Source organism: Sphaeramia orbicularis, chromosome 24 (genome assembly GCF_902148855.1).
Source record: "Sphaeramia orbicularis chromosome 24, fSphaOr1.1, whole genome shotgun sequence".
In the NCBI taxonomy this organism is placed as follows: domain Eukaryota; kingdom Metazoa; phylum Chordata; class Actinopteri; order Kurtiformes; family Apogonidae; genus Sphaeramia; species Sphaeramia orbicularis.
Window position 1 is genome coordinate 34,617,721 of NC_043979.1, and position 72,089 is coordinate 34,689,809.

General features: G+C 36.5%; 4 protein-coding genes across 5 annotated transcripts; 1 reads left to right on the forward strand and 3 right to left on the reverse strand.

Annotated features, from left to right (window-relative positions):
* Nucleotides 1-799: 799 nt before the first annotated feature.
* LOC115415315 (syndecan-4-like) lies at nt 800-3,708 on the reverse strand. Of its 2 annotated transcripts, none has more exons than XM_030128842.1 (5): nt 3,573-3,708; nt 1,519-1,597; nt 1,362-1,426; nt 1,128-1,227; nt 800-1,052 (listed from the first exon to the last, which is right to left on the reverse strand). In XM_030128842.1, exons 1-5 carry the CDS (start codon nt 3,636-3,638, stop codon nt 886-888), a joined length of 477 nt encoding a protein of 158 aa, XP_029984702.1. In that variant the 5' UTR covers nt 3,639-3,708; the 3' UTR covers nt 800-885. The 2 variants fall into 2 exon arrangements, with proteins under 2 accessions (XP_029984702.1, XP_029984700.1); XM_030128840.1 differs by having other exon boundaries at nt 1,326-1,426.
* A 2,080-nt stretch (nt 3,709-5,788) lies between these two features.
* On the reverse strand, nt 5,789-25,530 carry pum2 (pumilio RNA-binding family member 2). The gene is given in 24 exon segments (XM_030128837.1): nt 5,789-8,356; nt 9,463-9,655; nt 9,867-9,988; nt 11,261-11,386; nt 11,886-12,023; nt 12,138-12,272; nt 12,422-12,551; nt 12,722-12,989; nt 15,253-15,480; nt 15,617-15,916; nt 16,013-16,153; nt 16,995-17,115; nt 17,318-17,463; nt 17,607-17,711; nt 17,832-17,925; nt 18,008-18,302; nt 20,090-20,262; nt 20,367-20,554; nt 20,782-20,887; nt 21,176-21,244; nt 23,541-23,663; nt 23,665-23,715; nt 23,718-23,907; nt 25,391-25,530. Coding segments are annotated over 23 exon segments (3,561 nt in total). The 5' UTR covers nt 23,895-23,907; nt 25,391-25,530; the 3' UTR covers nt 5,789-8,224.
* A 1,744-nt stretch (nt 25,531-27,274) lies between these two features.
* LOC115415314 (rho-related GTP-binding protein RhoB) lies at nt 27,275-30,333 on the forward strand. The gene has a single exon (XM_030128839.1). The coding sequence runs from the start codon at nt 27,440-27,442 to the stop codon at nt 28,028-28,030; it is 591 nt and encodes a 196-aa protein (XP_029984699.1). The 5' UTR covers nt 27,275-27,439; the 3' UTR covers nt 28,031-30,333.
* Nucleotides 30,334-30,774: 441 nt separating this feature from the next.
* On the reverse strand, nt 30,775-54,536 carry LOC115415310 (apolipoprotein B-100-like). Its single transcript, XM_030128836.1, is given in 28 exon segments — nt 30,775-32,021; nt 32,142-32,257; nt 32,260-36,837; nt 36,957-37,163; nt 37,166-37,329; nt 37,450-37,565; nt 37,681-37,856; nt 37,963-38,135; nt 38,280-38,481; nt 38,591-38,721; nt 39,328-39,498; nt 39,681-39,886; nt 40,067-40,234; nt 40,357-40,560; nt 40,651-40,824; nt 41,036-41,255; nt 41,346-41,557; nt 42,284-42,430; nt 42,555-42,669; nt 42,785-43,235; nt 44,066-44,151; nt 44,315-44,439; nt 46,158-46,310; nt 48,658-48,805; nt 51,999-52,144; nt 52,226-52,338; nt 52,571-52,612; nt 54,446-54,536. Coding segments are annotated over 28 exon segments (9,918 nt in total). The 5' UTR covers nt 54,501-54,536; the 3' UTR covers nt 30,775-30,902.
* Nucleotides 54,537-72,089: the final 17,553 nt, after the last annotated feature.

Consider the following 72,089-nt stretch of genomic DNA (forward strand, 5'->3'; position numbering starts at 1 on the left):
GTTACAATAAATCACAAATGAAAATGACTACGTTTGAAAAATATATATATATATTTCAGTGTCTTTATACAGTTTATAGCACATTCTTATAAATCATGTTTTCTAGATCAGTATAATAATGTAGATGACATGTAACCTGTACATCCTCATAATAAAATCAGACTCAACTTGATTGCGTAGGTTGATTTACCTCTAAGCAAACATTCAAAATGTTTTTTTTTTTGTGTGTGTGTATTTGGAGAGCAGTTATCACATGAGTAATTGCAAAAGTTTATTTGGATTCTCCTTGTAGTACAAAATGTTTTTCACTTAAGAGATGGACTTTTTTGCCACTGTGCTGCAAATAACAACAATGACAGGAAAATATTAATCAATTTTATTAATAATTACGATGATTCACATAGCTATTTTTAAAAGGTTAAATATCACCAATAATACCTGATGTAGGTATTATTATAATATCATTCCTGACTATTATTCCAGCAGTCTATTGCGAACACATGATTCCACAGGAATTAAACATAAAAAAATGTGGGTAAAACACAAAATACAGAAGACATGACCTCAATGTGTTTACAGTCCATGACACAATACAGCAATTTGCAAATTTTTGTAAAAGACAGAGGTTAAAATAATTTTCAAAAAGAAAAATTTATTTCAAATGCATTTTTTTAAAAATATATTTATTTTTATGTTATTTTCATATAAATATAAAAATTCTCAATATACAACAGATACATTGGTATCATGTGTCATAAAAACAATTTTTTTTCTCCCAAAAGTATGAGGGCAGATAAGCTTTCCCAGTGAAAACAGAAGGAAAAATGCCTGGCTTTGTCACCTCAGTGTAATGTTTTCTTCTTTTTTTTTTTTTTGGTGTGACAGTTAAACTACAACAATCTCATCCCCATGGGATCTGTGACAATCTTCATCTGAAGCTCTTTGCTGGCCCAGAATGTATCCCCCATCATCTTTCTTTTGCCATTTATAGATTAATACTCCTGCAAGAATGATGGCCATTACCAGTCCCGTTACTCCCCCTGCAATAATACCTGTGAATAGATATCCAGTCAGAACACCAATATTGTGTATATCACTTTAAATCCTGTGTAACTATTGCTTAGTACCTGCTAGTGTTTCTTTGTTCTCGAAGACAGTCTTGCTTTTTGCCACAATAGTTTCCCCTGCAGACCAATGTGTACCATCAAAAGCCCTGTCTGAAAAACCCTGAAGACAAAAACAGCAACAGTCACAGTTTTATTTTCTGCTCTGCAAAAAAATAAGGAGAAAGGATGAAACTCATTAAAATAAGTCATTTGCAATACATAGAAATCATCCTTGCTTCCTTCCTCTGCTTTTACTGTGAAACGCCGGTCTCCTTTGGTGTTGGGCTGACTCTTGTCATTTTTATTTTCATCAAGTGAGACTGCAAATGGATGAGATTTAACACGTTATCAGATATTTATGGAATATAACACATATGATCTTAATTTAATTTTAAAAATAATTCAACATTACCTTTTTCTGACAAAGCCCCTGAACCTGAACCCTCATCATCATATCCTGATCCCTCCAAATCATCTGGAAGGACAGAAGCCTAGGTCCACATAAAGAAAAATATGTTTTTTTAATTTTATTTTAAAGTTGAACACTGTCAGAGTAATTGCTACAAAATGCTTTTTCTAGACATTGTCCCAGAGACATAAAAACAAATGAGGTAAAGGAAGTCTATGTAGGTACTTTCCTGAGAACCATAAAGGAAAGAACTGTCCTAGATACAAAGTCCTATTGATGCCACTGTAATAATGCTAACACATGACTTTACACAATCCTAAAAGCACATCTATGACGCAAGTGACACATTGTTATCACCAATAAAACCCTATGCGAGTAAAGAATACAGCTTGTATTAAATGATATTATCACTCCACCCATTTGGTAAAGGAGTAAAGGTAAATGATACCAACATGCAGTTCATTAGAGCTGCTGCTCTTTTTAAAAGAAACTTATTTATTCATAAAGACCACAGCACTTGATAGACTTTCATTAAACTGCAGAAGGAATCAAACTTTTTAAAGGAAAAATGCAAAGATGTTGATTATTTTAGCTCTAAGACTTGTGCCAGCAGTAACAGAATATGGCCACCTGTAACAAAAGAACTAGTTTTGCTATTTGCTTTGACTTAAGATAACAATAAGTAATATATAACATAATACATAACATATAAGATAAGTCCACATAGACAAGAGCGCTGTTGTAGATGTAAAGTCTAATCTAAACTATGTTAACAAGGATGTAATCCATGTGAGCAGTCTTTTGTCCAGTGAAAGACTGTGATAAAGGAAGGAGTTATAGTTTGGTAGTGTGTTTTTTTCTATGATTTTCAGTGGAATCTATTTATAGTAAGTGTAATTAACATTTGTAACAGACTGGACTGTATTCTTCAGTCTGCCAGTTACCAGAGGTCTTTCTCATTTACAGATAATTCTGTTGATGACTTTGTTCAGTCCATCATAGCATGGCTGAAGTATTTAACCCTTTCATGCATAGTGGTCACTACAGTGGACAGCTGTTCAAAGGTGTTCTCTTATATATTCATGGATTTTTATTGTTTTAGTTCCATATCAGCTAACACAGTGGACGCTTATGGATCATCCCATACACTGTAATTCATACCATAACTGTAACTTTGCTGTTCTTGATAAACCTGATCTGCACTAATATGTTTGACTGTAAATCAATTGCTTATTATTGTTAGACTGCAATTAACTTTTTTTTTTTACAAAAAGTTTTTTTTTTTTGCATATTATCTCCATGAAGTGACCAGTGACTAGTATTAGAGTATTATGAATGTGTAAAAACATCAGAATAGCAGCATTAAAAATATTTTTATTTCATAGTTTTCACACAATATATCAGTAAATATATGTTTCTTTGCTTCAAAAATTTCCAGCGGAGTGGACATTTTTGGAAGTACATTTAATATAAGTTCAGAAGAAAATTTTCAATCGTATTGTTTTTTTTTTTTTTTCATGCTCAAAGAGGAATAAAAACACTCAGGAAAACAAAAAATCTTGATTAAGGTTCTCATAATTCATGCATGAAAGGGTTAAATAACTTATAAAATAATATATAACTACTGAAAATCACAAATGGTGAAGTGAGTGAAGTGTGAGTGAAGTGTGATGTCCTTTTCTGGGAAAACTTTTCTGTCAGATAATAAATGGATAAACGGAGTTGAATTCGTCTTTTGTGAAATCACATTTTGATTATGACATCAGCCAAATTTGCCCAACGGGTAAAATCACGTGGGCCATAAATAAAATCTACTGTAAATGACAAAAGAGACAACAGAATAAAGCAGGTTTTGGATATATTACCCATACTAAATCATTATCCTAATGAACAAATCGATCATATTTGTAAGTTTCTCAACATCGAGATCCTTATCGGCAACACAATAACAGCCGTCACTAACAGGAAGTGAGAAAGGTGAGCTGTCACACTTCAAGCGCTCGTGCGATGTTCAAATAAACCTGTATTTAAGGATTTAAGGACGGAAAATGGCTTACCCCCGTACTGACTGGATGTATTATTCCCAAAAGGAACATTAAAATAGCTGTTAAAAGTATTCTCATGTTTCTGCGGTGTTGCCGTCCTCTTCCTCTTCCTCAGGTGTGTTGGTGAACCTCGAGCCTGTGGGCGAGCCCAAGCCCCGCCCACCAATAAAAGATTGATCAACCATTAGCTTCAGGTACAGGTGGTAAAGGTCCTGGTTTAATGACAGACTGGTTATTAGAGGAAAATAGACCAAAAAAGAAAAGAAGAGAAAATAAATAAATAAATAAATAAATAAATAAATAAACCTTTTCCCCTTTGGGATTAATAAAGTATCTATCTATCTATCTATCTATCTATCTATCTATCTATCTATCTATCTATCTATCTATCTATCTATACTATTACTACTACTACTAATAATAATAGACAATGCAAAGTGCTTGACTTGCACTGTTATTACACTGGTCCACAATGTTTTTATTTATTTATTTATTTTAGTAATTATCTACCTCAGAGGTTAAATGTGCACTTTAACCCTTTCATGCATGAATTACAAGAACCTTAATCAATTTTTTTTCTTGAGTGATTTTATTCCTCTTAAGGCATTTTTAAAAAAAAAACGATGCTATATATATATATATATATATACATATATACATATATATATATATATATATATATATATATATATATATATATATATATAATTTTTTTTTTTTTTTATTTAGCTATTTTTCATGAAGTTGCAAAAATGTCCACTCAGCTGGACACCATGCGTTTAGTTTTTGAAGCAAAAAAAAACAAACATGTATTTACTGTAAAAACTATGAAATAAAAAACATTTTAATGCTGCTAATCTGATGTTTTCTCACATTTTAGCATACTCTAATACTAGTCATTACTTCATTGAGATAACATGCAAAAAAAAAAAAAAAAAACATAAAAACTTTTGTTGTTAATGACAGTCTAATAACAATAACAAGGAATTGATTTACACTCAAATATGTTAGATTGAGTTTACCTAGAACAGCAAAGTTACAGTAATGTTATCAATTGTAGTGTATGGGATGATGCATAAGTGTCCAATGTGTTGGCTGATATGAAACTAAAACAACAAAACCCATGAATATATAAGAGAACAGCTGTAGAATAGCTGTCCACTGTAGTGACCACTATGCATGAAAGAGTTAATAGGATGAATTGGAAAACAACTGACAAAAGTACTGGTTATCTGATGTTTTCAATGTACATGATGGTTTATGTACATTTACACAATAGATTTACAAAAGTGAATGTACTGTAATGTGTAGACAGTGTTTTGAAGTAGATCTGGTAGCTCTGAAACATTCTTTTTGAGTAAAATCTGTTTTATTCTCACAATTTCACATTTTGACCTAAGCCAACCAGAATTTTGATTTAATTTTTCTTCATTAGTGACTCAAACTCTAAAGTTTTACTGCTTTAGTTTAGCAGTTTACTTGCAGACCAGTGTTATCAGTGGTAAAAAAAAAAAAAGCATTGTACTATACAGCATTCAACACCTTATTGAACCATTTTGATAATTTAAGGTAAAGCCAAATAAACAGTCATTTAGTCCATTTACAGCTTTAGAAATAAACATAACCACGTGAAATTCTGTATCAGTTTACCTACCTTTACTTTTAATACTCTACTCTTTCAGTATTCTAAACATCTTTCAGAGAAAATTTGTGGCTTTTGTTGTCATTTTAAAAAACAGCTAATTTCTTTATCAAATTTGTGAAATACATGTTTAATTTTGACAGGTTTTGCTCACCAGAAGTCATATTCAAGGCAAATGTTGACTTTTCCCTTCAAATTACTATTTGTAATTTCCATTTACTAACTATTAGATTGCAGCAGCTTTAGCCAACTATAGTTAAACTGATTTTCTGAAATAAAAGTAAGAATAAAAGTCCATTCAGTGCTAGTCTTCATGTATTAACTAATATTTGACTTATTTGTGCAAATGGCTATAAAATATATGTGGTGTAACTGCGTAACTTTTTACATTGATTTTCACAGCGCTTAAGAGTATTTATTACCACATAATTTAAGATGTTAATACTCGCAGGGTAAACTTCAGCTAACATTTTAACAAACTCACGAACTCTGAAAATATAATTTGCCGAGACAAAAAAAAAAGTCACTGCAAAACAAGAGGGGAGGAAAAAAAAAAAAAAAAAAAAAAAATCAGCACTGCATCATCAAATGTTAGAAGAACAATTTTAATCATACATAGTCACAATTCTGCTTCCAAAAATGAGTTTGTTTTCTTCATCTAACATCTGGAAATGTACATAAGGCCACCTGAAAATGTACATGACTTTGACAGTGTGACAAAACTCATATGTTCATATTTATATAATTGACAATATTTTACATTGCTTTTGCTTACAAGGTAGTAGCTGTTCCAAAATACAGCACTCATCTGTACAAAAATAATTCTTGTCATATCCTGTGAAGTTTCAATGGTAGCAGAGAGGACTAAATGCAGCCTCAGTTTTAGATTTTTTTTCCTCCTTTTTTTAAACTGTCACACATCAGAAAGACTATCAACAGTAGATGTTACAGCTCTAGTACAAAGAGAGGCTGGCCTTTCCCATAACAGGTTAAAAACAAAAAAAAAATTACATGCCAGATTGTGAAGCCATAAAGTTTTCTTTAAAATAACACTTGTTCAAATAAAACTGTATACATTATATTCAAGGGGAAAGGAGTGATGAATATACACACATCAAAATGCACATTTTGCCTTTTTCTCCCCCAAAAAAGTGTAAAAGACATCCCATTTACAGCATAAACGTTTACAAATGTACAACTGTACAGACGAAATAAAAGCATCACTACAAATTTAGCAAGGCCTGTCAAACACCACGACTAGACATTTTCAATTTAACTAATATTCTTACACTTATTAACTGCACATATACTACATGTATTCTACATTATTCATAAGAAGCAAATAAGCCATCACTACGAGCATTACAGGTAAATTGTATAGCTATTGATGGCCCCACCGGCCTCCACCAATGCACTTGCATACCCAACCAAATTAAAAACTAAATTAAAACAAAAACAGAACCATTAAAACGGTTCTTGAACATCCCTTTCTTCAACTTATCCCAACTGTCGTCTACATCAGGTGTAAAAAGAAGGGATAAGCTCCACTTCACAACATTTTTGGACTACTCTGACCTTCAGGCGGTGGGGGTTCCATCATCGCTGCAAGCCCCCTACCCAAAAGCAACAATTACTCATACATAAAGATGCTATACATTGCTAAACTACTACTAAACTACGCAAGAGATGATTATTCAGTACATAAAGATACCATTTCTAGGGCAGTGTTCATCTCAAACTACAAGACAGATGTTACACAAAACATGAAAAAGGAAAGAAAAAAAAAAAATCATTCCAAGGATTAAAACCTGTCACAGCATGCCAATGCATAAACCCACTCCCACCCATCATCCCATGAAAAAAAATAAAAATAAAACAAAAAAATAAAATAAAACAAAAACGCCCCCCACTATGGTCATTTCATGTTAAGATTATACCAGGTTACACACCCACTGTACAACCAAACCTCATGCTCTGCTTCTATAAGTTATGTTAATGGTAGCTTTTTTCTTCTTGCATAAACCAAAGTGATCACCTGGTTGAGATAAAGTAAGACGGCTCAAACGGGGCTCAGTGGATGCAGCAGCTCAGTGTCATCAGTCTGTAATAGTTAGTACCGAAACTGTTGAAATAGTTACATCAGGCAGACTATAAGCTGCTGGTCGAACAGGGTAAACACTCACCCCCCCCCCCCCCCCTTTAGCCTGGAAAAAGGCAGCAATGAAAAGGGGGCAAGAAATAGCCACCACTGGAGAACACTACCCTATACTAAAGCACCAATCCCCGAAGCCAAGCTCTCATAAAAATGGTCCTAAAGACCTTTGGGTGACTGACTGTGGCACGTGACACATAGTATTCACCTGTGGACGGAAGAGTTCATTTCCATCCATACTATGTAGTGCTATTTGAAAACTAATCCATCAGCTGCTTTGGCATGGGAACGATTTACTGTGCATGGGATAATATACAAATATAATCAATTGCCTAGACTCATTTAGAACAGCTGACATAAGTCTGGTTACAAAAACAAATGGAATTGATTTTAAAAGGTTACTCAGTTTAGCCTTATAAAGTCACTTGCTGGTGTTAAATTGTAAGAATTGTAAATTTCAGCAAATGTGTATAAGTTTTTTTTTTCTACAGAGAATTTACAATGTAAAAAACTAAATGTACAAGATAATATGAAAACCAGTCAAATACATCAATTACATCATTAACAATGGGCTTGTGCTTTACCCAGGAAAATCTGCCTGCTGACTGTGCGTCCCCTGGGGGGCCCATGCTGCAGACCGGCACCAGGGGTGGCAGAGTGGCAGGGGTCAGTTGTCACAGCGTTCTTAGGTGAAGTTGACTTGTCTTTTTTTTTTGGTAATTCCCCAAAAATGGGATGACAAAGGGTGTAAAAGGCTAACCCCTATGGCTAAGGAGCGTCTCACATAGAACAGGGGGCTTGGGGCTCCTACTCCTCTTCTTCCTCCTCCTCCTCTTCTACTTCTTCGGGGTACCCAGGAGGTTAGCGGGACTACATGAGGCCGTTTGTGGGGCCACCGATGGGACCCAGTTCGGATCCGCTCTTCATATAGTACTTTTCTAGCTTGGCCAGAATGTGCTTCCCGTAGGTGTACTTGCGCAACGTGGCAATGTGAGGCCGGATCTAAAAAAAGGGAGGAGAACGAGGTCAAATCATTACTACTTTCACCACAACCAATGCATAACAACAGTAGGAGCTGCAAAATACACACTTTGAAAATTTGTGATAAATAATTGTTCCTTTTCACCAGTGTGTAACACTTAAAAAAATAAATTCACCATATTCATCATTAGTTTTTTTAAGCATACCCGATAGTTTCTCTCTTTTTCAGGATAAAGACACTCATAGATGATGTTATACTTTTCTTTTGTTCAGACAAGGTATAGTTTTTAGATGTCACCTGCTTGACAGTTTCGACTGTGACTCAGGTCTTCCTCAGAAGCGTAAATGACATGACAGCAACACGTCACATGACGCTTCTGAGGAAGAAAGAGTCACAGCCGAAACTGTCAAGCAGGTAGCGTCTAAAAACTACACCTTGTCTGAACAAAAGAAAAAAAAGTATAATTACATTAACAAAAGACAAAATGAACATCATTAGCCTTATTCATAGATGTTTTTAACCTGAATAACTATATTCTACAACTACTGTGATTTCAACTAAGAGTATCTTTGAATAACCTCTTAACATTACTGCTTATTGATTGTGAGGAAGTTGGATGTAAAGATGTTACACAGGCCTTTCAATGTGGTAGCACAACACCAATATCACACTTAATAAATCTACAACTGTTTGTATTGTCCAAATAGCTCTAAATATTCAATTGAGAATGTTCCCCGTTACAAAGTGAGGTTTTGTTCATCAACAATTCACTAGGAATAGGATAATTGACCATTACTGACTTATTAATGAGCAGTAATAATAACACTGTTGAGGGTAAAACTTAAATGGCCTGGTAGCTGTACAGTAAGGTCAATAAATTCTTTATTACAACCAATAAAGAGCCAATATGCTAATGATATAAATCTATCAATAAGCAAGTGCTTAAATGGACAGTGTTTACCGTCATGTAAAGTATAGCCCTTTTCTTTTGTTTAGAAATAAAACTGTAGTATCAAAATTTGGACACTTTTTCTTTAGTTTAGTGCAAATATATGTTCCACTGCCTTGCCAATTGTGTGACCAGTATCTAACATTCATATTCATACGCATTTTGCATTTCACTGACCTTGTGCATGATAATTTTGCGCTGAGCAGGTTCTGCCATGTCAATCATTCTTTGGACAACATAGTTGGCGTACTGGTCCTTCATCATGGTGTACAGAGCACTGTGGGGCCCATCTTTCTGACAGCACACTTCATCTATGAGCAGAGCTCTCTCTGCACGCGAAGAGTGGATGACACACTTCTCCACAACATTACTGAAAGAGGAGGGGGGGAATCCATTACATTCATATAGATATTTTATTTTGTAATATGGGAGGTTGAAATATTTATGTGAACCTGTAAAATTAAATAAAGATTTATGCTTTGTGTGGGGCAATTTTCTCTCAAGCATGGTATTCATTACATAAATATTTCTGAGGTACGTCAACAACATTTCAATACCTTCCACCACAAAGCACTGCTTACCTTGCAAACTTGTGCTGACTCAGTACAAGAACCTTTCCTCGAACCTCTGCCACTATCTTGCTTTTATCCTCCGGCCTGCCATGCTCCAGAACATGCTGGATGACGTAATTACCATATTGATCCTGCAGGAGGCAGTGTAGGTGTAAGCTCACTGAGGCAAAAGACTATATCAACATTAACCAATCACAAAGCAATCAGTGCAACACCCTTTGCTCTGGTCAATACTCATGCACTACTTTTCCCCATTGGTCTTAATTGGTGTGAGATAATCATGCAGCTCTACAATGATGGATGAATGAGTGACACCCCCATTTGGACTCTTCCAAAAACCATTACGTCATCACTGCGGAAGGTCAGACAAAACAGATGCTGCTGGTTTGGAGCGATGCGGACCAGACAACACAACCAATAGCATCTTTGCCCCTTCAGAAATGGGTGATAGACAGTTATGGGTGTAACTTTAGAGTAACAAGATGGAGACAGGGACTCACCTGACCAAACAACAAATAGAACCACTGTGACATCGTATGATAGTAGTAATTTGTTGGGTAGGTAACATCTCCACCTTCTTATTACAATGCAATTGCCTCCAAATTCATTTCCTTTCAATCTGTTTTGATTAAAGCATGTATTACTTTCCATTTTTTGGGGATTGGTTTGAACATGAAGTACGCACACTTTCTGTCCAAAGAGTTTTTCAAAACTCTTGGGGAGTTTCGATCAACATTATAGGAAATTTAATAAATTAAAAGCAGAAAAAACAGGTTGATCAGGAGATGCTGTAGGCAAAAACAAAGGGTTTGTCAGACAGCAGAGAAGCATGTGCCTTGTGAATCCTCTGTGGCATGAAGCGAGAGGGGTGGAAAGGCAGGGAAAAAAAAAAAAAGACGGCTCAGTGGGTTAGAAGGCCTGTCAAGTTGGGAATTGAACTACCTAAATGTTAAGATCAGATGTTTTTACAAAAGAAAAAAGGGGGAAAATAAAGGGAAAGAGGAAAGAGCACGGGGACATCCGCGAGAGAGAGGCAAATTGCTCTGACCTTGAACAGTGCATCGCGGGACACTGTATAATATGTTTTGGGTGTCATCTCCAATGATACGCCTTGATATTTCTAGATGAAATAAGTGAGGGGGCAGGGTGGATGTTTAAATAATCACATATATCAGATGTAATGACAACTAACAGTACAATTACATTCACCCTTACAATTAGCAAACCACAACTACACAGAACAATGACAGCCTAAAAATATGAAATGTTTTAACATGGAGACATGCACATAAACAAAACAAGCACATATCTACAATTACCAGTCACATCTAGCACACATTAGCGTTATCATCTTAAGTCATTTAGGCTTTTGAATCAGACTAAATGAAGACAGATGTGCTCACCTGGCCCAGCTGTTCAGAGTGTTGGTGAAGCTCTTCCAAGATGGGCAGAGTTTGCTCCTGTGTGCAGTGCTCCAAAATCCTTTGAATTACTCTGCAGCCATAAGGGTGTGTGGACAGAACAAACACCTGCAAAAAGATCAATATTTTATGAGCAACAAGAGTCTTAATATTGACAAAATGATGTAATACTTGCAGCTTTTCCTCCTTAGGTCTACTTATAAACTGGACATGGATTTTATGAGAAATCACAAGCTCTGTTATGTAACTGGGACCAGCTTTTGAAGTTTTTAGTCAGCCCCAACTACACAACACTATGCTCATTATGTATAATGGAACTACATATGCATTATAATGCAGACAAATCTAATTTCTTCATGCTGGACTTGTATAAATGTTGCTTTTACAACTCATGTTACACATTCATTCACTGCTTTTGTTTAGTACACTGTTGCCATTAAACAGCAGAACATGTGGTACAGCTGATAATGTGGCTTCTAATTTTATGAACGGGTTATCCATGGAAAAATTGACGGCTATACAAGTCATCAAACATTGACCCGTTACTGTGATTTTATTATACATCCCTAGTGAAATGGACATACAAGGCAGCTCATAATAGACTCACCTGGCCTTGGAAGGCATCAATAATGAACTGTAGGGCCTGTGGCTGGACACACTCAATACACTTCTGCACCACATGATTCCCATTCTGGTCCTTCACACACTTCAACACATGGCCATCGAGTTCACGGACAATGTCGCTCTGACAGAGGAATCAAAGGTGAAATTGTGTCAAAACGTGATGATTATGATATTTACAATTTCTTTGACAAGTAAAAGATCTCAAAATGTAAAAAAGATGTGAAATCTCACTTACAATTACCTGCTGGTCAGAGGAAATGGACTCGAGGGCTTTCTGGATGACCCTGCAACCATACATCTGCAAAGCCAAGGGGAGGACGTGCCCACGGATGCGTGTTGCCAACGCCAGTTTCTGGTCTGCACTTCCAAACTACATCACACAACATAACATAAAAACTCTAAACACTGTCAAACATGGTTTACATGCAACTCATTTGTAAAACCGGCAATACTTTGGGGGTACTGTTTTAGATAATTTTGTACTATATAGATAGGACACAGTGTTATAATAGTCCCCACCTCAAAAAACTTTTGGATGACATAGTTGCCAAATACATCAGTCATCAGTTGGTATGCGGCTTGCAAAATTTCTCCAAACACCATCTGCCTCTCAGCAGGAGTTGCTCTCTCTAGCTTCTGCTGGATAAATCTAGGAGGACAAGATCAGAAGAAGGAATTGTGATAAAAGGGAAGAGAATTAGTCAGATATTAGCACAACAAAGCAATAAATCCTATGGTAATCCTTAGAGTTTATGAAATCCTTAAGTTTTTGGAGCAGAATAAATCTATAATATAAGCTCTAAAGCATTTCTTAGTCACCTGGATCCATGCTGGTCTTGAGAGAACTCCACCATGTGTCCTGGCAAGTCACGGAGCTGGAGGTTTGGGAAACGGTTGTTCCTGAAGTCTTCAAGCAGGCGGCTGCGACCGGACGGCATGACATCAGAGCGACTGTAGCGGGGCCGAGATGGAGGGAACAGCTGGCTGCTGGAATTAAACAGACTGGACGTCCCACCGGTGCTGCGGTACTTGGCCTCAGCTCCAGGTGCTGCAGAGATGTAGCGGCCACTGCCATTTGTTAGGCCACCTACGATTAACAACAATAATGACTAAACAGAGGGGTTTTTTCCCACGGACGAGTACAAATCCACACATACAGAAGACCTAATCAATCAATTTAATATTGTATGTACATACAGTCACTATACACTTTCGAGGGGCATGTCAAGCAAAAATACAATTCAAGGAGCATCACTGGGAACTCATCCTTTTTTAATCATTAGGGAGTGATTAACATGTGTGTATGTTTTTTTGTCAGATAATACCATTGTTTAGATCCCTCCGACAGAGCTTGAAAACAGCTTAAGTAGCTTCTATTAAAAATGAAATCTTCATATAGCATGAGTAAATTACTATTTCATACTCCTTGGGCTAACAACAGCTTTACAATAAACAGGGGTTCCAATAATTGCCAGCGATTTTCGCCGGCTATTTTAATATGTGTCACCGGCTACTTTCCGCTCCGCAGCCCAGGTCAGGTCTTTTCTGTCGCCCGGCACAAGAATAGAAACCTCCCGCCCTATCGTGAAAAAAAAATAAGTGTGTGTACGTATGGATCATGGGGCTTTACTTGTATCACCAGATTACTATTACTAGTGACCCCTGCTGGATATATCGTCATTCATTCACACGGGGAAATGTCAACCTCCGTACCGGGTCAAAGGTCTATTGAGCCAATGAATGTGACCCTGCAATCCCATGTGCGGACAACACAGAACTACAGCGGGTTTGACCTGGATTGCCGGGGCATCCACTGTATACAAACACGGCTGAGCACATGCACCTTGACGTTCCCTGGGACCCCAGAATCGTGCCCAGGTAATATTAGATCCAAACAGCACTATTCTGTAAAACCAGATACTGTTTTTTTTTTTTTGTTCACAAGGGTGTAAATTTTGTGATATGTGGAGTTCTCCCAGAAAGAATAAATTCTCCCATCTACACTGATGGTCACTTAATATACTGTAGTCTCGCCAAGATATCATGTGCTTCATGTATGTCTGTAGCTTCAAATGCCAAAAAGCAAAATATGGATTTTGAAAATTATAACAGATCTTTGTAAGATGTAAACTAATAGTTTCTATGTAAACAAATTTCCCAAAATACATAATGAATGATGGTGGTTGAAAATAGAATATGAAATATTCATATTTAAACAGAACAAACCAGCTTCAGGAAACTTTATTGCAAATGTATACATGAACTGGCAAAAATCCAAAACCAGCTAGTATCCCTTATTAAACCTATATATCTGGAGTAGTAGTTATCAGTATATTTTTACATTTTCAGTTGCAATAGACTTCTCTCCAGTCTTCCAGGGCCCATTTGGTGATCAGATCTCCCAGCCTGAATTAATTTGACCATCAGATTTATACAAGATCGAGGAGCATGTGTCTTTTTATCAAATGACTGTCATTTTAAAGTTGATTTGACCTTCAACAAATACATAATGTACAAATATATATGAATAATACATGAACAAAGAATAATGTAAATGGAGATCACTAGATGTAGTTTGGAGCAAGGTCACGTTTTCTTTTTAGTCTTTACCTGTTATGAGGTCTACACTTTGCCTTTTGCAATACAGGCATAGTGCTCTTTTCAGCTTTAAAATTGGTCATAAAATTAGGTAAAATGAGGTATGTAAAACAGTCATTTTGCTTGAATGTGGCATAGGGAGGCTTCAGTGTACAAGGGGGCTTCGCCCACTGGGGGCCACCCTGCCATCTGGGAAGAGCCACCTACTTTTAACAAATAACCGTCTACTCTGAAAATGATTGAAACCCCTGGTAAACACAATGTGTGTGATCATGCTAAGCAGAGACAGTAAATGAAAGTGTAATGGCTGCACAAGCTGGACTGGATCATTACTGGCTGTCATCAGTACTTGACAGTGAAGGAGATAAACAAAAAAAAAAAAAAGTTTACCTGCAATATTTGGAGCAAGTTAATAATCTGCTTCATTATAACCCACTTACCTGCTTGTTCATAATTGTGCAAGCCCAATACCTGCTCTATCACTCAAAATTTGGCAACCCTGCCTAAATTGCTGCGTGCTACTTTTGTGAATGCATAGAATGTCAACCACTGATTAACTGATGCAATGTGCCTGTAAGGTCAGTCCTGAAAACAGACAAACATACCCAATTTTTTTAAAAGATTGCGTACTCAAAAAAAAGAAAAAAAAAAAAAAAAAAAAAAAAAAAGTCAAACCATCCCAAGTTTACACCAGAACTAGGCTTATCATCATTGGGATACTATGTCTTTAATACTCAGAATTGCAGGCTTACCTAGGTGAAGGCTGGAAGAGGATCCATGAGAGGATGGCAGAGAGGGTGGCGGAGTGAGTGGAGAGTGGCCTGGTGTTAGGCCAATGGGGCTGGGTGAAGAGGAGTAACCAAGACTGTTGTAAAAGGGCTGGCCGATGGGAGTTAAACTGCTACCACCGCGTTTGTAGAGGTCAGAACTGGCCAAGAGCGAGTCCCTGCGAGATACACTGCTACTGGTAGAGCTGGATACTGTAAAAAAAAAAATTAAAATTAAAAGAATAAAAGGGGAGCCATTTCAAGAAAGAACTAATCAATATACAGGAAAAATGCACCACAGGTAAAACAAAAAAAAAAATTTAATCAGTCACATGGTTGAGTCACTGACCTGAGGAGCCAAAGCCTCCAAGAGCAGAGCCCAGGCCGACACCAAGTGAACCACCTGTGCTGCTGAAGCCCAGAGAGGAGCTTGGTGGTGGGGCAGAGTTGTGTGAGAAAAGAGAGCTGCTTTGAGAAGTGTTAGGTACAGATCCAGAACCATAGAATGAGCTGGAAGGCAGGCCGCTGCTGGGAGGAGGTGCCTGCTGTTGCTGTGGCTGGGGCTGAGGCTGAGGCATGGAGCGATAGAGCCCGTTGGCTGGAGGACCAGACATGTTGTTACCGGAGCCAGATGCTGACACGGCAGCTGCTGGAGAAGTGAGAGAACAAGTGTTGAGTAAAATTCTGTCTATACCTATTAGCGTCCATTACTTGGAAAATAGTTCCGTCTTAGAGCAGTACTTACCGGCTTGTGCAGCAGCAGGATTGATTAGAAGAGGGGTCTGAACTAGACGAACAGGTCCACCTATCCCAGTTCTAGCACCAGGGCCCATTACCAGAGCCCCAGTCTGGTCATAGTAGGCAGCAGGAGCCAAAACCTGATAACCTGGAGGAGAGAGTAATTATAAATAAGAAAATCTAACCTGTTACGACAAGAATTAGTGAACTTGAGGACTATGAAAGGTTTTTTTTTTAAAATTCTGAAACAGACAATATTCCTACTGAGTCTTTGATATATTGCCAGGGGTGTCCAACTCTGGTCCTGGAGAGCCACTATCCTGCATGTTTTAGATGTTTCCCTCTTCCAACACACCTGATTCAAATAAGCCTATCATCAAGCTCTGCTGAAGCCTGATAACGACCGTCAGGTGTGCTGGAAGAGGGAACCATCTAAAACATGCAGGATAGTGGCTCTCCAGGACCAGGGTTGGCCACCCCTGATATAGGCTATAGAAAGAATATTCCTGTATTCTTGCTGACATTAGCTTTCCCTCTGGTGTTAGACTTATTTGAATATGAGTTCCAGGTGCCTTCTATCAATCACCTCCTTGAAAAGGTCAGCATTTTCATATCTGTGCACATCCAAACCTGTCGATAGCTATGCCTTTCTTAATGTTTAAAAGTAGGCATGTTTCTCCTGCCCAGACATGTGGTCTTATGTTATAAATATGCATCACTAACCCAATCTTATAAACTGATGCCTAGCTGGTCTGTGTACAATGCACAGAGCAGACTATTAACAGATGAGTCACCATCAAACTCAAACCGAGATGCTTGTACTGAATGTTCTATACAATTCTTCAAAAAACATTTCACAAAATAAGGTCTAATCTGGAATATTCAACCCCACTACAGCTTTTACATGACCTAGGCCAGTAACAGTGCATTATTAAACCTAAACCTAACCTAAATGTAGTCTGTGTTTCAGTAACGAGTTCTGTACTAACCAGGCATCCCTGTGTAGGCCAATGCAGGATTTGCAGCAGCTGCAGCAGCTAGTGATTCCTGCTGACTTTGCTGACCTTGCCCAGGTGTAAGAGGGCGCTGGTTAGTTCCTGTGCGCATGACCTGAAGGAAAAGTTGGAGACAGTCACTCAAAATTTAAAACAATAAAATGTGAACTCTCAAGCAAGAGAACCTGCATGTAAACAATTCACAGACATAAATTACACCCCAGACAAAAATGGGCAAATTAATCAACAATAGTAAGAGCAAAAGCACCTGAAAAATGTTGCCACATTACAATAAATAGAGCACACATAATTTTTACCTGTGGTTGGCCAGGCCCTGGTCCCTGATTGGATGCCTGCTGATTAGCTGAGTGATTGGCAGTTGATGCAGCCTGCTGCTGAAAGAGATTCGCTGGATACACACCCCAAGGGACGCCATAGTACTGAGGTGGAACCACTGTGGGACCTGTGGAAAACAGTAAGTTAGCTACTCATCTAACAGACATTAGCACAACGTGACTTTATTAAAACAAAGAACAAATATGGCTGCATCTCAGTAAAGGGCTAAGCTGAAATGACACAAGGGATGAAAATGTGCTGTGTTATCACCTGCAAGCGTGGCTGCTGCCAGACCAGCAGCAGTGTAGGGATCAGCTCCAGGGGGGGCAGCATTAATGATGTAAGGGTTTGGCACAAATGCAGGAGCAAGGCCAGCTGATTCACAGGAGGGACAGCAATGTAATTTATATCTCCATATCAAATTTCAATCAAATTATTTTGCAACAGTAAAGACAGACAACTGGAGCCATAATATAGGACACAAAAGTAACTTACCAAGATGCTGCTGCTGGGCGGCAGCCAGGGCGTATTGTTGTTGTTGAGCTGCAGTGAGCTGTTGAACAGTCAGGGGATTAGATCTCTGGAACAACTGAAAACAAATTTGAGAATTAAAATCCGCTGGCCAAACTTCAATATAACCCTCGTCTAAAATTGTGTATCCTGCAACAAACCTGTTGTTGAGAGCTGTAGTCAAACAATCCCACTGGGGTCCCTGAAGAATCCACCTGAATCTGGTTCCCAGCATAGTCAAACTGGAGTGACTCTACACCAGCTTGTTGCTCCATACCCCCCATGTTCTGGGCTTCTTGGTTCTGAAAGTCCTCAGTTGGGGCTTTGCCTTGTATAGGATTCTGCTGTTGAAGAGCATGAGGGTGGTGCTGGCCCATCATCTCCAAACCTGTCTGACTGGGACCCATCCTCTCAACAGCCTCAGTAGGTGATGCTTGGCGGCTACCTGGGGTCGGACTAAGAAAGCAATATATAATATAAGGACGTGTGACTTGTATAATTATTTCAAATCAAGGCAAAACAGAAATTCCATCTGAATAAGCTTATAAATATTGACAGCTACTTTCACCATTGTGACGATAACACGTTGAGATTAAAATGCCATCTATGTCAAGAATGATAGTAACTACTGTGATGTAAGCACTCATACTGCTATGTGAAACTGTACTGTAAAACAGTGTCAAGTAGGGCTGCACGATTTTGGCCAAAAAAAAAAAATCCCGATTTTTTCCTCTAAAAACTCGATTTTCGATTTCGATTTTGGGTATAACTAGAAAAGGCAACAGCAGTCAGCATGTCGTTTTTGTGAGCAGCCCACAATGCAAGCCACTGCTCTGACCTCAAAGCTGTGATGGTATCACGTGATGAACCCACAGTTTTGTTTTGTTTTTTCTCTTCATTAAATCTTTGAAATGAAGTAGAGTATACAAACAATGTATACAACAAGAAAATAACATAAGTTTGTCAGGGGGAATACACTATAAGAAAATGTCCAAATCAGAGCAAATACTGATAGTTGTTACAGCCTTTTTGTTTCCACATTTATCTAACAGCTTTAAATAAATTTCAACATCTTACAAAACATAAATAATATTTGGTTTTGTGTTACAGAACTTACATTTGTGAATGAAAAATTTAGCAAATAAGAGGACTAAATTAATTATTTAAAAAAAAAAAGTTTATTTTTTCTTTCTTTTCTGGGTATCTGGCCCACAGCAGTGGATACCAGTGTCAGTCAGTGACAGGCATCAGTCGTGCGTGCGTGGACCAGGTTAATATGAGTGATCCACATGCGGTTCTATTTAAACTGGAGGATCTGTGCGTGGAACAGACCGACCCAGGACACACTGGAGGGATTCTATGTGTGGAGCTGGTGGATGTGTGTGGGCACAGGGCTGTCTGGGCTCCTCTGCTGAGGCTGATGACCCCGAGACCCGGACCCGGTTCGCAAGAAGACAGTACGGTACGGATCCGCTTCCAGTTATATTTCAGTTGCGGGATCCGTGCGTGAAGCCACGGCTTATATTGGTATAAGTACTGCGGGTTCATGAACAGATTTAACGTCCGGTCATTACACAGACTTCTGTGACAGACCGCTGTCACAGGAAGAGCCTACGGTAGCCCGCGGGCACGCGGAGGCGCGCGGCCCGGAGGCACGAGAGAGATGAAATCGATTTTACGATTTCCCTTTTTTAAAAATTGTCCTAATTAAAAAATCCGATTTCGATTTAAAATCGATTAATCGTGCAGCCCTAGTGTCAAGCATTAACGCCAAAATTAATACCCATGACCTGTTCCTGCTACACCAAGAACTCAGTAAATATGATAGCTGTGGTCTCTGAACATATAACATCAGTAGTAATGCACAGCATCTTACACACCACTGGCTAAAACTGTTTTGTCTGAATTCTGACAATAATTAATTAATTTAGTTTTTACAGGCAGAATTTCAGATCTTTTCATGGAACAATATAATTACCATAGGCTTTCGCAACTTTTGAGACCCTTTGACTGACCATGTTTCATTAATCGAATTGCCCACAAACACTGTCATAGTTTTGAAATTAACTCCACCATTTCCTGAGATGGTACAATTTTTTAAACTCCGTGTATGTGGCCCCTGCTTAAAATTAGCAACGTGTCAGTAAAGCCACCTGAAGAAATAGCTCCGTGTATTCTGAGATGAAAGGATTATGGAAGAGACAGGGTGCAGAAGACTTTAAAGATGCAAAATAAAAGCTTACTTGAAGTCTTTGCAGTCTCTATCCATGCCATTAAGCAGACCTCTTCCATTTGCTTTTGCTGGATCACCATCCTCTCCAACCTTCATCTCAGGGCTCTTGTCTTCTTCAAAGGGGGACACTTTCTCTTGGGCATCATTCTTCTCTCTACCATCCTGGTCAGTATCTCCACTACCCTGTAATTACATTGATTTACATATGAAAACCACTTCCAAATATGTGTTGAATGAACGACACTAGCTTCCTCTCTTAGGAAGAATGAGACAGAATGTTGACTTACATAGCCACCATTCCTGTAGCGACCATCCATCTTGTCACCAGGAGATGAGCTCAGGACATACTCCACCATGCTCACCCCAAGGCCTCCACCTTCTGAGCGAGGCGAAAGCACAGAATTGGCATCGCCATTCCCATGGAAACTCGGGCCTGGCCGCCGCTGCACCATGATTGGCTGAGACACTGAGTGATCTGAACGAAAAGTCATGATTGAATATCTAAACAGCTGTGTACATACACAGTTATAGATGGTTGGAAAGCCAACCAGAGAACACGGCAAACCATGCTCATTGGGCAAGATGCTTTTCCATTTATGTGCAGAACTGGGCTGGGAGTATAGTCCTCACATTAGACCACACAAATTCTGATTCTTGATTAAATAAAAGTGAAAAATAAAAAATTATTTAAGAGCCACTTACGAGATGATCCCCAGGCATTATCCCTCCACTCTTCTCCAAGGAGCATCCCCTTCCTTCCATCCTTTGCCAACTCATCAGAATCCCACAGCTTCTTTGCTGGCAAGAGCTATTAAAACAAAATGACAGTCATGAGGCCCTTATTTTGCAATGTCCATATACATACACACTTACGCTTCTACATCAAGTAGTACCTTCCTCTCAAATCTAACATGAATCCATCAGGCTCACATGTCTGGATGAGCAGAGCTGCTCTATCCTATTTATTCTCCATACTGTACCATATTACACACATGTAAAAATCACCCCATCACATATTTGTTTTTAACACTAGACAAGGCAAAGAAAATTGCCAGTTATTAGGGGGACATGAATTTTTTTTATTTTTAAATCTTACCTCTCCCATCCCTCTCGACTCCAAAGCAAGAGCTTGAAAGTCATAGTTCATTTCATCCACAGCCCGGACCTGGAAGAAAAAAAAAGGTGGGGAAGGGAGGGGAGGGGGTGTTGATGCACTGTTAAACTCAGTAGTTAAATTACCTGCTGTCGTGATTAGTTTTACCATGATGGTATTTCGGTTCTATGAGAAAGAAAGAGGAACATACAATTCAAAAAAATACTATATAATTAAAAATAAACCATCAGCTAAGATTATACTTTGTATTTATACTATGTACAAATATCCAAAAATGACCGTTTGCAACAAGCTGTATTATTCTATTAATTAATCTTACATAAAATTTTCATCCTAATAAATACTAAGCAATCTTATCACCATTGTAAAAATGCACTGAGGTAGAGATTAGGGTGTGACGTTTTTGCTAAATTCAAAAACAAGAGCATAGAAATCACGTTTTTGTACAAATCAATTTACTGTTAAGTACAGACAAGACATCATTGGATTAAAAATCAGTTATTTAGTCGGGTTAGCAAGTAGCCCATCATAAGGTTTACAAATCTATTCTAATACAACCACATCAATGACAGTCTATGTTCTTGTCAGGCAAGATGTGTATTTCCATGTACCATAAGAATATATATTGTGATGGCAGTCTCAGTAATTCTAAACTGATGTAGACATTTGATAAAATAATGGATAGATGGCAGTTTAGAAATCAGTCACAGCACTGTACCAATATGTTGATCAAAGTACTGCCCTTACTGCTGTACTCATTTCAAAATGTAGGGGCTGAAATGTTTAGCACACCTTTGTCTACATGGTTCACACTGTGGTGACAAGAGTACCTCACCTCTAATCCCATAACTGCTAGAATACAGGAATAAAATAGACAGGTGCACACAAAACTAGAACAGGTTTGTCTATAGAAAAAAACACTTTCTAATTCTCCGAACTCTGCTTGAACAATAGCAGACAAAGACACAGCAGTATCCTGAATCGAAATTCTCGTTTAACAGACACTCCTTCAGTGGAAATCTCTTAATGGCCAGGTACTGCAGCTTACTTGATAAAAACAAACCCCACCAAATTATGTTTTATAACAGGCATCAACAAACAAAAGCTTAAACTCATGTTGAGTTCATGCCCAGAGTAACACAACAGAGTAAGTTCTTACATTTAACAGGAAATCCTACACACACCCATTTATTCAATGAAAAATGCTTCTCATTTGTATTACATACATTAGCTAAAAAGAAATCCATCATGGATTTAAATGTGGTTTAAACTCAGGAACACAGAGTGAAAAATTACAAAAGCACCGTTTCCTCTGTAATATTGTCATTTACAAGTGCTGTGGTGGTTTGGTAACAGTTCTAGATTTGACTAATTTGATGTTCACATCTCAAACTAATGTTCTGATGTTAAAATTCTTTAGTACTTCACTACTGGACAACCCATAGCTTGGTTATCAATGACATTGAGGATAAGTTACGCTGTTAATACACATTTGCAGTGGTGATCAAACCCCTGTCAAATGAATACAGAAGTAACATTATTCAATTCATAAATATGGTTCATGTCTTACAGGATGCATGCTGTTTCCTACTAAAGTTTTCATATTACAGTGGAAAAAGTTGCCTACAGGAACAGGACTGGCTCCATGAGATTTGGAATGGCAAAAATACAGCAAGTACACACCCTAAACTTAAATTCACTATGGCTTAGGAATATGTAAAATGAACTGTGAAAATGCCTAAATTACAAAATCATGATAATTGCTCTGGAGAACTTTCTTGCTCAACAAAAAAATAAAAAATGCAGCCTGTTTGCTTCCAAAACAGTAAGTGGATGCGTTTCTCCAGTCACATAGTATCATGATACAAATTTGATACAACCTGGCAGTACCAAACCCAGCACAGCAGCATTAACTTTCTGCACAGTGAAGCTCAAAGATTACAATGCAGCAACACCAACAATAACTTGTTTTGCAGGGGACTTCTCTCTAAATGTGAGCAGGATATCAACAGATGTAATCAGTGATATGGCACAATTGTTTCCAGCTGCAGAAGAATATTGTTTAATAATACCCTGTTAGCCTGATACAATCTGCCTGAACATGCACTTTTGTGTCTTCATTTAAAAAAAGAAGTAAAGCCTTTATTTTGCATGTTTCGTACAAATTGTGTGCTTAATCTGCATATTTGCAAATGTGGAACAAAGGAGGACATGTTCTGCAAGCAGAAAGGAATCTCTACATAATGGAGAAAATGATGTGCAGTACAGAAAAAACTAGACACAGAACACTGCAGATTATCTACCCTGACCTAACTGTACAGCCTTTTCTTGGACTGAAACAGTTTACCTGATCGACATGGTTGGCATCTCCAGTCGGCCAGCGATGTTTGCTGGGTGCGCAACCTCCAAGCTGCTCTCCAGGCTGCCTCTGAAAGAAGTATCCAACTGTTGCATCATCCTGAGATCGCCCCGCTCAATGGAGGCTGCGGAGTACCTGGGGTAGGATTAAACACTCCTGTCAAGACCATTGTAGATGTGGTCCTCCAGGACCCTGTCCAGCACCCCCGACTGTGGCTAGGGGCCCTCCACCATGAACTCTGACACCTCCGGTCTCAGGAGCACCATTTGCATGCAGCATCCCACCTCTCGTCTCCTGCCAGGCCACGTCATTCATACCTAGGATGCTGCATGGAACGCTCATTCCACGGGAAAGCCTAAACATACAGAACATGAATTAGTCATGACATGATAGTTTGCAGTGACACCTTTCAAATGTTGATTTTCATTCTATTATATGTCCATGGGAAAGACTTGTTGTAGTCAGCATCACAACACATTGCTTAGGTTAAAGGGGCAACTGTGTTATCAAATTAAGGACTTCTGATATAATCAAGCATGAGTACAGCAATTATCAACACATTCATTTTACACATTTGTCAGGCTCCAATATAATACGATCTATAGTACCGGTGTGTGGCCTTAATTGCCAACTTGTCTGTGAGGCATTCAAGTAAAGGACCCATTAAACCAGACTTTACAAATTGAGAGAGAATAGTACAAACTGAAATGGAAAACAACTTATATTTTTGACGCCACTACAAGACTAACGCATTGGCTGCTATTTCCATGCCGCGACTCGTCTACATTTCCCCTTTTCCCCTTGTTACTCAAGTGTGTTTTCTTTCCAGTGACATGTCATTTATGCCAAATTGTGAGACCGTTGGTGCTACATTGGTTCGTGGTTTTACGAAAGTAAAAACAAAACAGTTAACTGATACGGATGCTAGTGGCTTTCATTACCATTTGTGCTAGTTAACGTTACTGTTAGCCTAATGTTAGCCATCGCTAGGTACCATAAGGCTAACGTTATGCTACTGCTCATGTAACGCTAGCGTTCTCAAAAATTAATAGACATAAACTCAAAGCTAATCCAAACATTTAATAAACGTGAGTCACGATGAAAGTCGCCAGGTTTTTTTAATTAATAAATATCACTGTTCACGTCAGTTTTTGCAGACCGACGAGCAAGCCTTTTAGCAACCTTGCTAGCTAGCACAGCAAGCAGGTTCGCTGCTAAGGAGAACGCTACACACGGCTTACACCAAGCATTTACGTTAACACTGCAGCACAATTGTAACAGTGAATAACTTCTTTTCTTGTCATTCTTTATTGTTAGGTGTGCATAAATAAGTTTTTTCGACATAGGAAATGGATACGCTTAGCATTAGCAAATGACAATTGGCCGGAGTGAACATTAGCAACCTCTTTAGCTAACCAGCTATTGCTATTCGCAGCAGGCCTGTTGTGTTTATTATTGGCTACCCTAGACATCAAAGTTAAATTCACGGATTGACCATTGTTTATGACAGACGAGCGAGTCCCCTTTTCAGAAAAGCTAATTCCTTGCCTTAAGGGACCACGCAATATTTTTTATAGCTAGTGACGATAAATCAAAATAGATAACATTACCGTAAGAGCTAGCACCGCTAACGCTAATTGCTAAGTTGGTGTTATGAGCTATAACATCAACCAAACACTCAGTGGCTAAACAACATGGCCCCCCTTCAAGTTCCAAACAGAGGGGCCTTAACCGCTAAACAAAAGGGGAAATACTCACACCACGGCAGTCGAGTTAAAAACACTCGCTATTCTGGGCTTTTGCTTTCGATGTGAGCAAATAAAATCGGGGATACTCACGCGCTGTCGTGTCGAGAGAGGGTCTATTCTTGTAGCACGCCGTCAACCCGATTCTATATTGTTTTGTTTCCTTGGAGAGAGCGGTGATTTAGCAAGGCTTGATAGTCAGTGCTAAGAGTTTGCCTACGCTAGTGCCCCCTCCCTGTAAATAGCGTGAACTACGTAGACATGCGTAACAATGTCAATGTAAATTTGCCTTTTCTACGTACCCTTTGTATGTGGAGGCAAGAGATATGTGCCTCAGCGTGTATTACTCAGTCATAATCATAATCCTATATCATTCCTTATTAGCTAAATTTCATATACATACAAGCAAATTTGCCAATCAGAAACCCAGCTTTGTGGTCTTTAAATCTTATTTGAAATCCTATTTAGACACACTTAACTTTTGCACTAACCCTAAAGCCTAATGTGACGAATTTAAGTTGTAATTTATTTATTTTTATTTATTATTATTATTATTATTATTATTATTATTATTATTATTATTATTATTATTATCATTATTATTGTTGTTGTTGTTGTTTGTTGTTTTTTCTCTTCTTGTTTATTCCTTTACTTTTATTTTATTTAATTTACTCACCTATTTATGTAATTGTGTGATTAATTAATTGTAAGTGAAATTGTGTAGCTTGCTGTTGAGTTTCAAAAAAAGCTTTAATTTGTCAAATTCTCAAGGGCTATGAAAGTAATATGATTTCACAGTGATTTGAGAAACCGAATGTAGAATAATTTGTGTTAATGTTTTATCTGCTGCAACTTAAGGTGTGGAGTTGGAGTAAGGATGGGAATAGGAGAAGCAGAAATAAACCTCTGGCTTCAGCTTCTTCCTTTTTCAGTTAACAATTGTGTTAATTTTATGTTTGTTTTTCTTTGTAATATGTATGTGTTTTGTACAGGGTGTCCCATAAGTCTCCATACATAGGAAAAATAAGCGTTTCTTGACATGAACCATTTTTATTTATATAATATGCTCTATATGACTGCCATTTTGTCGGGAACACATTTCAATGCGTGTCCTCCACTGCTGAAGAACTATAAAGAAGAAATATAAAGAAATACATGTTAGAACCACATATGTATGGAATGTATTATGTCTCCTATGTATGGAGACTTATGGGACACCCTGTATATAACTGAAATAAAATATTCATTAATTCATTCATTCATTTTATAGTTACTTTTAACCCTTTCATGCACGAATTATGAGAACCTTAATCAAATTTTTTTTCCTGAGTGTTTTTATTCCTCTTTAGGCATGAAAAAAACAATGCAATTGAAAATTTTCTTCTGGAAAAAAAAAAAAAAAAAACATAAAAAAAATAATAATGAAAAAAATTCTTATGAGCGTATTTTTCATGAAGTTGCAAAAAATGTCCACCCAGCTGGACACCACATGGTTAATTTTTGACGCACAGAAACATGTATTTACTGATAAATTGTGTGAAAACTATGGGGAGGGCTTGTGATTCTGGGGGTTTATGCTCAGGAGAGATCTACATAATGTTACCAATTCATGCCAGAAAAGATATGCAGTGTCTTAAAACTTTAATAAAGATATGTATAAAAAAAAATAAAAAAAAATAAAAAAATCCATGAATATACAAGAGAACAGCTGTAGAATAGCTGTCCACTGGAGTGACCACTATGCATGAAAGGGTTAATATACACTTTCAAATCATGTCCATCCTGGTGTTGTATATGTGGTGGATTTTGGCTGATGCTGGGTCGGGTGGGTCCTCGTGGTCCATGACCCTCCCCTCCATGAGAAAACCCCGATTTGATCCAATCACTTCTTCCTTTACAGACTGTGATGTCACCTCCCTATTTCCGATTGGATTGCTATATTTAGGAAACCCTCTGCGCTTTATAAAGAGATCGGCGGCGGTTACTGGTAAAAAGGTCTGCAGCTGGTGGACAGGGATCGGCTTACGGGACGAGCCTGCCCTTCCCGGTGCTTGGGTTTGAAGTATAAAAGCAGTGAGAGCTGGTTTTGAAGTGAGTACTGACTGGTGTTTGTGTTTCGGATGGTGGGTTGAAGACGCGCGGATGGCAGACATACGCAAGAAACTGGTGGTGGTCGGGGACGGCGCGTGCGGGAAAACATGTCTACTAATCGTTTTCAGCAAAGACGAGTTCCCAGAGGTGTACGTCCCGACCGTGTTCGAGACTTACGTGGCGGACATTGAAGTAGACAACAAGCAGGTCCAGCTAGCTCTATGGGACACGGCCGGACAGGAGGACTACGACCGGCTCCGGCCCCTGTCCTACCCGGACACCGACGTCATCCTGATGTGCTTCTCCGTGGACAGCCCGGACTCGCTGGAAAACATCCCGGAAAAGTGGGTTCCCGAAGTCAAACACTTTTGTCCCAACGTGCCCATAATATTAGTGGCCAACAAGAAGGATCTCCGTAACGACGAGAACGTACGGAACGAACTGTCCCGGTTGAAGCTCGAGCCGGTGAAGGCGGAGGACGGCCGGGCCATGGCCACGCGCATCGGTGCTTATGACTATCTGGAATGTTCGGCCAAAACCAAGGAGGGAATTTGGGAAGTGTTCGAAACTGCAACACGAGCTGCCTTGCAGAAAAGAACAACGCCTTCAGGTAGTTGTTTTAACTGCTGTGTTTTGATGTGACTTTTATCGAAAGGTGCGCGTGGGGGAAAAAAGTCGGACGTTGCCGCGTGGACTTCTGGGAAATGTGTTGTGAACGTGTACGGACAGTGAAAGAGAAGGTTTTGGATCCGAACTTCAGCTGATTCACATCTGGGACTGTTTTCAACACACTGCATCATCATCTGATATCTGTGTGTGTGTGTGTGTGTGTGTGTGAGAGAGAGAAAAGCACTGGTTACAGCGTGTTCTTCTGTGGATCACATCACATGATCCTGGTCTGACTGGTGGAGGGGCAAAAAGGACAAGCTGTTAAATTTTATCCTCCACTAATGTGGTTCTTATCTTTCTTATAAACTGTGGCTATAAGCCTGCTTTTGAGCCAAGTTTTCATTTGCTCACTTTTTCCTTTTCAAAGTACTTGCATACGCCTTAATGCCAAGGTAATGCTTTGTAATAGCCTATACAAAACAGCAAAATTGCACTCGTTATTTATGTCCACTTTGTATTGTAAAATGTATTAAGTTTGGAAAATTGCACATTACATTGACACTACAGTGAATCACTTCAACTTTTATTAAAAAAAAAAAAGTACATTTCAGTGCAATGGTACCCATGCTGTAATGTGCTGTTTTTGTTTTTGGCTGTTTTAGTTTGTTGTGACGTTTTACACCCTTTTTTTTTTTTTTTTTTTTAATATATCTCTTATGTTTACCGTTAATGACATCAGATGTCTCAGGTTTTTTTGTTTTAGTTTTTAACCCCATCCAAAAAGCACGGTTTGTTATTTCACAATATTAAGTATCTGGTCTTTAGGTGTTTGTCTTATGCAACAGGCCAAATTCCACAACAGATCTAACAGACTATGGATTGTTCAGTCTTTAAAAACTTGAAAAGGGCTAAGTATTGTAGAAACATTTCAAGTGTTAGGGTAGATCCTCTGTTATCCTTAAATGCACAAAGAGTTCACATGTTTCTAAAATTGCCTGCTTGGGACTGCAATATTTGGGAGGATATGTTGAAACAGGGGCTTTTTGAACATGGAAGGACAATGTCACTGTAGCCTGTAAATAATATGTACTGAAAAGCAAATGAAACACATTATACATACTTAAACCAAATATGTTAAAGCACATACTGTATGCTGATTTGTGTCTGAATACTGAAGTCCAATATGTTTTAAGCAGGCAACATTTTTGCCTCAGAAACTCTGAAGACTTTCTGTTAGATTCACTTTCACTTACATCAGTGATATTTTTAAGACAAGACTGAGCGTGTGACAATGTTTACTATGTAAGTGCTTTGTCCTGTGAAACAAAATTTCCAAGCAAGTCACAAGATTGCTTGGATTTTACTGATGGCAGTAAAAATTGAAATAATGTTATGTAACTACACCTCAAGAAATAAGATAATTCTTGGTCTAAAATTGGAAGCAAATGGTTTATACCCTGCTACTGTGATGTAAAATTTTAATACAAGAAACACACAAGTAGTATATTTTACTGTCTGAATGTGTAAAAAGTTTGTTTGCAACACTAAAAGAACTATGATTAGATAAAGAAAACACTAAATACAGATTTTTTTTATCTTGACGTCTTCCATTATATAACAAATATGAATGTACGTGACATTTGTTTAATCAGAAATTGCTGATGGGACCTTGAAGTTATCAACTGAAAATCAATCTGTACAAGTAACTTTCCATACTTGTGAAATAAAGACAGCTCATGTTCAATCAGTGTTTACCTGAAAGTATTGTGTAACTGCTCTATTACACAAAGGAGGGAGTTGTGTTTAATATAACATCTATGAACGTTAACTACAAACTGTTGCTACGCTGGTAACAGAAGAAACACCTTGATGGATTTATACACGCTATTTTTTTAACAAAAAGGTTAAGTTTCAATTTAAACAGGTATTTCTTCATAGTAAGCAACCACAGTAAAGTTAAGTCATTTAGCACAGTATCTTTTTAAGCTCCAGCCAGAGTTACGATGGTGTAAAAGTCACAGTCCTCCCTGCCCGCTGTTGCTGGGCATTTTGCTGACTTACAGGACAGGAATGCATTGTGCTTGACTGGTTAATTTTCTCACTGTTCCCCCCTCATGTGCCTCTGGTTTGTAATGTTGCTCAGTTGTTATTCACTGTTCAGACAGTCCATCTTTTGTTTTGTTTTGTTTTTTTTTGTTTTTTTTCTTTTAAAAGTTTAAGAAGAAATGACAAACTAATGAAAATGTGCCAAATTTTTTGTCTATTGTATGTTCACAGAAATGAAATGAGTGGTACTGTTCTGGAAAGGTCAATAAAACCAACAATCAACATCTGTATTTCTTTGTCTTTTTAAAGTAACAGATCAAAAGCACAGTAACTTTGAGTATTATAAAGAAAATGTCCTTATTTAAAGAAAGATAGATGCAATTGCTGTATTTTAACATCCTTCATAGTTCTATTGTGATTATTTTTGCAAGAAAATGGACAATCTGATCAAATAGACTGTCAAAGTGAGTACATCTGTTATTATAATTTTTAAATAGTAAGAGTGTATGTCACTGAAGCTATTTTTGTCTCATCTAAATTAAGATCTAAGAATACAAATGACCACTTGGCAAATGACAGTTTTGTGTAGCAATAATAATATATTATTGCTGTATTCAGTATGTCTTATTGATATATTTTATCAAGATATACTGTGATTTGTTGTGTTGTTTAACAGAGACTCAGACATGATTGCATTATAAACTGTCTTTATTGACATTCATGTTTTTTTTTTAAATAACACAAGACACAAGTGAAGCACAGTGGGAACAGTACAGCTGTCTACTGTGAAAAAATAAACACAATTAATCATTTGAATGTAGAGAATACTGTAGTACAGCCCTTAGTTATCCAAGGTCAGTTAGTTAAATTTAGCAACAAATGGAATTGGAATATCAACCTCCATCTCTCTGTCAGTGACTCTCACATATGGTTCAACACTTTTGCTTTTCTCTTTAAGAGTCTTGATGACATTGTTATGGAAAGCATTCACACGTTTAACCGCTACATCAATCCAGGACATGATGTCAGCCTTAAGCTGTTCAGTAGACATGCTGGCAAAAACATCCTGCAGTTTAGCTTTCACAGTTGTTAGATATTCCTTTACAATTGTGCAGATCTTTTCACACTGGATGGTGATGTCAGCCAGGACCTGAGAGTTCATGGCATCATCATACACATCAGCCATGAAGGTGGTGAGCCTCTCAACATTTTGAGATTTTACAGTTTGGAGAAACTTCTCGCTTTGGTCAACAATAAACTGCATGATTCCAGAAAATTTCTGAATGATATTTTCTAGCTGGACATCTCTGAATTTCCTTACATTGACAATAACCTCATCCTGGATTTTTGTAAATGCTACAAACAAGTCATCAAGAATTTCTCTTCCACTGACAATATGGGTGGAACCAGGAAGGACGAATTCAATGGAGTTGAAATATTCAATTACTGTTCTGAACATGGAGGAAAAGTATGTTGGAATCTTCTCAACAGCCTCCACAGATACTTCAGCAACAAAAGTGCTAAATTCCTGATAGGCCTCAAGACCAGACATTCTCTGGGCATACCCAGGGATCTCGAACTGTGTCTCTCTCAGGAATTTAATAACAGCATCAAGAACACTTTCAATTTTGGCTTGGTACTGTCTGAGGATCAAAATAGTGTTATCTGTGACAGTTGTCATAAAGTCAGAAGGATTTACTGCTGCAAGGTTGTCAACAGCTCTCTTGAACATCACTTTACCCTGATCTCTAGCCTCCTCAAAGGAGCCCTCAAGACTTCTAGCATGTCTGGAGATGGCATTAAATGTATTGACAGCAGGTGTAGATACCATGTCCATAACATCAGGAACATGTTCCTTCAGGTTAAGCATCACATGATATGGCATTTCCATGTTCCAGGTGGTCTGCAGGTTCACCTTCTCAGCATTCATCAAAGCCATCTTGACGCCAAAGATATCAATGTCGGTTGTGGGCTCAGACTGTGGGAAAGTGAACATAAAAGAAAAAAACTAGATTACTATAAAATAAGTGCACCATCAACATGGAAACCACAATCCAAATTAATTAGTGAACAGATAATTAAACAAATGTTCTCTTACCGGGTAGCGGCCATAGAGTCTTGCTTTCATTTGTGCTGGACGTTTAGTCTGCATCTGAACTCCAATGAGGCCTACAGCAGGAGTGGACATCGAGACAACAATGCCTTCCTCTGGATTCCAGTAATCACCTGGTAGATTTCCATTGTCATCGAAGGTAGGTTGAGCTTAGCTGAATTTGCAACGGATGCATCCACATTTTCATAACTTACGATGACGGTGCTGTCATGACTTCCCTCCACCACTGGGTGCTTAACTGATAGAATGGAGGCCATTTTAAATCCCTCGGCCATGTTCACATTGGCATTTCCTTCAATTTTACCGGTCAGAATGTCAAATTCAGAGGTTGAGGAGGCATCAAGTTTCATGAGGATGCTGTCCTGGTTGAGGAGGCTGGCATCAGTTTTGAGGGTGATCATTGCTGTTTTCATGGAGAACTCATATGTTAAATCACCCATGAGTGGGATGTTGATGCGGTCAGCTGTGGGCAGAGTGATTTTTGGCAGAGTCAGCTTCCTAAGGGCAGATGGCACACTGAGAGAAGGCATTGTGATGAGACTAAAGTCAGGCAGAGGAACAGTGAAGGTGGACATTTCAACATTTATCACTGGAATTCTGTAAGCTGGGACTGTGATGGTTGTGGGCAATTCGATGCTGTATTTTTCATACTCTTCCCTTGCTTTGCCATAAGATGCAGCAATCATGGCGGCAGCTTTGTCTTTGCCAATGAGCATTTTTTTGTGCAGAGATTTGACATTGGTATTAATGGCATTGATGACTGGTTCCATATTAATGTCAATAGTGATCATTTCAGGGTTCTTCATGTATTTAAGATTGGAGCTCATGTCCAGTGTCTGCTGAGTTGAGATCAAGAAGTAGCTCAGGGAAGTGTCATCCCACACTGAGAAGTCTTCCACTCTTGGTGTCTTCATTCCAAAAAATGGCACAGTCATTGCAGGAATGGTGATGGGCTCTTTCAGTACATCAAGATTGATCTCTCCATTAATCTGGGAAACAATATTAATTTCTCTCTCACTATTATCCATGGTAAAATAATGGGAGTATCTGTACTGGTTGAATCGAGCAAGACCTGTCCAGCTAGCCTGCTGCACACCAGAGTTCAGGGTAAAAGACATGTCATTCTGGAGATCCATCTTTCCAGAGAGCTTGAATGGAAGAGCAATTTTAGTGTTTCCTCTGTTCTTGGTTTCAAACATTACATCATTAGGTGTGATCAAAGCAAGTGCTGAGTTTGCAAGAGTTCCTTCAATCTCTCCCTCCAACTCAGTGTTATGAGTGGCGGTGAAATCGATCTTCATGTCTTCAACTTTAGCTTGAAACTTGGCCTCTGCAATGCTACTCTTGATGAAAGGTGCCTCTGTCTCAACCTTGGCATCAACAATTATGTGACGGAAAATGCACGTGTCAACAACCACATTTTGAACCATTTTGAAATTGTGGAATCCTGGTTCTCTCCAGAGAGGGTCCACTTTAGCTGTGTGGAGATCCATGACAATTTCCATGTTGCTCTTGTGGCTTCCTTCATCTGAGAAGTCCTGAATTGCATATTTTGCATTGGCCAGATTGTTAATATTCAGGCTGGCAGTTCCTTCCTCGAGCAGGAAAACAGTCTTCTGACCCATTGACATATCACTGAAGATGTTAAGGGGTGGCATATTGATGTCATGCTTGTACTCTGTCTCTACAGTGGCAGACATTCCTTTCTCCATGGCAAGGAATGCTTTGTTGACAAGCTCTGCAACATAGACTTCAGTCATGACTTTGGCGGTTGTTTCAGCAGAGGCTTGACCGGAGATGCCATAGAAGAGCATTGATCCTTGGTGATCAAGATTGAAGGATGATTGTTCAAACTTAATGTTCTCAGAGATGGACACGCGGTTCCTTCTAGGTGCAGCAACATGTGCGCTGGCATCCAGGGTGTAATCAAGGACTCTTAAAGTGGATGTAGCCTGAGATTTGAGGTTCATCTTGAACTCTGGTGTTGCTTCAGAAGTTGTAGTGTTCTCAAAGTCAGCATTGGTTCTGAGGTTGTAATGAGGTGAGGTAACTCTGAACTCTCCATAAAGTTTTCCAAAACAGGGAATCTTGCTCATATCGACAATTTTCTCTTTCAGCTCCATGGTGAATGTTTCATAGTCAAAAGATTTTACTTTCTCGATCATTCTCATGAAATAGTCGCTCATGTCCTCCATCAGCTGTTTGAAGTCAATAGCATACAACTCATTCACAAGCCCCTGAACTGGCAGCATAATTCTTTCGACCAAAGGCCTGAAGTCAATTGATCTCAAAGCAGTAAATGCAGACTGAATTTTTTCCCTCACTTGATACTGCTTCATGATTTTAACAACTTCATCCATGACAGCCCCAACCATTTTCTCAACCTCATAGTTTGAGAGGATTTCCTCTATTTTGGCATACATTACACTGAACTTTTTAGCGATGTCATGCTCCTTGATCCAAGCCATGATGGTGTCCTTCACTGATTTCAGCATATTTACAATTTTATCAGTTGGCAACTTGGCAACCAGGTTGGTCATAGAATTTTCCATTGAGCTGATGAACTTTTTCACATCTTGGACAAACAGGTTTAAGTCAAAGTTGTCAATGACCTCCTTCAGCTCAGCCACTTTGCTCTGAATCTTGGTACTAATGTCATACTTGGTGTTAATGTCTTTCACCATCTTTATGCTCTGGTCCATCAGCCTCATCATTGTGATCCTCAAGTTATCAATTACTACAGGCAGATGCTCAATGAATGGGATCTGGATAAGGTGGCTGTCACTGTTCTTGTCATACTTTACAAACCCAGAAATGGTGTAATCATTGCTGTTTTCACTGAAGAGGGTGGTGGAGATAGCTCCCATCATCTCTACTCCCATTCTCTCTGCATTGTTATAGGCATTCATTTCTTGATTGAAATCATGGTCATTTACTTTTGATGTCATTTTCATTGTGACGCTCTGCTCTTGGAGGCTCAGCATGCTGTTGAACTTGTTGTCCATGTTGGTCTTGATTGTTGGTCTGCCTTCAATTTCATGAACGGTTGAGGCTCTGCACTCAAATGAATGTGTTAACAGCAGGGGTTCTGCCTTCAGCAGGAATTTGCTGTAGAGTTCGCCACTCTGTGCCCCATAGAAATTCATAGCACCATTTGAGTTGAACATGGCATCAATGTTCAGAGTGAAGGGTGCAGCAACAGTTTTTACTGTGCTGTCAAGACGAAGAGATGGTGAATTGAAGTTGGCAACATTGTCAAACTTCATGGTCAGACCAGAAACCTCCATTTCAGTGGTATGCGTCATGTGAGATCCCAGCAGTTTACCATTGGTGTTGCACTTTGTAGAGAGGACCATGTCAGCAAACTTGATTTCATAGGCGTGCTTGAGCTCTTCCTCTGAGAAGACTCCCATTGTTGTTCCAGTCAGCTCCATGGTGTAAGGCTCAACTCTGAACTGGGCATCATTCACAAAGTTAATCTCCATGATCTTCAGGTCATTTTTCATAATCACAGAGGCAGTAAAGGGCTCCATGTTAACTGTGACATCATGCATGTAGGTGTTTCTCTGGTTAAGGAAGTTATCGGTCTTGGACTGGAGGGTAAAAGCTCTTGGTGTCAGAGACAGTGAGTGGGTGTTTTCGGTTCTCATCTCATTAAAAGATCCAACCACATTGTTGGAGAGAACCAAGCTTTCTTCATTCAGTCTGAGGTTCACTCTGTTCCTGGTGTTCAAGTCGAAGAGGTTACCTTCAAAGATGCCATTGAAATAGATCTCAGAGCTTGCCATCTTACCTTCAACATTGAACTCAGCCTTGTTCTCCCTTATGCCTCCCTTAGTGGTAAGAGACATTGTGGCACCAGAGGCATCAATTCCTCCATGGAAAACATTTTCAAAGGTGATTGGAGTGTGCTGAGCAGTTGTGGTGCAGCTGGTGGTAAGGCCATTCATGTTCAGGGTCAAGGTTGCTTTGTGAGAGGCAAGACTTGAAAACATGTTAACTGAGGCATCAGAATTGATCTCCAAACCAGATGGGTTCATGGACCCAGTGAGCAGGGAGTAGGCACGGTTTGTTGTATCTTCAGCTTGATTCTCAATTCTGAGGGTGGCCTGAGCTCCAGAGCCGATGAATTCAATCTGGCTGCGAAGCACTTTCTCATCAGCTTTGGTCACAGAGTCAGACTGCATGGTGAGCTTATCCTTGTAAATAAGGCTGATTTTTGTGGTGTGCTTGATGGGCTCACTGTTCATGTTTGTGTTGGATTCAACCAGAAGTTCTTCATTTGCATAGGATGCCTTGACCTTGTTTGCAAGCTTCAGGATTCCAGAGTTTACTCTCAGTGTGCTCTCAGATCTTGCTTCTTTCTTCACTGGCTCAACAGAGAAGGTGTGTTGGTAAGTAGTGCTGGCAGCCATGGGTCCAACAGACATGCTTCCATCTGCATTCGTATCTCCAGAAAGCATTTTTGGATCTAAGGTGAACTGGGTAGTAACACTGACAGAAGTCTCCATTCCAAGAGGGGAAACAGCGTTCATGCTGTAACTTCCTGTTGACAGAACATTGTCTGAGACAGCAACAGTTTCCATCACATCAAAAGATGAGCGGAGGAACTGATGGTTCATGGCACCGTTAATGATGAACTTCATTGTTTTCTCCTCTGTGTCGGTAACCTCTGTAAGCCCTTTAAAACAGAAAAATCAGTAAAATACTTATGAGTTTCAACAGCTATGAAGCATCAGTTCTATTATATTATGAAAGTATTATTCTTATAATAAAATAGAATAATAACAAATAAATTACCCTGAGTTGAGAAGGACAGAACTTCAATGGGACTCTCAGCCACGATTTTGAATTTGGCCAAGTAGTTAGGAGAGTCAGCAGTGTTATTGCCGGCAGACACGATTGCTTCCCAGTTGTAATAGTTGCTGTTGAGCTTGGTAGACATTTCCATCATTCCCATCAGTGGCATGGTGAGCTCGTACTCAGAGGGGATGGTGAAAGTGGGATTTCGATACTAACAGGGGAAAGCTCCAGACCCACCTGGGGCATGGAGATCTCTGGGGATGTGATCACAGGAGGTATTCTAAGATCCTCAGATGATTTACCTCCGAGAGGCAGAGGAACACTGATGGTCAAAGTGTCCTGGTTGAACTGGTATTTGAAAGCACTTTCCCTGAAAAACAAAATATAAAAAGGAATAGTTTAATTTAAGAGCATTAAGCTGCACATGCTTTTATTTTTAGAATTTAATGAAATGCTGGAAGTCCTATTTTTTAACGAAGGTTTTACTCACAGGTTCATGAACAGGTTCTCAGGCATGGATGGCATTTCCACCATTGCAATGTTGTTTCTCAGAGTCTCAACATAGGGAAGGTCAGCTTGGAGCTTGTCCATCCAATTGTTACCAGCCTAATAAAAAAAAAAAAAAAAAATACACACACTTCTCAAGTTGCTGTCTGAAAGAACTGAACAAAGGAAGCAAACATTTTTTGGGGAAAAATCTAAATTATTTAATTGTTTTTACCTCAAGCCCCTTGTTGAAGATGTGGCGCACTTTCATGTCAGTCTTGACAACTCTCTGGTCCATAACGTCCTCCACAAACTGTCTGAGCCAGGCCTGAAGGGCTTCAGTGTAAGGCACCATAATTGTGGTATCAGCATTTACATTAGACATCAGCTTGATCTCAGCCTGGTCTGCACCTGAAACAAAGAGTGTATATCCATTGTATTAATTAATAAATTAGATCCATTTGTACAGACCGTTGGAAATATCAAACTTCAATTTGAGCGATTGTTTTAGATGTACCATATTTGAATGTGACTGCCTGAACTGAGGAGGTTGCTGGGATCTTCACATCACTTTTGACCTCCATTGTGAGTCCATCGGCTTTGTTCATGGTCGCAGTAATGGAAGCATCAGTACTGAGTGAAGGGACTAACAGCTGAACCTGCAGCATGCCCTCAGTCATGGCCTGAACCCTGTGATGTAAAAAAAAAACCATGATCGTGTCAAATCCTGGATAGATGATTAAATGTAGACATCTGTTGCGTTACTGCATCTACCTGAAAGATGCATAAGCTATTAAACCGTTAACACAATGATTTTTAACTGAATTGACTCACTTGGCACGCCCAGTGAGAGTGAGCTGTGGGATGTTCTTGTTGGCGATCTCAAAGATAACAGATTTGCCTCTGGTGCTGCTGTCAGTCATGCCAAGCTTAACTGTGGCCTCTACATCGAAGTCAGGTATCAGGACCTGGGTGGTGAAGACGTTCCTGTTCCTGTTGTATTTCATAATGGCTGAAGCTTCGATGGGCTTGGTTCCTAAGGTCAGATCATAAATTGTAACTTAATCATTGATGTATTTAACTCAAGTATAAAAAGGAAGTTACAGCACAGTGAACATTTGATTTCGAAACTATAACGCTCATACCCTCAGCTCTCAGGATCATCTTTAAAGAGTCAACCTTCTGGCGACCATCCTTTCCTTCACTGAGAAGGTTGTAGGCAATAGTGGCTGTGTACTCAGAGACTCCTGCAAGAGGTTTGATGTCAAGAGCAAACCTAAAATGAAGGAACATGTCATTAGTTGGTTAGGATTATTTTTTTGTATATTATACACTTTAAATGCTATTTCACTTTGTACTGTTTATAAAAACCACGTACGATATTAACCTTTTACTCCTTAAAAGTAGGGTAGGAGATCCTGGAAAAATGGTTCGAGCAAGCTACATTTTGAAAATACACAATTCAAAAGTCCAAACCCCTTTCTTTAGACTTCCCCCCAAAGCCACGCCTCCAGCATACTGGAGGGGGGAGGGACAAATGGCAGTTGAGTTTGATAGACATATCACCATGGAATCATTTTGATGGGTCGGTTAAAATGATTGGATGTTTTTTTTTCAGTCCTGTCTGTTCCACAGGTGACTGAAACGTTTTATTTTTGTGTTAGAACATTTAATGAATTGGTTGCAATCAGGGTGTGAAGGGGATTTAAAGTAATATAGTTAAAAATGCTCCAGGAAAACATCTCCTACCCCACCTTTAACTTGTGAAGCAACATCAAGGTAAGAGGTGGTGCAGATTGACTTACAGAATGATCTAGTGTATTACAATCTGTGATGGTACATTGTCAAAATAAAAAAAGAGAGTCTCTAAACTACAACTTACTTTGTTTCTCCATTCAGGGGGAAGAAGGGAACATCCCTCCTATCACCAATGTTTCTGCGAAGGGCTTTGGTGCAGTATCTGACTCCAGGGATGAGAGGATTGCAGACAGATTCACCCTCATTGTGTGGGATCACTGGAGCATAGCCAGCACCGACGATCATCACCTGATTGCTGTTACAAAGAAAGAACAACAATATCAGTTCCTGTCATTCAATATTGTGTTAGAAAATATGCATGCAAAGCAATACACAAAAGTAGAAAAACAAATCTATTTTCAGTCTTGGTCAGTTTCCGTGTCCATTAAATACAATGTAGGTTTTTATTTAACATTTAATGTCTTTGTGTTGTTTTACCTGACAGTGAGGAACTTGGTGGTATCCTGTGGGGTGGGGATGGAAAGCTTGACCTCATTCTGCTCCATGGTGATCTTGGCATTGAGTGCACTCTCATGGTAGATGTTAGAGTGCATCTCGACAGCAGAGTCAACAAATTCAGGCACATGGACTCCCATCTTTGTCACGAATTCAACTCCAACAGAGGGCATAAATGACAGTTCGTTCTGTACAGAAAAACAGATTACATCAAATTAAAAGGTTGAAAAGTCAAGCAAATTAAAATAACTCAACTATTATTATTATATTTCATGTATTTACTCCCTAAGATTTGGTTTATTATTATCAAGATAGACATTAAGGGCCATTGAGAAGAAGAAAATGACTGCAACCAATGGAATATTTACCATGTTTTTGGAAATGGAAACTCTTCCCTTTGCTCCAGGAGTGAAGGTACCAGACAGAGCAAATGTCAGAGGCAAGCCAGCTGCTGTTGGCAGCACAAACCTGTTGTCCATGAAGATGTAGTGGACAAACACCTCATTGTAGGTGCCGGACATCAGACTACGCATGACCTGATAAAAAAAAAAAGAAAATCAAAACGAGACAATAAATTAAATCAGAATTCCTTCTGTGGACAAGGAAATGTTTGTATTTCACTGGGCAGGTGTTATTTAAAATTAGTGTAAAGTAATACCCTCTTTGGAATGAGCTGCGTGAAAAGGTTTGCATATGTCATTGCACTTTGTGCAATAGCCTCCAGTTCGTTAGCCTTGATGTATCCAATCTCATTTCCCATGATCCTCAGGTAGGCCATGGCCTCTGGAGCCTCAAAGCCCTGAAGGTCTTTAACCAGCTTGTTGAAGTTGCGAACAATTTCCCTCATGAGATTTGCAGGAACCTTAGGAAAGAGTTTATTAGGGTTTTGTATTAGTGGTAAAGTACACACAAAGCAGGGGATTTAACAGATACAGTTATGCCCAATATATACCTGCTGTCCCTCTGATTTCAGTGGAGCAACCCATTTCTCAAGAACTTCTTTGATCTTGGGGGGCAGCTTATCTTCAGTCCAGTAAATAGCCTTGGACACGGTGTCAGGGAAGAACCCGTTCTTTCCAAACAGGGCATCAATGGTTGGCTCAAAGCCCTTTCCTTCCATGCCAATCTAGAGACAAAATAAAACAATTCATTTCTTAAACCGTTCGGTTTTAGTCTGTTTTTTTCTGACTGTGGGGGGAATTATGCTGACTAGTGTTTAATTTGCACAAAAATCCTATGCAGTGAACTTAGAAAATATGTGTCCTTTGATTTTTCACAAATTTTGAGCAGGTTTTTTCATGTGAAGGTACAGTTGAATGACACATTACACTACATACCTCCCACATGTCCATGCTGTATCCAAAGGCTTTAAGGGTAGTCTCCAGCAGGACCTCCCTGGGCAGTTGGCTGCTGGGATCAAAGATCATGTTGCCCTGAATGTTGGCTGCCAGGCTGTCGTACGCCATGCCCAGCTTGTAGTTGCGAGACTTTGTGATGTAGTCATTGTGTGCAACAACATCAGTGTCCTCCAGGGCATTCAAGATCCTCTTTCCAAGCCTGAGGTTTAAATGTTTTAAAATAAATGATTAAATATATCATATTTCCATACAGCACAGTATTATTTATGCAAAAGGAAAGCATTCTTACATCTGGGTCTCTGAGTCAGTTGAGGAAATGATATTGTAGATGTGGGTGGTCACAAAGGCCTTGACCTGCACGTTCTGCTCCTGCTTAAGCAGCTTCTTCACCACTTCAATGTCACTGTCCTGGGGATTCCTCATCAGCATCAGGTAGGCAGCCAGACGCTTCTGCACAGCACCCTTGGGATACTGGCTGACTCTCTGGAGGTTAGAGCGAACCTGGAGAGAAAAGCAACCACAACTCAATAAGGATGATAGAAGAAGATTATTTGAACAGTTTGCAGTAATTTAATTTAGTTCAGTTTAGATAATTGTGCTTCAATAGGATGAATGTCCTGAACAACATTGCCAAAGCCTAGATAACAAGAACAACAACAATAAAAGTAACAACAAAATAACATAACTTGCTGGATAAAATGAGCAAATAAATACAAAAATAATATGTGAAAGTCAAAACATCAGCAACTAAATCGCTTGTTTCTCACCTCATAAAACCTTTTACTTTTCAGAATTTACACTTTTTTTTTTTTTGTTAGATATTCAGCTTTTATTTGATTATATTTGCCACATTGTGAATGGAAGTACATCTCTGTCTTTGCCTCACAAGTTATGTAGTGACCACAGAGTCTTTTCTGTTGGCTTTTTTTTTTCTGTTTTGCATTTGTGTCTATTTTAGAGTCAGATTTTATTCATCCAATATTTCAGATAAACATCTTTTGGAATGTGGCTTAGTCTGATCAGAGGTTGGAAAAAATGTCCCTTGCAGCTTCAGTAAACACGATTTTGTTCATATCCTTAGAGTTGGCCAGTGAAAGCACTAGTGTTAAAGTAGAGGCAGAAGACTGATGTTGAAGGCACTTAAAGGACAACATGGCTTTATTTCAGCTTTTTCATTGATATGATTGGAATCCACAGTATAAAAATTTGAAATTAGGACAATCCTACCTCATCAGTCACAGACATACGCCTGAAAGCCTGGATGGCAGCCAGCTGCACAGACAGTGTGGTTGAGGGCTGTCTCATACACTTCAGCAGGGTGGTCTTAATCGAAGAGTCAACATCCTCCAAAACATCTCCCAAATTACCAACAATCTACAAGTTTCAAATGAAAGACAATGAAAATGAGACTGAATATATAACAGAACTGGAACATGATGTGGATATACAGCGTTAACAGTGTATCAGCAGTGGCATCATGCAGTATCTGGTGACTGACCCTCAAAGTCAGGAAGGTCAGCTCCTTGTCTCCAGCGCAGTCGGCGCCCAGAAGGGAGTTGATGAAGTCAGAGACAGCGATGACCTCAGGGACTTTACCTTCAGCCTGGTACAGTCTAGCAACAAAGTTAGATTCAGGATTAGATTATTCATAATTGTAGATTAGATTATTAGTATTATTGGATAACAGGATTGCGTAAGGCATTTCACACAGACTTATTGTTTACTTACTTCTTGACGATATTTCCCAGGGTGTACATGATGGGTTTGCTCTGCTTGTACTGAGCCATTGCCAACATGTCTCTCACCATGAGGGGGGAGGGGTTTGGCAGAAGTCCCAAGGCAAAGACAATAGCATCAACTTCCAGAGCCTCCTCAGGGTAGGTCCTCAGAACCTTCAGCATGGCGCTGGTGCATTCAGGGGTGCCGCACTGAGCCAGAGCTTGCCACATCAGAGGTTCGGAAACTTCGATCATCTCAACGGCGGCGGCTCCTGCAGCGTCGACCTTCAGGCTACGGAGCTCAGACACCAGCTTGTAGAAGAGGCTGGCGCGCTTCTCACGCTCGGTGGTCTCTGAGAGAGTGTTCAGCTCCTGAAACGTGGCCATGACGGCGTCCTTGGTTTGGACTGGGGCCTTGTCATCAGCGGCTTCCATGGGCAGGAAGCGGAGGTTGTCCTCATCTGTAAAGAATCATGACACAAGCAGAAATGAAATTTTGACACTTTGATATACTGTGGATATTTAGAATAGAATAGAATAGATCTTTATTGTCATTAGTCGCTTTTCCATTTGACAGCTGTGCAAAACTTTGCCGATATTTACTAAATGTTGAAAAAACAGAAGTGCATAATGTTGGTTTTTCCATTAAATCACAAATGCGATGATTTGTTTATTATCTCAAGATGACACGAGAAGTCATTCCATAAAGAACATAAATATGATGAACGTAAATATGGTGTTGATTTACAGATATATTCATTATTATTATTATATATTATCCCTCTATCTCGTACTAAATTTAAAAATTATTGGGTTTCCTGGTATCTCTACACGTACTGCGATATGTTTCTTCTTCATCTTTACTTGTCGTAACGTCCATCATCATCCAGTTTTTTAATTCACCTGACTCTAGTTGCGAAAAAATGTCTTTCCATTGCAGTTTTGTGTGATATACCATTTGCGCTATGCCCGAAAAACCACCTCTTGCCAGCGCAAAAACTTTTAATTGAAAAAGGAGTCTTTTGGCAAAATTGTCGTTTTCCCATTAGGCAAAATTTTTATGCACAAGTTATATTTGTGCAATTTGAGGGTCAATGGAAAAGCGACAACTGTCACTGGAACAATAGTGTACATATATACATGTGCTACTAAAGTACAACTAGAACTTCTGAGATGAACAAATTATACAGAAAGAATATACAAAACCAAACTCTATACTACAGATGAGAGATATGTACAACGAATAGAATATATATATATTACAGCTTAGCATAAAATCTAAAGTACTCACTGCGGTCAAAGATCCTGTCGTTGATCTTGGCGGTCTCCCTCAGAGTCACAGTCTGCTTCACCATTGTAGAGATGCCATACTCATTCCTGTTTGATATGAGAATCAGTCACATATTAATCAAATGTTTTAATGTAAAAGCTGACTTACATCACTTTGTAAAAATAATGAATGAATTAATATAAAGTACAGTTCTGATTCTTCATTTTTTGCGTCGTCATGTGAAATAAAATCTAAGTATGTTTCACGTACTGGCTGGACAGAGGCAGGAAGAGGTGTTTCTCTGTGCAGATTCCACTTGTCATGTGCTTCTTCTGGTTGTCGAACTTGTAGTCGCAAGTCTGAGTGCTGCTGATCACCTTGGACAAGGGGTAGTGCTGGTGGTAGAAGCACAACAAGACAGCATTCACGTTTTGTTCCATCAAGATATATGACTCATAATAGTCATACAAGGATTTTTAACCCATAAAGTCCCAGTGCTACTTAAGTGTCTTTATTTTTAACCTCTCTTAACTGATTTATCACTATTTATTCTCATATTATCATCTGTATTTTGCATTTTCAACTATAAATGAGACATTTTCTTGTATTTAATTCACTGATCATGTAGATTTCCATACAAGCTCAGAGTAGTTATTATATCAAAAACAGAAAACTAAAGAAAACGTGACTTTTTTAGTAAAATATATCAATAAGTGAACATGAAACAAGTGTGTCCATCCACTGTCATTGATCCAACTCTATGGGTTTTACTGGTGAATCAATGTTGTAGAAGATGACGGTGTTTCTGCAGTAACTACAGACCCTCTGAACGTCCAAATGGGTCATATCTGATGACCATGAAAAGATGACAAACTGCATTTTACACCAATTATTTGCATGGATTGATAGGTTTAGTGGTTCAGAAGTTATTAAACATTTTAGATCAGTAGATGATTTTGGTCGCTTGTGGCTCTTGAGGTCTTTATGGGATAAAAATAATCTATTTAAAGAATTAAAAATTTTTTTACATAGGACGGGGTGCTAATGTTTTACAATTGTATACATAGGGAAGAAAAGTTCCCCCTCATAATCATAACACAGATTAAACTCGTGCACACTCCCATGTGTTCATTTACTTCCTCTTGGAACCATTTGCAGTCTCAAACCTTTTGCCATAAAACCCTAAGACCTGTTTCCTAGTTGTCATGGAAATATATTTCAGTCATGTTTATAACACTTTTATGCCTTTAAACAGATCATCATTTTATTCAAATAGAATTTGGACTCAATTTGACACCAATACAACAATATAATCTGTAAAAGCACATGTTAAAAGTGAGAAAAATTATGTTAAATCTTAGAAACACTTTTAAATTCATATTGTTTTGTGACATTTGAGAAAATTGAGTTGGTTTAAAAGTGAGAAAAAATTATGTTTAATCTTAGAAACACTTTTAAATTCATATTGTTTTGTGATATTTGAGAAAAATGAGTTTGTTTAAAGGTCAGAAAAATTATGTTTAATCTTAGAAACACTTTTAAATTCATTTTGTTTTGGGACATTTGAGTAAACTGAGTTGGTTTAAAAGTGAGAAAAATTATGTTTAATCTTAGAAACACTTTTAAATTCATATTGTTTTGTGACATTTGAGAAAATTGAGTTGGTATATAGGTGAGAAAAATTTTGTTTAATTTTAGAAACACTTTTAAATTCATATTGTTTTGTGACATTTGACAAATTTGAGTTGGTTTTAACCCATTCACTAAGAATAATAACTAATAAATAGTAATAATAAAAAAACTGTTTGGCCAAATGTTTAAAACAGCCCTAAAGTTGGCCCTTATTCAATTTAAGATCTTCTTTACGATCTTCTGTAAAGGTTTGTGAGTGCTGCACTATTTATAGCAGAGTTTCCACAGGTAATGTGCATGGAAATAAATGACACATTCTGGTTGTTTTATTGCTGCAAATACCAATGGTACAGTACATTTGAATCATTTTCACTAAATTATGTCCACTTTCTGATCATATATCGGCTCCCAATGCTTTACATTATTTCACATACTATAGCTTTGGTTTATTAAAATGATGGGTCAATGCTTTAACCCTTACCATGCCAGAGATGAGGGCCAGGGGACTTGTGTCTTGTCTGCGAGCGATGAACCAGTCGCATCTGGAGAGATCCCTGCTGACGGTAACATCGGTGGCGATGTCCTCTCTGACGTTGACAGTGAAGTCGGTTGAACACACTCCATGTACAGTGGCCTGCAAATCATAAAAAACCATACAAATGAAATGAAAGGGGTCATATTTTGCTAAACCCACTTTTATTAGTCTTTGGTATATTTATTTGTGTATTTGGACCCTAATAGTTTAAAAAGTTTGAATTTGAACCCTCCAGGTGCTGCAAAGCTATCTTTATATTCATTGCGGCAAAAATCGAGTTGATTTCTACAACTTATTTTAATTCCTTCTTAATTTGTTATGTTTTATAAGTAGTTACGACACAGCATTAGTCGCTTTTCCATTGACTCTCAAATTGCGCAAATATAACTTGCGCATAAAAATTTACCTAATGGAAAAAACACCAAAAGTCTCATTTTTCAATTAAAAGTTTTTGCGCTGGCAAGAGGGGGTTTTTCGGGTGTAGCGCAAATGATATATCACGCAAAACTGCAATGGAAAGACCTTTTTTTGCAACTAGAGTCAGGCGAATTAGAAAACTGGATGTTGATGTACGTTACAACAAACGAAGAAGAGGAAGAAACATGTCGCGGTATGTGTGGACACACCAGGAAACCCAATCATTTTTTAATTTAGTACAAGATAGAGGGGGAATATATAATAATAATAATGAATATATCTGTAAATCAACACCATATTTAAGTTCATCGCCATGTTTATGGAATGACTTCACGTGTCATCTCGCAATAATAAATAAACAAATCATCGCATTTGTGATTTAATGGAAAAACCGACATTACGCACTCCTGTTTTTTCGACATTTAGTAAATATTGGAAAAGTTTTGCGCAGATGTCCAATGGAAAAGCGACTACTTGCACATATAAGGTCAAGACTTGTGATGAACATTTCTCTGAGTTTGACATACACTGTAAGCCCAGAATTTGTAATTACTAAAATGCTTTAATTACAATGCACTTAAATGATTGAAGTTTTATGATGTTACTATAAAATGTTAAGTATATTCTACTAATTTGTAGACATAGTTGAAAGTACGAAAAAGTTGTAGTTGAATGGAATTAAATCACTCAGTTTTAGTCATGACCACACCTTTTTATCTTTGCATTGCATTGTGGGTATTGGGCATGTTGTTGAAAATGTGTTATTTTTCTGTGCAGGGGTTCAGCAGGGTTGTGGTGTTACTGTTAATTTGGATTTAATGTATGTATGGCAGTGTTTATTGGCCTTTTTGTGTTTGTTTTTGTATTTTTGTAGAGCTGCACCATGAGTCAGAGCCAGAGGAAGAACAACGGCTGTACTGTTCATCTAAAACTGTTAATGTACAATGAAAATCTTTATGTCTTGGTCAAATTAAAAGAATGTTCTGTATTGGCAAATGATCTTGAGCTATTAAGCTGAATAATTTCGTAACTATTATGGTCAGGAATAGAATTTTGAGTTTGATTATCTTTGATGATGATGATTTAACCAATAATAAATGAATCTGGCTGCAGCTGAGAAAATTCCTCAGTGTAACCTACAATGCTGAGTTGAATGGTTAGAGAGTGGGGTTGATTTTACAACAGATTTAAAGTACAAATAACTTGTCTTTTAGTGTTTTCTACTTAATAGTTTAAGTTCAATACTTTTAGCATTAAAGTTGAACCTACTTAAACCAATTGATTAGTCGATCATTACTCAAATCATTTAAGTGCAATCACTTGCAACTCTACTTATCCGGGCTTACAGTGTAATTGTTTGTCAGCAGCGGTTGTAGTAAAAACTGAAAATATATTCAAACTTAAAGCCAGTTTTCTCAAATATTCAGTTACTGGTTGTATTAACGAAAACATGTCATGTGCATTTAAAGGGCCAGCGCTCAAAACGACCTTTCTGGTGTCATTACTGAGAAATAGGGTTGAAGATGGACCTGTGGAGTTGAATTAATGAAGAATTCAGACCCAAGTATAGCATTTACAGTTTATGTAGACCACAGGGAAATGTTTTAAAACGCATAATTCTATTTTAAAAAGCAAAATATCCCTCCTTTAATCAAACAGGGAATGATTCTAAAATGTTGCAACTCCAACTTTTGTCCAACAGTAAACAACCTGATTATCAATTGATCTGAAAGGTTACCCTATCCCTGTGACAGCCGCTGATGCCATTAACAAGATAAAGTTATCTCGGACTTTGACCTGCAGCTGAAGATTGTCTTGCTGGGAACATGAAGTTACAGGAGTGTATTTATCACCTGTGACTGGGGCAGCTTATCTGCTTATTGTGCAACTTGTTTATCTTCTCTTGAGTCTTTACCACAAACATATTTATAATCTCTACTTGGTAAATCTGTCCTTAATTGATCGGTGTAAGCAGGTTCTGAGAAAAACAAAGCCATAAACTGACAGGGTAAACAGTCGTCGTTATTACCATTTCTTTGTTCTTCTCTTCTTCCATCACAGGAACAATGAGAGCGGACACGATTCCCCTCTTGATGTTTAAGATGTTGACGGGCTCATCGTCCTCAGGGAAGAGTTTCACGTCAGTTTGTCCTTCGACTGTGATCTTCAGGGCGTTCCTGTTGACGTGGACACATAATCGTTTTAAACCCGCCATTAAGCTTATCCGCTCATATGCAATATAATCGAATATATACTGTAATAAACTGAACTCAGTTCTGGTTACGGGGATAAATACATTTAAATTACTCTTTGCTTTTATGAACATCTACATGATCAGTAAATTAAATATAGGAAAATAACTGAATTTTACTGAAAAATTGCACAATGAAGAGGCTAAAATTTTAACAAATTATGTCAAATCACTTAAGACAGGTTATTTGGAAGCCACCAAAAAAATAGTTCTAGGTCTTTAAGGGTTAAGGACTATGCACTTTTGTTGGTTTTTATGCACTTAAACAGATATATTTATTGATGTACATGGCTTTTTTTTTTTTTTAAATAGAAGTAAGTGTTTTGAATTTGAATTTACACTTTGTTTTTATGAACATCTACATGATCAGTAAATTAAATATAGGAAAATAACTGAATTTCACTGAAAAATTGCACAATGAAGAGGCTAAAATTTTAATAAATTATGTCAAATCACTTCAGACAGGTTATTTAGAAGCCACCAAAAAATAGTTCTGTGTCTTTAAGGGTTAAGGACTATGCACTTTTCTTGGTTTTTATGCACTTATACAGATATATTTATTGATATACATGGCTTTTTTTTTTTTTTTTTTTTAAATAGAAGTTTTGAATTTGAATTTACTCTTTGTTTTTATGAACATCTACATGATCAGTAAATTAAATATAGGAAAATAACTGAATTTTACTGAAAAATTGCACAATGAAGAGGCTAAAATTTTAATAAATGATGTCAAATCACTTAAGACATGTTATTTGGAAGTCACCGAAAAAATAGCTCTAGGTCTTTAACCCTTGTGTGGTGTTAATATTTCTGTTATTCAGCCAGTGTTTATGGGTGTGGTGGTCCCACTGCTTTTGTGGGTATTTAAGTCAACATTATCAAACAATTTTATGTTAAAATACTCAACAGATGTTTACTTCATCTCAATTACAATCAGCATAAAAAAGCATATCTGTTTAATATTTGCCTTTTGCCTTTGCTAGATCACACTTATAAATTAAAGTGCTACTTGTGTTTAGTTTGTTTTTTTTAATGCTATGTAATACAATCAAGATATGTACGGAAGAGGATTAGGGTCACTAAAAAAAAAAAAAAATCTAAAAATAAGGTCCAATATATTTTTTATTATTATTCTGAGAAAAAATGTCTAAATTCTGACTTTTTTTTCTCAGAAATCTGACTTTAATCTCAGAACAATAATAAAAAAAATATTTTAAACAGTCAGAATTCTGAGAAAAAAGTCAGAATTATGATTTTTTTTTCTCAGAATTATATCTTTTTTTCTCAAAATAATAATCAAAAAATACATATATTGGACCTTAATTTTTTTTTTTTTCAGTGGCACTAATCCTCTTCCGTAAGATATGAGAGGAAAAAATTGATTTAAAAAAATTACTTATCATTTTTCGTATAAAAAATGAAAACGGGTCTCACAGACCCAAACACCATACAAGGGTTAAGGGTTAAGGACTATGAATGATTGCATCCTTGGTTCTTTACGTTTAACACCACCTTAACCCTTTCATGCATGAATTATGAGAACCTTATTCAAATCTTTTTTTTTTTCCTGGGTGTTTTTATTTTTCTTTAGGCATGAAAAAAACTTTGATTGAAAATTTTTTATGCACTTATTTTTCATGGAGTTGCAAAAATGTCCACTCAGCTGGACACCATGCCTTTAGTTTTTGAAACAAAGAAACATGTATTTACTGATATACTGCATGAAAACTATGAAATAAAAACATTTTTATCCTATAAAGACCCAAATATCCACCAGTGACCAAAACAATTTACTGATCTAAAATGTATCGTACCTTTTAATCCACTAATCCTATCAATACATATGAGTAATTGGTGTAAAATTCCATTTTTTTTTAATCTTTTCATGGTCATCAGATATGATCCATTTGGATGTTCAGAGGCTCTGTAGTTACCATGGAAACACCATCATCTTCTGCAACATTGATTCACCAGTAAAACTCATGGAGTTGGATAAATAACAGCAGCCATAGATGCTTGTTTTATGTTGAAAAAGTCACTTTTTCTTCAGTTTTCTCTGTTTTTTGATATAATAACCCAAAAGTTTAATCTGAGCTTTTATAAACATCTATATCAGGGGTGTCAAACTCATTTTGGTTCAGGGGCCACATTCAACTAAATTGGATCTGAAGTGGGCCGAACCAGTAAAATTTATTTATTATTATGTTATTATATGTCATCTCCAAATTTTTCTCTATGTTTTAGAGTGAAAAAAGTAAATTTACATTATGAAAAGGTTCACATCTACAACCTATCCTTTCAAAAGATGCTAATTACATGAACAAACTGAAAAAATAAGTGTAATTTTCACAATATTCTGCCTCAGGTTATCATTTACACATGTACATTATAACTTTCAGATCACAGTGGATCAACAAATACACAAAACATTTGGTAACAGGCAGAATCTTGTTAAAATTGTACTTAACTTCTCCTAAGACATTTCAGGTTGTTCATATTTTTTCAGGTTGTTCACATTTTTTTGCAAAATGAATTTTTGTTTTAGTGTAAATACATGAAAATATTTACATTTACAAAGAGAAAAAATTGGAGTTGTCATTATTTATATGTTCTTAAGATAATATTTTACTGGTCCTGCCCAGTTGATATTAAATTGGTCTGAATGTGGAATCTGAACTAAAAGGATTGTTAATATCTTAGTGTAATTTTTGCATTTCACAAATTCATCCCAAGGGCCGGACTGGACCCTTTGGCGGGCCGGATTTGGCCCCCAGGCTGCATGTTTGACACCTGTGATCTATATGATCAGTAAATTATATATTGGAAAATACTTTATTTTCACTGGAAAAATGCAAAATACAGAAGATTATTTCATAATAAATGGCAACAAATCACTTAACAAATAAAAAAAAAAAAAAAAGAAAGAAAAAAAACATTCAGGAACTACTGCATAAGTAGCACCGGGTCTTTATGGGTTAATGCTGCTAATCTGATGTTTTCTCACATTTTAATATATTCTAATGCTAATAAAAAATGTGTTTGGCTGGAGAATAACTGTCCACTATGCATGAAAGGGTTAAACTATCAACATATTTTCCAAAGATGAGATGGTTACTCACCTGGCCATTGCAGCTTTGAAAGCGTTGGTTCCAGCAGCAGGACGATACACTGGGTTCCCTGCTTCATCCACACTGAAAATCTCATTCAGAGAGCATTCTGTTGTGCGGATGATGAAGCTGCACGTCTGTGGCACATCAACCTCAACCTGTGCGACACAATACGTATCATTTAGTGACACTGTTTTCTATTTGAAGTCACAAACATGTTGGACTGATATAACACGTACTTTGCAGGAGACTTTGGGGCCACTCTTGTTGTCTGTAGCTCCGTTCACGCCGTTAAAGGATTCAGCTTCGTAGTCGTACACAAAGCGTCTGAAGTTCTTGAATCTTTTGGCCACTATAGAGCATTTGAACGATCAGTTATACACACATATTATAAAAAAGACACACTCATACTGAAACTTTAGATGTAATAAACTAACATGACAAATGGGTTCCTAAAGAGGGATTCAAAATTACTTCTTCTTTTTTTTTTTTTTTTTAAACTTAAGACATCACATCTAATATATATATATATATATAATTATTTAACTGAAATGACAGTATTGATTATTAAGCAAGAAACTCACATGGACAAACAGGAGATTCCTCAAGAGTTCCCACATCTTGCTCTGTTAAAAAAAAAAAGAAAAGAAAACGGAAATAATTTTATTTTCATAACAACAGTCTCTCCAAAAAGTATGTTGAGATCCATATTCATTTTAAATTGCATAAAATGACAAGTGTGATGATATTCATGTCTAACTAGCAAAAGTCGATGCTTGAATATGAATAAACATCATTAAATATCTCATGCAAGATGGCAGCTAACTATGTTTTTCAACTTTTTCTTTCTCAGATTGATAATATACTAGTGTCATATATGTTTTAAAGCAGGGGTGTCAAACTCATTTTCTTCCAGGGGTCACATTCAGCCCAATTTAATTTGAAGTGGGCCAGAAACAGTAAAATAATAGCATGATAGCCAAAAAATAATGACAACTCCAAATTGTTTTAGTGCAAAAAATAACATTCAGTTATGCCAATATTTACATTTACACACTATCCAAACAAAAAGGATGTGAATAACCTGAAAAAAATAAAATTTGTTAAGAAATTTAAGTACAGTTTGATCAATTTTCTGCCTCGACTTATCGTTTATACATATGCAATACAGATCAGATCTACAAAGGCACAAAACATTTAGTAACAGGCAGAAAATTGTTAAAATTGCACTTAATTTTCTTTAGACAGTTCAGGTTGTTCATATTTGTTCAGGTTATTCACATTTTATTGTTAAAGGATAGTTTCTTAATATAACAAATTTCATAATTTAATGTTTTTTGCATGAAATCAAAGAGAAAAAATTGGTGTTGTCATTATTTATAGGTTATTATGATATTATTTTTGAGTTTGATGGCCTAACTTGCACTTTGCAAATTTATCCCGCGGGCTGGTTTGGAAGCTTTGGCGGGCCGGTTTTGGCCCCCGGGCCGCATGTTTGACACCTGTGTTTTAAAATGATGCAGACTCATTTAAATAAGACAATAGTAAGGACATATATCAGTGTTTTTCAACCTTTGGGTCGGGACCCCATGTGGGGTCGCCTGGAATTCAAATGGGGTCACCTGAAATTTCTAGTAAGTGATAAAAAATTGAAACTTGCTAATAAAAAATTACATTATATATCCTAAATGTTGCCTAAAATTAATGTTTATTTGCAACATATTACAGCAAACTATTACACAATCAAAAAGAAAAATTAATTTTAGTAAATAAAATGTCTCCATTTTGAATGTCTGGGGTTGCCTGAAGTTTCTAATAATTTATAAAAAAAATAAATAAAAAATTGAAACTTACTAATAAAATTTACAATATATAGCCTAAATGTTGTCTAAAATTACCGTTTATTTGCAATATAGTATAGCAAACTATTACATGATCAAAAACAAATTAATCTTAGCAAATAAAATGTCTCAGTTTTGAATGTCTGGGGTTGCCTGAAATTTCCAATAATTTATAAGAAAAAAAAATTTAAAAACTGAAACTTACTAATAAAAATTTACATTACATAGCCTAAATGTTGTCTAAAATTACTGTTTATTTGCAACATAGTATAGCAAACTATTACATGATTGAAAACAAATTAATTTTTGCCAAAAAAAAAAAGTTTCCGTTTTGAATGTCTGGGATCGCCTGAAATTTGTGACGTTAAAACGGGGTCACAAGCCAAAAAAGGTTGGGAACCACTGACATATATGCAAATAAGAATATATCAAAGTGTATTACATATAAAACAGAATAATACAGAATATAAAAGTGTTACAAGAGTGAGATAAGACACAGTAAAGTAAAATTCACACAGAAAATGCCCTGGATATAATAGAAACTGACTGAAAAAAAAAAAAAAACACTTTAAATATAAGACATTATTTTAGCTTGAACATAAATTCAAAGATACTCACGGGCCAGTGTGTATGTGGCCAGTAGCAGCAAAAGGCAGAGCTTCGTACCCCCCATGATGGGCTTAGTAAAGCTCCTGAAAGCCTTGAGGTAAGGAGAGTCCTCCTCTTTCAGTGAAGACTAATCTCTGGGCTGTAGTCGTCTGCCTTTTATAGTTCTTCTCCAATCTTACCCTATGTCATTACCAGGACTTGCAAATGTGTTGCCCTGGTTCCAAAGTCTGAGCAGTCCTTGTGGCAGGCCAAAGGTACAAACATTTCACAAACCAAGACTCGTCTGTCAGCACTGGGTGGGGGTAGTCTGCGATTATGTTCCCTTACATCTTTAGATCTGTTTTATTATTTGGAGCGTTTTCTTGAGTAACGACCGATTCTGTGGTTAGTTTTAAAAAGAAAAATAATCAGTTTCAGTGCTTTCAAAACAGCGTAAACAGGTCACATCCTTATCATAAAAAACATCATGTAATGTCATCTATGTCATAAAATAGTTAATACAGTCTGAATCACTAACTTTATTGCTAGTTCGTTCCAAACTCATTTTGTGTTATTGGCACAGAATGGAGGGGGTTTTCAGTCAGAAATGGAACCTGATTTATTCACAAGACATTTCCAAAGTGGCATTTTTATGTAAAAAAAAAATACAAGGTTGGAATAAAATATTTATCTCTTTTCATGAGATGATTGTGTCAATGTGACATATTCTTGATAGATAAAGTGCAACCGGGATGTACTATGTAATCATTAAGGTAATTACGGCTGTGTATCAATAGCAATAAAAAGAATGTGTCTGAAAACAAATTTTGTTTTGACATTGATATGATCGCAACTTTATGGGCAACAGTGTATATCCTTATCAATTAAAACAACAAGAAATGTGCAAATATTTTGTAAATTATTATTATTATTATTATTATTATTATTATTATTATTATTATTATTATTATTATTATTATTATCAATAATAATAATAATAATAATAATAATAATAATAATAACAACAACATTAAATTGCATTTATAAAGCACTTTTCATTCAACAGAATCTCAAAGTGCTACAAAGAAAAGACAGTCCAATAAAAAATAAAAGAATTTAAAAAATAAATAAAAAAATAAATAAATAAATAAATAACAAATAAAAACAAACAAATAAATAAAAAACAAATAAAAAATTCAGTGCATTCAGGGCTAGATTACACACACATAACAGACTAAGTGAACCTTTGCCCATTACTGATGAATCATACTGATACAGAAGTGAAACTTAGAGCATGTCTTAACACATTTTAAGACTTTCTGGAAACATCCACTTGAAAAAAATCTGTTTATATTATAAATATTGTTAAGTAAGTAAAATGGATTAGAAAAAAACATGAATAGAACTCATTATATTGTGTTATATTATATGAGTTTATGATGAAATTAGGGAGAAAAAAGTGAGAACACTGTTCAGGAGAGGTTGGAAGCTAAAAATGGCCTATGTAAATTTATGAAAAGTTGGTTTATTTTCGAATATAACATTAAAATCAAACCCAAAAAAGATTTATATAAAAAGAAAGGAAAACATTCGAAAAGGAGAGGGATGAATTTTACGTATAATCTCCCGCCCCCTTACCCCATCCTTCTATCTACCCTAAATTCAGATCCCATAAGTAACTCAAAAATCCTACACATATCAGACTAAATTCTGACTAAACACAAAACACAAAAATGCTATACATATCAAGGACAGATAGAAAAGTCAAAGAACTAATCAAATACTGACATATAAGACACGACAGAAAAAGAAATACATTTATTCTTACATCAGGAAAAATGAGACACTAGAAATTTTCAGTTAACAGAGTCCATTTCTCTTTCTTTCTTTCTTTCTTTTTTTTGAATAAATATGTTGTTTGAAGTGAGGAACATGCATTGTTTCAACGATATGGTCCTCAATATTTAACTGAACATTGATTAACAGAAGATGAAAGGGATGAAAATGATATGTCATGGCCTTCACAGTCACAACAGCGCAGTACAAATGATGGCAACACAAAGATGAAACAATGACTCATCAAATATAAGGGAATAATAATAATAATAATAATAATAATAATAATAATAAGAAGAAGAAGAAGAAGAAGAAGAAGAAGAAGAAAAAGAAGAAGAAAGAGAAAAGGAAGAAGAAGGAGGAGAAGAAGAAAAGGAAGAAGAAGATGAAGAAGAAAAAGAAGAAAAGGAAGAAGAAGAGGAAAAATAAGAAGAAAAAGAAAAAGGAGAAGAGGAAGAAGACGAAAAAGAAAAGGAAGAAGTACAACAACAACAACAACAACAAAAAGAAGAAGAAGAAGAAGAAGAAGAAGAAGAAGAAGAAAACAAAGGTGTTTCAGTCAGTTTTAGGGCTGGTTCAGTGAACTGCATATGTTGTGTGTCATCTGTGCTTCAGGAAACAATTTTTCACCATTTTATAGATAAAAAAAATTATTATTTTGATTGAAAAACATAATGAACATTTTATCTAACAATAAAAAATGACTGAGTTGTAGCCAGTAGCCATCATTAAAACAAAATGACAGATTATGTTTTGCAGAATAATTTCCTTCCTCCTCTGGAGGCCCAGCAGACTTTCAGTTTTTCCTTTAATTTGTCACACATGTGTTTCGTCCCGGCTAACCTTTCACCTCCTACAGACAGTCTGTGAAAGCTGTTTGCTCAGGATTACAGCAAAGTGAACTCAAGATAAGTTAATCATCCTGAGGAAGACGGTTTGACGCTGTTGCATAAGAGCTCTGAAAAAACCTTATGTGGAGACGATGTCATTGAATGCGAAGAAAACAACAACAGTTCATGGATATATCAAATAATATGTGATAAAGGTTAAATGATTAACTAGAAATGTGTGTGAAATTCTACTTTGAATTGGATGTCGATGCAAAAAACGGAAAAAGTGAGTCATCTCATAGAAAGTCCACAAAGATGGGAAAACCAAACCTTCCAGGTATCTTCTGTTGCTTCTGTGTTCTGGACATCTGAGATCAAGTCAAAGTTCAACACACGAAGCTGATTATCTGGTGGAACTGAAGCGTATGCACCGTCCAACTGTTCAAAAGGAGAGGTCAGTTCAACAGGCTCCGTCGAAGTTACTGTAGGGCCATAAAAACTGGAAGATTAGGAAAAACAGCAAATAAAAGATGAACAATAATCAGTTCCCACAAAAAGTATGGGGATATCCAATCCAATCAATTCTATTTATATAGCACATTAAAACAGCAAGAAGGTTTTCAAAGTGTTGCACATCATACAAACAATAAAACAATTAAGAGAAATACACTAAAAACAATAAATAAGTACATAAAAGTACAACAATGCTCAAATAACACAAGAAAATCAAATCAAATAATTATAGATAGAACGATAGAACGATAGATAGAACGATAGAATGATAGATAGAACAATAGATAGATAGATAGATAGATAGATAGATAGATAGATAGATAGATAGACAGATAGAAGGATAGAACGATAGAACGATAGATAGAATGATAGATAGAACGATAGATAAAACGATAGATAGAACGATAGAACGATAGATAGAACGATAGATAGAACGATAGATAGAATGATAGATAGAACGATAGAACGATAGATAGAACGATAGATAGAACGATAGAACGATAGATAGAACGATAGATAGAACGATAGATAGAATGATAGAACGATAGATAGAACGATAGATAGAACGATAGAACGATAGATAGAACGATAGATAGAACGATAGATAGAATGATAGAACGATAGAAAGAACGATAGATAGAATGATAGAACGATAGAACGATAGATAGAACGATAGATAGAACGATAGAACGATAGAACGATAGAACGATAGATAGATAGATAGATAGATAGATAGATAGATAGATAGATAGATAGATAGATAGATAGATAGATAGATAGATAGATAGATAGATAGATAGATAGATAGAGGGAAAGAATTACAGAAAAATGACCCATCAACAGCGGCGTCTGTTTCTCTCTCACTCTTTTAGTCTGTTTTAGTCACATGATACACACAGGAGTTTGTACTTGATTGCATGAACATTGTTTTTGATGACTTTTGATGGTCTAATAATTTTTTTCCACAACTGTATAGTCATGTAAAATCATAAAATTGCAGAAGATGGCAGAAAAATAGTTAAAGTATTCAAGTAAAAGTACTGGTTATAACTAACATTATTGTATTATTGATGGAGAAGCATCAGTGTTGACACAACTTGTTTTTCTTTCTGCAGGAGGTGGAGCAGGATTGATTTACTTTATTATCAGTTTTATAAACAGAGACAGGGGTGTAATTATTAAGAAAATAAAGGAGAGAAAAATGTTTTTAGGTTGTTTTTTTTTTGCCTCAAATGAAATCATGTTAGTGGTTTAGAGGGAAAAAATCACCATTGGATGAACTCATACTGATAAAATGAGCTGACTTTTCACCAAAGACAAGAAGGATAATTTTTCACAATGTGTATTTTTATAACCTGAACAAACATTAACAACATGAAATGTCTTAAAAAAGAAAAAAGTGCAATTTTAACAATATTTTGCCTGAGAGAAAGAACTACAGAAAAATGACCCATCAGTTGTGGTGTCTGTTTCTCTCTCACTCTTTTAGTCTGTTTTAGTCACATGACACACACAGGAGTTAGTACTTGATTGCATAACCACTGTTTTTGTTGACCTTTGATCGTCTAATAATTTTTTCTGCGACTAAGTTTATAATAATAGATAAGTTTATAAAGCTGGGTAGAAACAGGTAATAAATGAAAGTTAAAATGTGATGGTTGTGGCCTCTTCCATGATGCCAACGCCCACATCTACAGGGCATGAGAGGTCACCGAATGGTTTGATGGGAATGAAATAATATTAAAAATATGTTGCAGTCTTCTATACAACTTGAACAAGAGAAATTAAAAAAAAATGTTGGGTGCGTTGGATTACATATATAACCTTAGCAAACCTAACTTTAACTGAACATAGAAAATGGTACTAACTCTCCCCCCTCAAGTTTTTTTTTTTTTTTTTCTGTGCTACTCTTATGTTCATGGTTGCGTTTTGCACCTGAATATCTTAATATTGAATGTACATGTGCACTGTTAGGCTGTTTTTGTTTTTTTTTTTCCTCTCATTACCTCCGCCAAGGAGGTTATGTTTTTGCCAGGGTTTGTTTGTTTGTCTGTCTGTTTGTCTGTCCGTTAGTGTGCAACATAACTCAAAAAGTTATGGACAGATTTGGATGAAATTTTCAGGGTTTGTTGGAAATGGGATAAGGAAGAAATGATTAAATTTTGGTGGTGATTGGGGGTGGGGGGGCCCACGGGGGGGCCCATTTCCAACAAACCCTGAAAATTTCATCAAAATCTGTCCATAACTTTTTGAGTTATGTTGCACACTAACGGACAAACAAACAGACAGACAGACAAACAAACAAACAAATCTTGGCAAAAACATAACCTCCTTGGCGTGGGGGGGCCCACGGGGGGGGCCACTGATCAGCCTTGGCGGAGGTCTGCGCTCTCCGAGTGCTTCTAGTTGATACCTTTTTTTTTCTTCTTTAAAAAAAGACAACAGTGTACTTTGTATTGTTGATGTCTTGTATAATATCTTATAAGACTGTTCGCAATAAACATTTGAATTAAAAAAAAAAAAAAAAAAAAATATATATATATATATATATATATATATATATATATATATATGTTGCAGTCTATGCAGCCAAACTTAACAGAGAGTTTGGACCGATGTGTTAGACCAGGGGTGGGTAACATCCACTTAGATCTGGTAAAAGAAGGGCTGAATCATCAAAATGACTTGAAAAATAACTTTGCAAATACATACTTTTTTCAGCTAAGAAAGCCTGGGCTGTGAATGAATCTGAATCAAAGCAGCCTTCTTATATAACAACACATCTTCCAATCATGTGATAGCACCAAAGCACATTTTACTGAAGAAACACATTGTATTATGATATAAATATGTGCAGTCTTTGATGGCCAGCTGATCAGTAAACTTTTCTTTTCCGCAATGATAAGTTTATGACAAAATCTTCTGTTCTGCTGCTGAAAACTTGTGACCAAGCATCATCCTGATTTTTGTAGATTTCTTTGCATGTGTTAAACAGCACTTTCCACTTCCATTGCACCACAAAAAATGAGTAAATGTGTCAAGAATGATGTTAGAATTACATGCACAGGAGGCTTAAATGATTCTTTATTTAGGATGATTATCACACACAACCATAGCCAAAAAAGTTGTACAGTCTGTATGTGACGATTCAGAATTAAAGAGCTCAAACTTCTGATTTGGAAACTGGTTAAAGATAGTTGAGGGTCATGTTCATCATCATAACAAGCAAGAGTTGTATGATCCATATTTTCCTGATCCTGTTGGGAAATACAGTAGATTAAAAATGATTTGGCCTAGATCACACTGAAGAAATTAAACATCTAGGGTGCTGAATTCATTTCTGTTCAGGGGTCACATACAGCCCAATGTGATCACAAATACTCCAAAAACTCCAACAACCTCAAATTTTCTTTATGGTTTAATGTGAAAAAAGTACATTTACATCATGAAAATATTTACAAGTGGTGACAGGCACAACAAACCCCGCCCCTCACACATATTGTAGTGATATCAGCTTATCAATTGCCTCTATATATGTGCTAAGTTCAAAGTCAATTGAAACTAAATTGATGTTTTTACTGACACCTGAAGTTTCACCCATTATAAGTAAATGTGGGAAAAAAATGATTTAAAAAATTCATACAAAATTGAAATTTTGACCTATTCATCCCAAAATGTAATGGCTTCTATTCTGTGTCACTATCAATCTATAAACCCAATTTGGTATGAGTTCAACCAATAGTTTTGCAGCTACAGACATTTGAAATTTTGCCCATTATAAGTAAATGGGAAAAAAAAGATTTAAATAATTCATGAAAAATTAAAACTTTGACCTACTTTTCCCCAAAATGTAATGACATCTATTCTGGGTCACTGGCAATCTATTAACCCAATTTGGTATGAATTAAACCAAAAGTTTTGCTGTCACAGACATGTAAATTTTCACCCATTATAAGTAAATGGGGGAAAAAAAAACAATTAAAAAAATTCCTAAAAAATTGAAACTTTGACCTACTCTTCCCAAAATGTAATAACATCTATTCACTGTCACTAGCAATCTTTAACCCAGTTTGGTATGAACTGAAGCTATAGTTTTGTGGCTTGAGGCATTTTAAATTTCGCCCATTATAAGTAAATGGGGAAAAAAAAAAAAAAAGATTTAAAAAATTCATAAAAAATTGAAACTTTGACCTACTCTTCCCAAAATATAATGACATCTATTCTGGGTCACTGGAAATCTATAAACCCAATTTGGTATGAGTTAAACCAATAGTTTTCCAGCTACAGACATTTGAAATTTTGCCCATTTTAACTAAATGGGGAAAAAAAAACGATTTAAAAAAAATCCTAAAATATTTTAACTTTGACCTACTTTTCCCAAAATGTAATGGCATCTATTCATCATCACTAGCAATCTATAAACTTAATTTGGTAAGAATTGAAGCAACAGTTTTGCTGCCAGAGTGTTAACAGACAAAGAAAGAAAGAAACAAACAAACAAATAAACTAAAAACACTACCCCTTGCCATCCCTTTGGGGTGCGGGGAAATTCCAAACTATCCTTTCACAAAGAATTTAATATGAACAACCTGAAATTTCTTTTTTTTTTTTTTTAAAGTGCAGTTTTAACATTATAAAATTTTTAATCACAATTAATTGCCCTGCCACGATTAATTGTGATTAAAAATTTTAATCGCTGCCCAGCACCAATTATAATGTTAAAACTGCACTTTAAAAAAAAAAGAAAAAAAAAAAAAGAAAGGGGTGGCTGGGTGCACCCTTAGGGATAGGGTGAGGAGCTCGGAGTAGAGCCGCTGCTCCTCCACATCCAGAGGGGCCAGCTGAGGTGGCTCGGGCATCTGTTTCAGATGCCTCCTGGATGCCTCCCTGGGGAGGTGTTCCGGGCATGTCCCACCGGGAGGAGGCCTTGGGGAAGACCCAGGACACGTTGGAGAGACAATGTCTCTCGGCTGGCCTGGGAATGCCTCGGGGTCCCCCCGGAAGAGCTGGAGGAAGTGTCTGGGGAGAGGGAAGTCTGGGTGTCCCTGCTTAGACTGTTACCCCCGCGACCCGGCCCCAGAAAAAGCAGAAGATAATGGATGGATGGATGGATGGACAATTAATCGAGTGGATTTCTGCAATTAATCACGATTAATTGCATAGTTATATGGGGGGGAGGGTTGCTGGCATCAACAGTGTGTATTGCCTTTCAGTAATATTTCAGACTTGAAGTACTCCAGTGATAAAAATAATTCCACATTGCAGTGCTTATAAACAACTTTGTCCTTCTCAACCCCACCATCTGAAGACATTTAAAATGAAAATGTCCATGGAAAAGACCGCTACTTTCCTCCATGTTTATGTCCCCACCAGTTTATTTCCGGTTGTGAGTGACTGACAGGAGTCTTAAGCCCACTAATAAGTACTAATACTTATAAGCCCATTAACATGTGATGTTCAGTTGTTAAAAGCAAGCAAAATACATTATTAACTGAACATAAACCAAGTGTCTACAACCTCTGTCATTTGTTAAACTCTTTATTGTAAGGACCCACCATGACTTTTGTGTCAGTTCCCAAAGTAATTTTTTTCTCTATTTAACCTTTCCTTAGTAATTTATCACTATTTATTTTAACATTATCCTCTGAATTTTGCATTTTTTCCAATGAAACTCATCTATTTTCCTATATTTAATTCACTGATCATGTAGGTGTTCATAAAAGCTCAGAGCGAAGTCAAAGGTTATCATATCAAAACAGAAAAAACTGAAGGAAAGGTGACTTTTTTAGTCCAATATACCATTAACTGACACATAAACCCAATGCCTCCGTTGATCCAACTCCATGGGTTTTACTGGTGAATCAATGTTGTAGAAGATGACGGTGTTTCCATGTTCAGTAGCCTCTGAATGCCCAAATAGATGACCATGAAAAGATGACAAACTGTATTTTACACCAATTATTTACATGTATTGATAGGATTAGTGGATCAACAGGTATTAAACAGTTTAGATCAGTACTTGGTTTTGGTCGCCGGTGGCTGTTTGGGTCTTTATTGGTTAAGACAGTGTCCTGCATCTTATTGATAAGTGGTTTTGTATCTCCAGGAACTTCTTGATAACATGTTCCAGTACTGTTAAGCAGAGTCACTGATCAAAGGTTTCAGCTGCTGACACAAGCCCGTCTCACATCTGTTAGGTTTACAGGTGACTTCAGTAGCATTTCTCCTAACTATTCACTTTCTACAGAATTATTATATTTATTGTCATTTTCTTTTTATTTATTCATTCCGATCTAAATGATTGGAAAGGAGCAGGATGAAGAAAACTTATAAAACATGCCTCTTTCTTCAAACATCTACTTACATCAGATACAATGGCATTACAGCTACTATATGGAAGCAAATGTGTGCCATCACATATTGAATGGTTGTATTTTTCAATCTTTTTTTTTTTTGAATAATTTTATTTCATAATTTGAATTTTTTTTTTTTTTTTACAGTTGAATATTTTTTTATTGGAGAATATTGAATTAAAACACTTTATTTTAAATAATTGAATTCAGATTATGAACCTCTATGCGTAAAAATTCTACTATTAAAAAAAAGAAATCAGCTATAAAAAATTTTAATTGTGAAATACAACCATTAAAAAATAAATAAATAAATAAAATAAACAAAAATTCAACTACATAAAAAAATTCAAATGATGAATACAACTATTCCAAAAAGAAATCAGCTGTAAAATATTCAAATTTTGAAATACAACTATTCAAAAAAATATTCAACTATAAAAAAAATTAAATAGTGAAATACAACCATAAAAAAACATTCAATTATATAAAAATGAATTCAAATGATGAAATACAACTATTCCAAAAAGAAAAAAAAATCTGCTGCAAAATATTCAAATTCTGAAATAAAACTGTTCAAAAAAATATTCAACTATAAAAAAAAATGAAATAGTGAAATACAACCATAAAAAAAACATTCAATTATATAACAATAAATTCAAATGATGAATACAACTATTCCAAAAAGAAATCAGCTGTAAAATATTCAAATTATGAAATACAACTATTCCAAAAAACATATTCAACTATAAAAAAAATTCGAATGACGAAATACAACTATTCAAAAAAATAAATAAATAAATAAATAAAAATTTTGCAAAATACAACCATTCAGTCTCTGATGGCACACCTTTGCTTCTATATATTACAGTAAACAGTTTACATGATAGTCAGTGCAAATAAAACAAATCCAAAATCCACAAGTAAAATTATCCCATCACATGCTTTTATAAAGCTTCTCTATTCTTTCCTTACACAACCTCTTAAACCGAAAAATATTTGCACAGCTCTTCTCTTCCATTGCCAAAGAATTCCACATCCTGACACCCACAACAGAAACACACATTTGCTTCACATTAGTCCTGATCCTTTGCTGTTTAAAATAAAACCTCCTTCTGTGTTCTTCATCCTGTGATACTAAAACAAATCATTTCTGCAAATTTTCAGGCAAAAGTCCGTTTCTCGCTCTAAACACAATCAACAATGTCCTTAATTCAGCTAACTCTTTAAACTTAAATAATCCTGATTTAATAAACTCGTTTGTATGTTCCCTGAAATTAACATTGTATATTATTCTTATTGTTGTTTTCTGTCATAAAAACAATGGCTTTGTGTTCCTCATATATGTTGCCCCATACTTCAACACAATAACTCGAATATGGCAGAATAAGTGAGCAATATAAAATTGTCATTGCTTTATAATCCAACACATATTTTGCTTTACTCAATACAGAAATATTTTTAGACACCTTTTTTTTTTTTTTTTTACATAAGCAATATGTGACTTCCATGTTAATATATCATCCACTATTACGCCCAAAAAACTAATATCTGAAACCTTTTCAATCGCAGCACCATTAATAGACAATGAAACATGTTCTTCCTATTTTCTATTTGTGAACACCATATTTAAAGTACACTGAAGGGAATAAAACAAACCACTTGAACTTGCAAACAAAACATTTGATTTGTAAAAGATTTAGAGGTGCAAAACCTTTGGACTTGCAAACAAAACTTGTAAAATGATAAAAAAAAAAAAAACAACAAAAAAACATTTTGGCCTGCAAGCAGAAGTTTCAGATTTGAAATAAAAGAAATGGAGAACACAATCGAATTTGTTAAGCTTAAAAAATTGGAAACCTTCATTTTTTGTTTTCAAATCAGTATTTTTTGTTTGCCTTTTTTAACCTTTGCTCACATAATAAAAACACAAAATTATCTTCATTATCAAGGTCATTACTATTAACCACCAAAACAGACAACTTCATCAGGAAAATATTAGTAGGTCTTAAATTTTAGCCAATTTACTCAAACGTAGTTAAGAGATAGGTAAGTTGTTTGTCAAACCAAATGTTCTTTATATTTAAGGACAGTTTTTTAAAAAAAAATACATTTTGGTCTGAAGTGGAAAACAGCGAAGAAATTAGAAACAAGGCAAAATGAGGAAACGTAAAATAATAATTAACTGAGTAATCAATCTCATCAATTACCAAATTAATCCTCAACTATTTTGTTCGTAAGTTTGAGTCAATTTAAAACAAAAAGGTAGAAATTCTGAGACTTCCATCACCCTAAAGCAGTCTTTCACAAATGGGGGTGAGCGTACCCTCAGGGGGTACTTGAAATTTCTGGGGAAAAATACATTAAACAAGTGGTTCCAGGCACAGCAAACCCCGCCCCTCGCATGTATTGTAGCTTATTTTGGCATCGATCCAGCTGATGTCATCATGTCTATGCATGTGCTGATGTCAGCGTATCAGTTGCCTCTATATATGTGCCAAGTCTGAAGTAAATTGAAACAAAACTGATTTTTTTTTATAGACGTGAAATTTTGCCCATTATTAAATAAATGGGAGTAAAAAAAAAGATTTTAAAAAATCATTAAAAATTTTAACTTTAACCTACTCTTCCCAAAATGTAACGACATCTATTCTGGGTCACTGGCAATCTATAAACCCAATTTGGTATGAATTCAACCAATAGTTTTGCTGCTACAGACATTTGAAATTTTGCACATTATAAGTAAGTGGAGAAAAAAAAAGATTTTAAAAATTCAAAAAAATCTGAACTTTGACCTACTGTTACCAAAATGTGATCAGATCTATTCTGGGTCACTGGCAATCTATAAACTCAATTTGGTTTGAATTAAAGCAATAGTTTTGTTGACAAAAAAAAGAAACAAACCATCTGAACCAAAAACAATACCCCTTGCCTCCCCTTTGGAGGACAGGGTAATAAGTCATCATGTACCAAATACAAAATAAATCATGAGAATTAATACTGAAATATAAAACACAATATTATATATAGTGTTTTATAAAACACAATAGGCGACGCGGTGGTGCAGTGGTTAGCACTTGTGCCTCACAGCAAGAAGGTTCTGGGTTCGATTCCAACACCAGTCGACGGGGGATGGGACCTTTCTGTGTGGAGTTTGCATGTTCTCCCCGTGTCTGCGTGGGTTCTCTCTGGGTACTCTGGCTCCTCCCACCATCCAAAGACATGCACTGATAGGTTAATTGGTTAATCTAAATCGCCCATAGGTGTGAATGTGAGAGTGATTGTTTGTCTTTATATGTTCAGCCCTGCGATGAACTGGTGACATGTCCAGGGTGTACCCCGCTTTTCCCTGTAAGTAGCTGGGATAGGCTCCAAGAGACCCCCGTGACCCTAGTGAGGATAAAGCAGGTTCAGAAAATGAATGAATGAATGAATATAAAACACAATACATACATTTAAATAATAAAATTGACACTCCAGACCTTATTTTATTTCAAAATTTTTAAAAACTCTGAGCCTCCCCCTAAGCTTTGGTAACATTTTAAGAGCAATTCTATTTTATATTTTTCAAGATGAGTTTATTTGAGTCATGACATAATTATTTTTTGTTGATGAAAGGTTCATTTAATCATTAAGGACCAATTCATTTTTTTTCTTATCAATGAAAGAGGGCACTTTTCAGTTTATATTTTACACACAAAATGTACTTAACTGTAATAATTTTACATTACGGTTAAATATATGTTGTTTGTTTACAATATTTTGAAAATAAAAACAGACACCTTTGGCACAGGAACACATTTTGCCTAGTTTTTTTCAATCAAAAATGCTGATGCGAGAGTTGGGGGTACTTGGCAAAACAAACAAACAAACAAACAAACAAACAAACAAACAAACAAACAAAAACTAATTTCAGGGGGTACTCCACTGTAAAATGTTTGAGAACCACTGTCCTAAAGCATGAGTATTATCTTCATTCTTTCATTCTCTGTGACAGTAAACTGAATATTTTAGGATTGTGACCAAACAAAACATTTGGGATACACTCTTTTAGGACTGATCAATCCAAAATATAGTAAACAGAAACATCATCACAGCATAAAACATAAAAAAACTGAGGGGCTACCAATGTGAATTCGTTGTGAACATCAGGCTCTTAAACCAACCATAAAATAATTTCTGTGTACATGTGGTTTTACATAATGGCAGCAGCCAAATAAGTCCCAGGTCTTTTTTTTTTAGCTGGCTGATTCCTTAGTGTGTTGACTCTGTCCAAGCACCACTTATATAATAATGTGATTATAGTTCCAAAATGTGCCAGTGACACCCCCTGGTTGCTAATGGGTATTACATTGGTAGGTTTGATCGTGTATATCAGTTTCTGGTGTGCAGACAGAGTGCACCAGCTCCAAACAGTGATCAATAATTCACCTCTCCCTTTTTTACTGGAGTGTATATTCCTACATTGGATTCTATTGTACATTTGGTAGAAAAAATAGAGACACAGATGAAACCAGAGGATTCACTAGAGGAGTGAATATCACTTTCCACATGATTTGATTACAATTCAAATGCATCTCGATGTATAGCAGGGGTGTCAAACTCATGTCAGTTCAGGGGCCACAAAAAGCCCAATATGACCTGATCATTAAAATAATAACAGAATAACATAAATAATGTCACATAATTTCTACGTTTTAGAGTGAAAAAAGTAAGATTATGTTATCAAAATTTTTACATCTACAAACTATCCTTCAAAAAAATGTGGAAAAACATGAACAAACCATGACCAAAATGAAATTTATTAATAAAAATTAACAATTTATGCCATTATTTGGCCTCAGCTTCTCATTTTTACATGTTCATTACAACGTATATATCACAGTGAATCTACAAACACACAAAACATTTAATAACAGGCAGGATATTGGTACAGTTACTCTTAAATCTCTTAAGACGTTTCAGGTCGTTCATATTTGTTCAGGTTTTTCACATTCATTCATTCATTTTCTGAACCCGCTTTATCCTCACTAGGGTCACGGGGGTCGCTTGGAGCCTATCCTAGCTACATAGGGGCAAAGGCGGGGGACACCCTGGACAAGTCGCCAGTTCATTGCAGCAGGTTTTTCCACATGTTTTTGTAAAAGGCTAGTCTGCAAATGTTAACATTTTTGTGTAATTTAACTTTTTTTTTTTTTTTTTTACACTAAAACAAAGAGAAAAATTTGCAGTTTTTCATTATTTATAGCTTATTATGATTGTATTTTACTGGTCTGGCCCACTTTAGATGTAATTGAATTAAAATTATTTTGACATCCTTGATTGTTTATATCAGGGGTGTCAAAGTCATTTTAGTTCAGGGGCCACATTCAGCTACATTTGATCTGAAGTGGGCCGAACCAGTAAAAAAAAAACATAATAATATATAAATAACGTCAACGCCAAACTTTTCTCTATGATTTAGAGCGAAAAAAGTAAATTTACATTATGAACAGGTTTACATCTTCAATCTATCCTTTCAAAAGATGTGAATAACATGAACAAACTGAAAAAATAAGTGTAATTTTAACAATATTCTGCCTCAGTTTATCATTTACACATGTACATTATAACGTATAGATCACAGCAGATCTACAAACACACAAAACATTTAGTAACAGACAGAATATTGTTGAAATTGTACTTACTTCTCTTAAGACATTTCAGGTTATTCACATTTTCTGCGAAATTATACTTTGTTTTAGTGTAAATACATGAAAATATTAACATTTACAAAAAGAAAAATTTGGAGTTGTCATTATTTTTATGTTAGTATGATAGTATTTTACTGATCTGACCCACTTGAGATTGAATTGGCCTGAATGTGGAACCTGAACTAAAAGGATTGTTAATTTCTTAGTGTCATTTTTGCCTTTCACAAATTCATCCCAAGGGCCGGACTGAACCTTTTGGCGGGCCAGATTTGGCCCCTGGACCGCATGTTTGACACCCCTGATGTATAGCATGTTCATTTTCTATATCATAACACATAGCTGCTTTTCATTATCAGCCCATACAAGCATTCCAATAAATCTCAACTCCTTTTTATTCAGAGAGTGCTTTCCTAAATAACACTGCAAAACAATGTTGTATCTTTTCAATGACTGTATCTGTATCTGTATCTGTATCTGTATCTGTATCTGTAGTGTATCTGTATCTGTATCTGTATCTGTATCTGTAGTGTATCTATATCTGTATCTGTATCTGTAGTGTATCTATATCTGTATCTGTATCTGTATCTGTATCTGTAGTGTATCTATATCTGTATCTGTATCTGTAGTGTATCTGTATCTGTATCTGTATCTGTATCTGTATCTGTAGTGTATCTGTACCTGTATCTGTATCTGTAGTGTATCTGTATCTGTAGTGTATCTATATCTGTATCTGTAGTGTATCTGTATCTGTATCTGTATCTGTATCTGTATCTGTATCTGTATCTGTAGTGTATCTGTATCTGTAGTGTATCTGTATCTGTATCTGTATCTGTATCTGTATCTGTAGTGTATCTGTACCTGTATCTATATCTGTATCTGTAGTGTATCTGTATCTGTATCTGTAGTGTATCTATATCTGTATCTGTATCTGTAGTGTATCTGTATCTGTATCTGTATCTGTAGTGTATCTGTATCTGTATCTGTATCTGTATCTGTATCTGTAGTGTATCTGTATCTGTATCTGTATCTGTAGTGTATCTGTACCTGTATCTGTATCTGTAGTGTATCTGTATCTGTAGTGTATCTATATCTGTATCTGTAGTGTATCTGTATCTGTATCTGTAGTGTATCTGTATCTGTATCTGTAGTGTATCTGTATCTGTAGTGTATCTGTATCTGTATCTGTAGTGTATCTGTATCTGTATCTGTATCTGTATCTGTATCTGTAGTGTATCTGTATCTGTATCTGTATCTGTATCTGTAGTGTATCTGTATCTGTATCTGTATCTGTATCTGTAGTGTATCTGTATCTGTATCTGTAGTGTATCTGTATCTATATCTGTATCTGTATCTGTAGTGTATCTGTATCTGTAGTGTATCTATATCTGTATCTGTATCTGTATCTGTAGTGTATCTGTATCTGTATCTGTATCTGTATCTGTATCTGTAGTGTATCTGTATCTGTATCTGTATCTGTAGTGTATCTGTACCTGTATCTGTATCTGTAGTGTATCTGTATCTGTAGTGTATCTATATCTGTATCTGTAGTGTATCTGTATCTGTATCTGTAGTGTATCTGTATCTGTATCTGTAGTGTATCTGTATCTGTAGTGTATCTGTATCTGTATCTGTAGTGTATCTGTATCTGTATCTGTATCTGTATCTGTAGTGTATCTGTATCTGTATCTGTATCTGTATCTGTAGTGTATCTGTATCTGTATCTGTATCTGTATCTGTATCTGTAGTGTATCTGTATCTGTATCTGTAGTGTATCTGTATCTATATCTGTATCTGTATCTGTAGTGTATCTGTATCTGTAGTGTATCTATATCTGTATCTGTATCTGTATCTGTAGTGTATCTGTATCCGTATCTGTAGTGTATCTGTATCTGTAGTGTATCTGTATCTGTATCTGTATCTGTATCTGTAGTGTATCTGTATCCGTATCTGTAGTGTATCTGTATCTGTATCTGTAGTGTATCTGTATCTGTATCTGTAGTGTATCTGTATCTGTATCTGTATCTGTAGTGTTTCTGTATCTGTATCTGTAGTGTATCTGTATCTGTATCTGTAGTGTATCTGTATCTGTATCTGTATCTGTAGTGTATCTGTATCCGTATCTGTAGTGTATCTGTATCTGTATCTGTAGTGTATCTGTATCCGTATCTGTATCTGTAGTGTATCTGTATCTGTAGTGTATCTATATCTTTATCTGTATCTGTATCTGTATCTGTAGTGTATCTGTATCTATATCTGTATCTGTATCTGTATCTGTAGTGTATCTGTATCTGTATCTGTAGTGTATCTGTATCTATATCTGTATCTGTATCTGTATCTGTAGTGTATCTGTATCTATATCTGTATCTGTAGTGTATCTGTATCTGTAGTGTATCTATATCTTTATCTGTATCTGTATCTGTATCTGTATCTGTATCTGTAGTGTATCTGTATC

Coding starts and splice junctions, on each gene's coding strand:
- LOC115415315 (XM_030128840.1), bottom strand. CDS start 3,638: ATGAGAATACTTTTAACAGCTATTTTAATGTTCCTTTTGGGAATAATA. Junction 1,427..1,518: donor AGGGGCTTTGTCAGAAAAAG/GTAATGTTGAAT, acceptor ATCCATTTGCAG/TCTCACTTGATGAAAATAAA. Junction 1,228..1,325: donor GAAGCAAGGATGATTTCTAT/GTATTGCAAATG, acceptor TTTTGTCTTCAG/GGTTTTTCAGACAGGGCTTT.
- LOC115415314 (XM_030128839.1), top strand. CDS start 27,440: ATGGCAGACATACGCAAGAAACTGGTGGTGGTCGGGGACGGCGCGTGC.